The following is a 72089-nucleotide window of genomic DNA, read 5'->3' as shown; positions in this document are numbered from 1 at the left end:
CCATCCCAGGTCATTCCCTTGGGGAGTATCTTAAGGACAATCAGCAAGGTATGCAGGCAGCGTTCTGTTCCTGCAAGGGCCAGGCGTTCCTAAGTCCTTGCCTTCATTCCCAATAACATATTCCCCTCTGGCCTGAGAGTCCAAAGCACAAGCAATCTGGTATAATGACTATGAGGATCAGCAGATCACATACCCCCCCAGTCACCCATTTGGAATTTCTTTTTCCTTAGGCTTAAAGCCTAGCAAGAATGCTGCTATGATCTCCTGCAGCAGATGGGAAGCAAGAATTCTACAAGTAGGTTATTAGTTGTAATCATGAAAGGAGCCATTGCTGCTCCCAACCTTGACTCTTGGACCCATGGCTATAGGAGAGGCACACGGATATTGGCTTCTGCTTCACAGCATCTACTGCATCCTGTGTGACAGAACCACCTGCTTTCAGGGTGTCTCTCCTAACTGGCAGCTAACAGGGGGCTTCAATAGGCCATGCTCCTGTCCTGTTAACCAGCAGCTTCTGAGTGTTGGAGGATGTGGTGAAAACCAGTGGATTCAATGGGCACGTCTCCTCTGCTGAAATGCTTTTGCCATGAAATGAGCTTCTTGATCAGAAGCAATATGGTGTGGAGTGTGGAATGAAGTCACCACGCTGGTGAATAAGACAGAAACATTATGGGTAATGAAGGCAGATCAATATTGAGAACACATACCTAATCCAAAGAAGACAAATCTCTTCCCACTCCATGCTGGAAGAGGTCCAATGTAATAGTCTAGCCACCAAGTGGCCAGCTGGTCCGCAGGCGAATGATGCTCTATTGAAGGTTCAGTGACTGTCTCTGCTGTTGCCAAGGCAGGCACTCAGCCAGGTCGGCTTTGGGGAGGGGAAGTCCATGTGGTTGAACCCAGAAGAAAACATCATGATAAGTGATATATATTCTCAATTTAAAGATTAACATTTCAATGGGTTATTTTAGATTGAAGGCAGAGCATGGACTCTTGCCCTTACAGCTGCACTTCCAAAAAACAAAAGAGATATTCCCAGGTTCCAGTCTTCCTCCCCATCAGCACTGGACTGGTTAAAATGCTATTTATTCAGTGAGTGCTCTGTGAGGAAGTTAGTCAGAGCCCATGAGCTGTCAGGGAGGTGTGAAAAAATTTCCTAGACTGCTTGGCGTTAAATGGTTCTGCTAAATATTTCAGGAGAGAACAGTGGTGAACGAACAATCTGCCTTTCTGCCACTGCACTTTGCCTCATTTTTAAATGTGGCAAAGTTCCACTCAAGGGTTAAACTCACTCATGGGAAATTAAGCCATTTCTTGCTAAATTAAGAAGTAAGAACAACAGTCACATGATAACATTGGGGCTCTGACACGGTTGATCTGTGTAACGTGGCATGGAGGATGCAACGTGCTGTCAGCTTTACAGATAAGCATATTGTGACCCAATTTGTTTGCCAGGCAGTTGTTCCAGAGAGGTAGTTTACTGACAGAAGAAAATTGAAGGCAGATTACTGATTGCGCAATCAAAGCCGAGTGGCTGCAGAACTGAATAAAATGTTGTGTGAATCCAGAAGTCACCCTGGAGTAAAGAAAATTAAACAGCAAGGAGGAAGAGGGATTAACTCACAACAAATGCCAGGTGATTTCTACCTGCGTCACCCCATCCAACAGTGACCTAGTGAACGAAGCCCAGTAAATTTGACTCCATCCTGGTTCAAATGCCTCCCCAGGAGCAGAATTCTATAGGCAACCTTGGTAAAAGAAGTGAATAAGCTTTGGGTCAACAAACATATCCATTTGCTATCACTGTTTTTTAACTTTTAGGAAAACTTAGATTTTCCACTGTATTTTACATCTTGTTGTATGACCAGTGAGTAGTACTAGATATTGATGCTTCCTCTAACACTATTTTCTCTAAGGCCACAACATGAAATTCAGCTTAAGGCAGGCCTGTCTTGCAGGCTTGTGACTGTATTGATCCTACTGCCCGAATGGATTTTTAAATGAATTTTACAAGAAAATAACACTGTATGTGGACTCTTTGTGGGGCTTGAGCCCCCTCAAGGCTCCTGATATTCTTCCTTGTACTTTCAATGTCAAAAATAATCATTAATTTCTTTTTTTTTTTTTTTTGAGGAAGATTAGCCTTGAGCTAACATCCACCGCCAATCCTCCACTTTCTGCTGAGGAAGGCTGGCACTAAGCTAACATCCATGCCCATCTTCCTCTACTTTATACGTGGGACGCCTACCACAGCATGGCTTGCCAAGCTGTGCCGTGTCTGCACCCGGGATCCAAACTAGCGAATCCCGGGCCGCCAAAGCAGAACATGTGAACTTAACTGCTGTGCCACCAGGCCGGCCCCAGGAATAATCAATAATTTCAAAGCACAAGTGATATGAAAACAGATCTCTCAAAGTGAGATGAATGTGGTGGTCATTTGGAGCAACAGTAAACCTTTCTGAGCAATTGATTCATGTCTCTTTTTGAAGGGAAGAGTATTAAATTGGGTGGGAATCCAAACTCTACGTCAAGTTGTAGTCTCCAGAAAGATTTTGGAAATACGCCCTCCCGTGATCTAGCCAGAGAAGGAAAGGACATGACCGGGTCCAATCAGAACTAGAGTCTTCTTCCGTTTTTACATGGAGCCTAATGAAGGTTAAAAGTTTGCTAAATGTTATACAGGGAAGAGGTGAGGAATATGAGATAAGGACACTTGTAAAGCCCTTGAAGCTATAAAATAGCATAAAACTGTGGGAAAGGCCATGAGCTTTCTATTTGGTTCTGCTGCAAGTAAATATTCGCACATGACCACACCTGCCGCTGAGGTGGATACCTAGAACGAGGAACACTGTCTTCCTGGAAAAATAGGAGGTGTATCTGTTTCTAAATCAATATTGTTATAATCTTTTGTTTGGGTACCGTCAGGTTTTTTACATGTGGAGACTTGCTGACATTAGGGTAAATATTAATAAATCAACCCATGACGATTATAAAGGACAAAATCTGTCACTCTCATCCTCTGCTTCCAACTTCACAAACAGGACCTGAGACAGTAAGATTAAATAATTCTCTGGAGGCCAAGCAACCAGGACTAACCAAAGGGGACTTGCTGTAGACAATTCTGCTTTCTTTCAAATCTGGGAGCTCATCAGGTGGATATTTTTACTTATAACATTTGTACCATCTAGACCCTGATTTAAAGAAATGAACAAGCATGGAACTTAGTTTTTCCTCCCACGAATTTGGTTTTCGTTAAGTATTTAGGATCCCATAAACACTTTCTTATTTCATGTTTGATAATATTTTTCTTTTTTGGCACTTGGCACCAATAATGAATACAGCACCAAACAATATAACTAGACACTGTAATTCCCTGATGAGATTCTAATTTATTCAGCTAGGACACAAGCACTGCCCAAGGTTGAAACACTTGAAGCTTTAGCTGCTCATTTTCCTAGGTATTTAAATCTCCCTATCTTTCAAGCTGTCACAGGCACACGGCTCTCCTAACTTACTCTGGGCCTGCAGAAAACACAGGCCGCCAAAACAAAATCGCCATGTTCTGCCCCTCTTTCTGAATCTGATGATTCTGAGGCCGTGAGCCAAGTCTGCGGAGGAATTCTTCGGTTGGGCTGTTTTAGTTTGCAACTCTGCTTCCCCAGGGATTTACTGGCAATGAGATTAAAGGTCCTCCCGCCAAAACAATGTGATCCAAGGAATGCCTACCACAGAATCCTAGGGAGGGACATGTTTGTTAAAACAGATCCCAAAGCACCTGCCCCATGGCCAAGTGGTTAGTGGTTAAGTTGGTGCGCCCCGCTTCGGGGGCCAGGGTTTCATCGGTTTGGATCCTGGGCGCGGACGTGGCACTTCTCATCAGGCCATGTTGAGACAGCATCCCACACAGCACAACCAGAAGGACCACAACTACAATATACAGCTACGTAATGGGGGGGCTTCGGGGAGAAGATTGGCAACAGTGGTTAGCTCAGGTGCCAATCTTTAAAAACAAACAGATCCTGAGACCCCTCATCAGATCTCCTGAATTACAGTCTCTGGTGGTGGGTTTGGGAATCCAGGGCCACCCACTTACAATAGAGAAAAACGGTTCAATCCAAATTGGCTCTGGTTGTAAACCATGAGGTCCTTTAGGAACGTAAAGGAACATCCTTTGCAAGCAAAATCCAAGTCCAGGAGACGTGGGAAAGAGGAAGAAAGCAACATTGCGTTCAGCTCAGGTTAGGCCCTGAATTCCTTTAGGCCATCCCAGATTCCTTTTTAGCCCTGAGGATGTGGCCTAGGACTTGTCTTTACCGTTGCACAATACACTGGTTACGCCTATTCCAGATTCATTAATGGCAAGAGTAGGTCTAAACCACTGTCAATACAGAGCATGAATAAAAATGTTCATTGAGAGATGCCAGAGCACATTTCAACCAGAAATTTCCATTGACGTAAACTCAGGAGTGCATGTCTAAAGCAGATCATAAACAAGAGCATCTCCGGAGAAAAGGAAATGTTTGTGTTCCCAAATCAGAGGCAGAGGTCCTTGAAAATACCACATTGTTGGCTCCCAGAATGGGGCGCTCTCATGCCCTAAATGACGAATCAGGTCCATTTGTTCTGCTTTGTATTTCTCACTGTTTTTCTGCACCGGTGGTGAAATTTAAACAGACTTCATCCGCATCAAAGAAAATAAATTCCTCTGTGGACTTTAAATGTTAAGAATTCTGAGATGTGTGCTCTTCTGTCTCAGAAATGAGAATGCACTGAAACAGGAAGTCAGCCTCACAAAGGGGAGGAACCTCAAAGAAATATAACTTCAACCTTTTTGAACATATTCCATTTAGGGGGACAAAGTCCCCCATAGCTTGCCCACCTCATCCATTCCAACTTTCCCATGGGGAAAATAAAGGCTTGATAACAAACAATTACAAGAGAGGAACAAATCAATCAAAATGGTAATAATGGAGCAATTACATAAGAACAAAAACAATTACCAAAAGAAAACCACAATAATAATTTTACAAATACATTATTTAATACAAAAACATCAACACCTCCAGAGCACGGCCAACTTAAGTGATGACTGATTTTTAGGGTGATGGCATAATTTGTCATCCACACCATGACACTTGTGAAAGTAAAAAGTGGTGCTATGAATAATTTCATCAGGACAGCAGGCATACACCAGAACCGCCCCAGGAGATCCAGGGGTCATGGTCACCTAACTGATAATTCACAAACAACATATCTTTCCACAAGAGTATGGGTATTCCAAGCATCTAGATGTGCACTTGCTCAGTGAAGACTTTGCAGCATTATTGGTGGTAAAACACTGAAAGTAAGGCTTCGGAATTCTCTAGCAACAGGCTGATTCTAGTGGCAAATACTCATGACAGTTTTGGCCTTCTTGCACCTCAGAGATTTAGGTCAGCCTGACTCCAGTCCACAGGGTCCATATCCACAACCGCCTCAACTCTCATGTCATTCAGTTCCAAATATTTCTTAATTTTGGGTTCTTCTTAAATGTATGAGTTCCTTTTAAATCTAAGAGTTCTTTAGTAATGTTATTTGGCTCCAACACATGAGATATTTAAGCTATTCTTCTGTTACTAATTTCTAATTATATTGACCATTATGGTCAGATAAGATAGTCGGGATGATATTGTTCCTTTTGGAATATATTAAGGTATCCTATATGGCCTAGTGCGTTATATTAGTTGGAGTTTTCCAGGGAAACAGTATCAATAGGCTATATATTGTTATATGAGGAGATTTATTATGGGAATTGGCTCACGCAATTATGGAGGTTGAAAAGTCCCATAACATGCCATCTGCAAGCTGGAGACCCTGAAAAGCTGGTGGTATAATTCAGTCTGTGTCCCAAGGCCTGAGAACCAGGAGCTCCGATGTCCAAGGGCCGGAGAAGACAGATGTCACAGCTCAAAAAGAGAGCAAATTCACCCTTCCTTGCCTTTTCAATCTATTTGGGCCCCAAAGGATTAAATGCCCACCTACATTGGTGAGGGCAATCTTTTTATTCAGTCTACTGATTCAAATACTAGTCGCTTCCCAAGATGCCCTTACAGACACACCCCGAAAGAATGTTTTACCAGGTGTCTGGGCATCCCTCTGCCCAGTCAATTTGACACATAAAATTAACCATCAAATGTGTGGTTTACTCTTTTTAAAATATTTCGTTTATGCTCAAAATGAATGTATTTTTCTGTTTGACAGGTCTCCCATTTTTTACTTCCTCGTGGTGCCACTTGTGTGTCTGTGGATGCTGTTGACTTGGACACCACTGTCTTCATCAGTTTCCCCAAAAGATCCAGCACAAGTTCCTGCGTGTATAACTTTCCTGGTGATTTGAGAGGTCCCGGGGAGAGCGTTCATCATGCACTGTCCAGCCTCTGCTACCACACTGCTCTCCCTCCCCCCCCCCCCCCCCCCCCCTCCCCCCCTTTCCCCGGTCCTTGCTCCCCCCATGTGACCTTCCCTGAGCATGTACCACAGGCAGCGGCCCCTCCAGCCAGCCAGCCTCCCAGCCTGGAGGGCTACCTTCTGTCCCCGACAGGGCTTCTCCCTACATTGCCTCCCCAGAGATGAAGCCCTCCCTACAATGATTTGTTTACCAGCTGCAAAGGGAATATGATCATCTCCATAGGTTGCACCAAGTGATAGTAATTCTAAATATCACATTTATTAGGTAACTTGAGAACTTAGTTCTCAGCCCAACATACTAAAAGGGATCACAATATGCCATCCCAAAATATGCCATTTGGGCATAAGGATTATTTTGAGCTGAAGGCATTTAAGTCGCTGAAATCTCTTATCTACCTAAAAGCAGAACCTCCCAAAAGAACTTAACTGTCATAAATCCCCTCCCTAAGAAGAATCTAATCTAATCACACCCAAACAGACATTGTCACAAGACTAGCATATCTCCATCTAGTCTCCTGAGTGTCCACTTATCTCTCCAAAGTCATTTTTTTCCCCATAACTGCCTTTTCTCCCTCTCCCCTTCTCCCACTAAGTTAGGTAGATAAGCCTCCAAGTCTAACTACTTCTTGGGGTTTTCACTTCTTTTCTGTGAAGTCCTTCATACGTGTAAAATTATTAACATCAGTAAAATCTGTACACCTTTACTCCTGTTAATCCGCCTTTTGTCAATTTAATTCACAGGCCCCCAAAAACGAGAGTAACAGAGTAGAAGAAAAGTTTTTCCTCCCCTACAATATCAAATAAAGTTCATGGAAATTTGTGCGTGCCACTTATCTATTAGAACAACAAGAAAAATTCTGCATTTTTAGATCAGACCTGGCCCAGCCAGGGGCTGGCCCGGTGGTGCAGCAGTTAAGTTCGCATGCTCCCCTCCGGTGGCCTGAGGTTCACCTGTTCGGATCCCGAGCATGGACCTATGAACCGCTTATCAAGCCACGCTGTGGCAGGTGTCCCACATATAAAATAGAGGAAGATGGGCACAGATGTTAGCTCAGAGCTAATCTTCCTCAAAAAAAAAAAGATACACATTTAAAAAAAAAAAAGACCTGGCCCAATATCAAGTAAAGTTCATGGAAATTTGTGCCATTCATCCATTAGAACAACGAGAAAAATTCTGCATTTTTAGATCAGACCTGGCCCAGCCAAAGGACCTTGATATTTCCAAGAGTTCTGGAAGAAGAGATGCGCCAGTGAAGACAATATTCCTAAACCCAGTGACTTGTGAGCTCAAAGGCAAAGTTATCAAGCGTTGAGAGTATGGATTCTAGAACCCAAACCTCTAGATTCAAATTTTTCTTCTGTGACTTCCTAATGGTGAGGTTTGGCAAAGTACCCTATCTTTTTATGCACTATCACATCACATGGGGATAATGACTCACAATTCTGCAGGTCTGTTGGGAGCATTCAATGAGGTAATGAGCACAGTGATGCAGCAACGGGGTCACCACGTGCTCAGTGCGGCTGCTGTTGATGGTATCTTGGGAAGAGAGCTAGGCCTCACCTACCAGGAACGTTGTATGCATACCTCCCCTTTATGGTTTTCTCTTTTTTTTTAACTTGGTTAAGAATCTCTTGTGTTAGAGACGAGCGCCTTGTGATTGAATGGAATTAACAACAAACCTGTCGTTTCTCTTTCTGAGTGACAAATTAGATGAACATTGTCTTCCTCAAACAAACAGTAATAGGAACTTGTTACAAAGTCCTTTTTTACACAATCTGCCCTCAAGTCACAGAAAAATCTGGTAAAAAAAAAATGTTCATGGGGGTCGGCCCCATGGCCGAGTGGTTAAGTTCGCGTGCTCCGCTTTGGTGGCCCAGGGTTTTCTCTGGTTTGGATCCCGGGCGCAGACATGGCTCTGCTCATCAGGCCAGGCTGAGGCAGCGTCCCACATACCACAACTAGAAGGACCCACAACTAAAATATACAACTATCTACTGGGGGGATTTCGGGAGAAAAAGCAGAGAAAAAAAAAAAGATTGGCAACAGTTGTTAGCTCAGGTGCCAAGCTTTAAAAATGAAAAAAGTTCAGGAACACATTAGTGTTAACATTTTATAGATGAGGAAGCTGAATTCCAAGAAGCTAAATGAGTTGCCAAGAGACTCAACTGCAGGGAAAAGCACTTGGATCCAGGTGTTCTGGTCCAAAAGCCCAGCCTCTTCCTACCACACTCTATGCCTCAGGAGTTTGTCCGAAATCCAGAAGGTAAAGCTTTGAAAAATGTCATAACTAGTTGGAAAAAAAAAAAAAAACTAATTCCAAAAGACTCCCAAAATTAAAATTATTGTCAACTACATGTTCTATCACATCTCATTAACCATCAAACATCACCAGCAAGCTATTACATGGACCGGATTAATACAACCATTGTTTAAATAACTGACTCAGTTTGCATTTTTTGTTAAATGTAACAGTAGCTCAAGAATTTACATTTTCCCTCGAGTTATGCAAACCTTCTCCAGAAACTTTGAAACGAGTTTGATTTTGATCTTGTTGGGACAACTCACCTTTGCTTAAGGGCAAAGTGTTGGGCTCGGTAGCCTCTCAAAATGCATAGAGTGCTACAATCCTATGACTTTACTGAGACCTGAAGTTTAAGCAACTGTTTCCTTCAACAAAAGAGCTTCATTTGTCCCAGAATTGGGTGTGCCTTAATATCTCTGCCACACTCAGTAGGCTAGGAGCAGCCGTGGGGGCCTGGCCTCAGTGAACCCTGGTGACAGATGTCAGTGCACTGCGGCTGGGCCCTTGGTCAGTTACACTCCCTGCAGTTGGAGGTTTGCAAAGCGTATCCTAATGGCCACCACACTCTCCCACCCCATTTTATAGGTAGTGAAATTAAGTCACAGAGAAGTAACTTACTAAAAGTCAGAGCTGGTTAGCAGAGGAGCCAGAATTTGATGCTCTGGTCCCAGAAGGCTTGCTGGTGACCATTATGCTAGACTATCTCCTATCTAAGTCCACACTTTCTGCACCTTCAGAAACTGTCTGAAGTTCACATCAGCGTCTTTAACAAACGATCACAAGCATTTCACTTGTTCTACAGTGATCAAGAAAAGGAAGTCTAGAGCCATCCCTGATGGCCTAGTGTTTAAAATTCAGTGCGCTCCACTTCAGCAACCTAAGTTCAATTCCCGGTCCTGGAACCACACCACTTGTCTGTTGGTAGCCATGCTGTGGCGGCAACTCGCATAGAAGAATTAGGACTTACAACTAGAATATACAACTATGTACTGGGGCTTTGGGGAGGAAAAAACAGACAGGAAGATTGGCAACAGATGTTAGCTCAGGGTAAATCTTTCCCAGAAAAAAAAAGAAAAGGAAGTCTGTAATAGTTCAAATAGATGTCCATACAAACAGCTAATATGTTTACAAACCACCAAAATCAGGAGATCAATTCCCAAGCCTAGATAACTACAGAGCAATCTGGAAAAGTGACATATCCAGAGTGACTCTTGAGCCCATAATGTGGGATAATTGAGATTATTGCTATTTATTTTTAATAGCACAATGACATCAGAAAACTCTACTATTTCACTAGGTCCCTCAAATCTTAGAATACTGGAATTAAGTTTCCATTGTCTAGGAACACATGAGGGCAAAATGTGAATGGGAAACCAGGTAAATAATCCTGTATCACGGCATGAGGTTTTTCTTAATAGGCTCGAAAACATGTCTCAACACCATGGTTTATGTCCTAAAAATAAACATTTCCAGAAAAAGTTTCCTTTTCAGAGAAGGGACTAGAGAAATGAAAGCCCTGGGAACCAAAGCTGCACATGGGCTGCCGGGGCCTCCCCACGGGGCCCGGAGGCTGAGCCACATCTCACGGCTGCTGCCTCCAGCCCAGCTCTTGCGGCCAGTACGGGCTCTCTCAGCCCTGCGGCAGCACAGCCACCCTCATCTAATTCTCCATGAGGCCGCAGCTCCTACAGCCAGCACCCATTGCCCGGGAACCAAAGACATGAGGGACCAAAGTCACTTCTCATTTCAACCTTGCACAGAGGCCCAAACTTCCCATTTCTTAATAATTCCTGGGAGTAAATCTATTAAATTGTTCAAGATTCCTAAGGCCAATGAAAACTCCCTGCATTTTTCTAATGACGACTTCAGTAGTATGGGGCATTGCTTCTAAGTGATCCCAACTAAATAGGGTCTCCTGTGTTTTGGGAAGCCATGCAGCAGAGAAAATCCACACACTGACTTCTCCCCGTTCAACGCTGCACCTGAGGTCACCCATTTTGGGATCTTCCAGCTTCCCTAGATCCTGCATCATACATGGCAGTTTTCTTGTCCTCTTTCTAGGCCTCAGACTTGCTTAATAAAAAATATTCCATGAGTCTTCCTCTCTCCACATGTGACAGATGGCCAGGAAACTTAGGTTTTATTTGAAAAAAAGCCATTAAAAGCAATAACTTATTTGGGTTAATTTGATTTTGTTTCCTTATGATAACTCAGGAAAACAACTGCCAAGTGTAAAGGTCCCAAATCTTCTAAATCAGACTGGTCTGGATCTGCAGTGTGTGTGGCCACCCCCGGCAACGCACACACACACACACCAGTCATGGAATGTTCTGGGCTTATAGGACTACAGCTACAGCCAGCTGTCACATCTCAGATCCAGGTTTTACTGAAAAGTGGGCCAAGAGGGGAATTCCAGCTGGGTGGGGACCAAGGGTGGTTTTTCCCTCAGATTGGGTCTGTGAGAATGGGGAGGTGCCTTTTCTCACAAACGAGCACAGCTTTCCAGTGCACAAACCCGAAAGAATTTCTCTTCTCTGAGACCTGTGTCAGCCCCGGGAAATTACCCACCGGGTATAAAATGGTCCCTGGCCTGTTTTGTTTGTTTGCTTTGTCTTGGGTAAGCCTGTCACCGAGTACCACCCAAAATACACCAAATCACTTTTGCTGTACTTGTCGCTCAAAACGTTGTCTTTTTCACTTGAGCCTATGAAGTTCGTCTTGGTAGCACTGGATATAGTGATTGTCAATGCTGAAACTCTAAAAGCAACTCATGTCCCAGCCCTGGCAGGAGCCATTTGGCCTGTGTCCGTTCAGTGATTATCAACTGAAAAGAGTGACAGTGACCAAAAAGAGCACAGTGATGTGAAGCAAACCATCTCCCCAGATGCCCCACGGATCTGCCAGCTGAACGGCAGACGGGTGGGCAAACGTCTTGGAGAAATCAGAGAATCACTCTGGCTAAACTCTGAGTTTTGTCATGTGAGATTCAGAAGAAAATAAGAGCAGATAGATAACGTGATTTTGAGGTCTTACAACTTAATTAATGATATTAACATTGTGTACAAATTCAATTTTATCCTCTGCCTGGGCTTCAGAGAGGGCAGGAGACAAGCCAGCAAGAAGAAGAAACTTTTCCTGACAGGAAAACCCGGTAAGTGGGTTTTTCCTCGGTCCTAGGGGAACTACGTTCATAGACGCACATACAGCGAAGTGGCAGTTTTTCTCTTTCCTAATTTATATTTTATTGGTAGAAATAGGCAGTCTAGTTCTCTCTCTTGCAAAGGCAGTGAGAGAGCAACAAAGAGACAGGGTCACCCGGGTAGGGACACTCGTGCATCAAAGACTATGGACCCAACATGGACATATTGATGATGAAGAGAAACAAGTTACAAACGATCATGTACACAGAATTATTCCATTTTTGTTTTTTAAATGACATAGAAAATTATTGTCCCCATGGGACAGAATTCCAGCTCTCTTCCAAGCCCTGTGCAAGTGTGGACCACAGGTCCTGGCCCACGTCCCCTGCCTCACTCCAGGCCTCACTCCCACACTGGCCTCCTCTTCCTCCTCCTGGGAAGTCTGTCAACTGTGCCAGCCTCCTTCAAGCTGGAGGGGAAGAGAGCCTTCTCTTCTACCTCTCAGCTTCTGCGCCTGGGCCTATGAACTGAACTGACAAAAGACAGACAGGAGAAAAAGCGTGCAAATTGTATTTGATGTTAATATTCTCCCACGGCAGGAGGGGCTTCCTAGAGAAGTGGAAACCCCAAAGAGGCAGTTAGACCCAAGGGCTTATACACCGCTTTAACAAAGAGTGGTCAATTGTAGCGACATGAAGACAAAGGAAAAGTGGGTTTGTGCTAAGAGCAGTAAATTGTAGGCAAGTGACTAGGAAATACATGGGGGAAACTAATGGAAAACAGGGTCATTTTCACAAGGTTTGTTTGTGCAGACTCATCTTGCGTCGACTGCCTGTCTCTGATAATAGGAATGTTCTCCCCTTCCTGGCACAGGGCGGAGAGGGTGGGGAAGGGGGGCACTTTTCCCACAGGAAATATATGCCCTGCTTTGAGGGAGAAAGCAGAAGGAAGACAGCCCTTCCTGCATCTGCTGTTTCTCAAGTGCCTTCAGCTCAAAATAATCAGTATGCCAAAGAGGCCTCGTCTGGAGCGGGGTGTTCTGATCCGCTTCACTGCCCCAGCTGTATGTTTGCCTGGACAGTCAGCTCTTGGCGTCACTATTGACCGCTCTCAGCAGAAATGTCTCCTTCTCAAGAAGGCCTTTTCTGACCCCCTCGTCTAAGTTAGGATGTTCCCCGCTCCTCTCTCACCTCATCATTCTGTATCACACTTGGTTTCAAATATCTCAATTTGTAGTCAATGTGTTCGTTGACTGACTTGTTTATTGACTTTGCCCTCCTCTAGACCCAGGGGCCAAGACTACGCCTTCTTGTTCTGTGAGGTCTCCCAGCTCTGAGGACAGTGCCTGGCACAGAGCGGGAGCTCCATAAACATATGTTAAATAAACGCGCCCCAGAGACGAGGACACACATCCACGTGTTAACACTGTTTGTCTCTGGCTGGTGAGGTCGTGACTGCCAGACGTCTTCTCTCTTGCCTACCTGTGCTTTCTGGATGTTTGTCTCCAACACTCTACTTTCATAAGAAAATAAGTTATTTGTACATTTAAAAAAGATGATTAACATGAACAACATGATGAAATGCTTTCATTTTAAGCAGGCATGTAACTGTATACAAGCCCAAGGCTTTTCAATAGCTTCAGAACATTTCTGCAGTGATTTCTCTCTTCTAAACTTGACCAGGGAGACTACGACATTGAATACAAGGAAGGGGCAGTGAGCCTTGATGAAAAGATCATGGGTTTCAGGTTCAGCCAGATCCAGGTTTCCATAATGACTCTTCCAGTTCCCAGCTCTGTACACTTGGGCAAAGAACCTCAACTCTCTGAGCCTTATTTTCCTTATCTATAAGTTACTCATTTAAAAAATATGCGTTTTCTGGGGCCAGCCCAGAGGTGTAGTGGTTTAGTTTGCACACTCCACTTCGGCAGCCCACAGTTCATAGGTTCAGATCCTGGGTGTGGACCTACACACCACTCATCAAGCCATGCTGTGGCAGCATGCCACATACAAATTGGAGGAAGACTGGCACAGATGTTAGCTCAACACCAATCTTACCCAAGCAAAAAGAGAAAGATTGGCAATAGATGTTAGCCCAGGGCCAATCTTCCTCACCAAAACAAACCAAAAAAATCCATTTTCAGCATCGTTTTATATACAATATTTTGTTCCTGGTAATATTCATGCCTGCTATTTTAAGTCAATTCTTCTTGAAAAAAGTACGCAAACTAAAACCTCATCTGTAGGTTGAACCAAATAAACTGCCAATATTTGACCTTTTTTTGTTTTCAAAGTTGTTTTTTGGGTGAGGAAGATTGGCCCTGAGCTAACATCTGTTGCCAATCTTCCTCTTTTTCTTTTTTCTCTCTAAAGCCTCAGCTCATAGTTGTATATCCTAGCTGTAAGTCATTGTAGTTCTTCCATGCAGCAATGCCACCACATCATGGCTTGATGAGCAAGCAGTGCTAGGTCTGCACCCAGGATCGGAACCAGCAGACCCTGGGCCACCTAAGCACGAACTTAACCCCTTGGCCCCGGGGTCAGCCCCCTAACAATTTTTTAAACTTAAAAACAAAATGGCAATTTGATATGATTCAACATAACTGGTGTTTTTCAACCTGGGGGTTCAGTAGGAAGCCTAACAATTTGGACTCCGCAGCCAGCCCAGGCATCGTCCAAACCAATGAAAATTTCCAATACGGCTCAACCTGTTGGCCCAGTCTGCTTTTTGGTCCCTACTAGTTCAGGGTCCGGCGGCATGCAGACTATCACTCTTATTTTAAAGACTCATGACTCCAATTCCATTGATAAAGTTCCCAATTCCATAATTGTCTGGGCTTAATGGGAATTCCCATAGAAAAAAAGAAAGTATTATGTACTTAAAAATGAAGGGAAAGAATTTTCTCATAAAGCTGTTCGTCTTGAGGTAGAGCTCATAGACTGCCCCCTCCCCACTGTATGCATGTCACCCACAGACACTCCCCTTTAAAAAGACAGAATTTCCTTGTTCCTTTATGGTTAAGAAGGTAAGCGCAACACGGTTAGACAGCCAGTGTATATAGGAAAGAACTAGTTTAAGAAATAAGAAAACATGCCACTGTCAAGGAAGTTCTCATTCGTTTGAGCTGTCAAACTAGGTAATAAAGAAATTCAAATTCTGTAAAGGAAACCAAGAACAAGAAATTGGTTCGAGTAACACAATAATAGGAGGAAATCTTTAAAAAAGAAAAAGCAATTGGTTGCCTTCTCCCTACGTCTAAGAGCGAAAAAAATACCCAGGTAGAAGGCGTCGGGAACATCAAACTTCCTGGCTTGTTGCCAGTTGCAAGTGCACAGATATTTTCAGCCTAATAGGACACATCAAATACATCAACATTTTAATGTACTAATTTGTTACTAACATTTCTAAGCCAAGGGGTAAGAGGGAAAGAGGAGACACGCTCCACACTTGTGAGTGGATAAATATGAAATAATTTAGCAAAGAAAATAACTTCAGCTTAGGCCGTCATAAGATTCTGTGCACCTCTAACTGGCATGGTTTTCTTTAGTCATCCCAGGTAGATTTAGATTTTTCAATCCCAATCTCTCCTTGGTCCTCAGAAATGCAAATGCTAAACCAATGTACCTGTTATGATTAGGTTTGCCTGCAAGTAAGAAACAAAACACCAAAATTACAACAGCATGAACGAGATAGAAGGTTCTCCCTCCATCTCAGAAGAGCCCAGGTCCGCAGTCTAGAGCTGGTGTGTCTGCGCCCAGAAGCCCTCAGGAAGCCAGCCTACTTTTACGCATGGCTGCCCCTTGCTGCAAAGAGACTGCAAGATGCTGTCTTTATTCCAGGCAGCCATGCACCCACTGTAAGAGGGAGAGGATGGATGCTGGAGACGATAACAACCTGTCTCTAGCACAACCAAATTCTACCAAACACAGAAAGGGATCAGAATACGCTGTCCCCAAATATGCTACTTTGGCATAAGGATTATTTTGCACTGATGGCAATTGAGAAGAATCAGACACAGGAAGAGCTCTCTGCCCATCCTCCATCTGCCTAAAAGCTTACCTTCCCTTGCGAAGCTGCCCCCTCCTCTCTTAGCTGAAAGGGAAGAACAACACTTCTCATCAGGGCGGGAGAGGGGGAAGGTGAGGATACAGAAACTAAACCCTCTTACACAAACCTTCTCTTCCATGAGTCTCCCATACACTTACCTTCCCACAATTTACCGCCTCTGGAAGCCCAAATCCCTTTTCCTTTGTCTTGTGAGACAATTTATCATCCTTTGTTAAAATAGTATGTAAGCCCCCACACTCAACCAGTTCTTTGGGTCTTCACTTCATTTTTATGAAGGCCTCTGTGCACATACAAATTATAATAGTAATATCAAATAAAATTTGTATTCCTTTTCTCCTGTTAACCTTTTTTCAGTTTACTTCACTGGTTCCAGTGAAAGAATCTAAAAGGGTAGAGGAAATTTTTTTTTCCTCCCCCACACATACAAAAAGAAGACAAAACCTCCACAGGGCATCCATTTATTTGCTTATTCAACAATACTGATTCCATACTAGGTGCCAGGTATCTCACTGGATGCAGGAGAGACAGGAAGCTTGAATAAGCTAGACAAAGTTCTGCCCTCAGAGAGCTCTCCTTTAGTGAGGGAAATAGACATTAAAAAATAAAGGTCATGGGGCTGGCTCTGTGGCCGAGTGGTTAAGTTCACACGCTCCGCTGCGGCGGCCCAGGGTTCGGATCCTGGGTGCAGACATGGCACCACTCGTCAGGCCACGTTGAGGCGGCGTCCCACATCCCACAACTAGAAGGACGTGCAACCAAGATATACAACTGTGTGGGGGGGCGGGGGCGGGAGTGGGGTTTGGGGAGATAAAAGCAGAAAAAAAAAAAGATTGGCAACACTTGTTATCCCAGGTGCCAATCTTTGGGTGGGGGGGGAGTAAGATTGGCAACACTTGTTAGCCCAGGTGCCAATCTTTAAAAAAATAAAAAATAAAGGTCATGATGCAGTCTATACAGAAACTGAAATATAATAATGTACATCTGAAATTTACACAATATTATAAGCCAGTATGACTGCAATAAAATAAAAAAATAATAAGGGTGCATTGTAGCTGTCGGGGGCAAAAAGAGGGAGAAGTCAATTTCACTTTGGGGTGAGGATAGTCAGAAAAAACTTTCTGTAACCTTCCTTACTGTTGTTAAGGGTCAGACACAAAAAAAGAAATAACAAACCAGAAGCAGATCTTGTAAGCTCAATAATAACCCTGAAGCAAATTTCCCACAGTGATCATTTGACTATGAGCCACAGTGCAGCGGGCACAGTGCAGCTCACTGGTAAACACAGGTCAGCCAGGGAGGCTGCGCTGGAAGGAACAGTTTTTCCAGTGAAAAGGCCGTTTTGTTTCTGAATGCTACTAAAAACCCAAGCCCTTCAAGTGGTTTAGGAAACTCTGAGGAAACAATCAGGCATTTGCCTACTTCAGAGAAAGCAGTTTACAGAGATGAGTCCTGCTGGGGGAAGAGAGGGTGGCACACTGACTAGGTTATTTATAAAGATGCAGGACTGAGAGGATGCGATGACTCTAGCCACTCAGCCCGAGAGGCAAGGAGGCTGTGAGGTCTCAACTGTGGGGCACGCTGCGTCGGGGGTGCAGGTTCTGAGAGGCCCCAGGGGAGAGAGTTCCTGGGAAGGCCAAACCAGCCGCAGCTGGTGTGGTTCTGTGCTTCCTGTGAGCAAGAATAACACGAAATCCCTCAAGAAGGAATGGAGGTGGTGTGATCACGAGAAAGTCATAAATGTGTAGGGGTCAAAAAGTACAAATGGAGAATGAGGCCAGAGGCACTTGGCTTACCTGCACTCACAGGAAATACTAGAATGATTTGCTATTTATTTGGCAGCTGAGGCGATGGCAGAGGAAGGCAGAGGTGAGAAAATGTCTTATCTTTGTCTGACTCTTTGCACAGGGCAAACTACGAGAGTAGAAATTCATTGAGTCATTACTGCAGGGTCTATAGTCCAGAAGCTGTAGAAAATTTTCTCACTTTTTCGTTGGAGGTTCTTTTCCATTTCAAGAGGCTAAAATTATTTGATCATTCCCCTGTGACTATCTGGAGTCTAGATTTAAAACATGAGGGAAACATTGCTATGATTATGCATAATTTTTTAAGTTGGAGCACATCATTACTTCAAGGCAAGAGAGAAAAATCTTCAATGAATCATCTTGATGAATCATATAACGGTTTGCTATTTTTTTTAATTTTTTTAAAGATTGTCACCTGAGCTAACATCTGTTGCCAATCTTTTTTTCTTCTTCTTCTCCCAAAGCCCCCCAGTACATAATTCTGTATTCTAGTTGTAGGTCCCTCTGGTTGTGCTATGTGGGATGCTGCCTCAACGTGGCCTGATGAGTGGTGCCATGTCCACACCCAGGATCCGAACCAGCGAAACCCTGGGCCACCGAAGTGGAGCGCGCAAACAACCACTCAGCCACAGGGCGGGCCCCCTGCTATGTTTTTAAATGAAAGCTGTTACTACTGAGGGGTGTAGTACAAAACTAACATCTGCTTCTCCAAGTTGCAGTACAAAATAGAGTGAGATACATCCTTGAGACACTGTCCCCTCACACTATCCCCTGAAAAAATAAGGCAGTGTGTCATTTCAGCCCCAAAAAAGGGCACAGGCAAAGCTTCTCTCACGGGTACTGTTTGAGACCATGAGCACTCTCACCTTCACAGCTGAATGTCCTCGTGTTGGCAGCCTACTCAAATGACCCCCTAAACAGGAGAAAATGTCTCCTCCTTCCACTCAGGGGACTTTCACAGCTGAAAGCCAAACAATTTGAATCTGAATTCACCAGCTCAAACCAGGTCGAAAACAGAGAGCGAGTCAGTTGTACAGCTACTTGGCTGGCTGCAACCAAGATCAAACCAGTTCTAGCCACAGTTCCTGGGTCCTTGTCAAAAGCCCTGGGCTAGGGGGCTGGCTCCGTGGCCGAGTGGTTAAGTTTGCGCACTGCGCTGCAGGCGGCCCAGTGTTTCGTTGGTTCGAATCCTGGGCGCGGACATGGCACTGCTCATCAAGCCACGCTGAGGCCGCGTCCCACATGCCACAACTAGAAGGACCCACAACGAAGAATATACAACTATGTACCAGGGGGCTTTGGGGAGCAAAAGGAAAAAAATAAAATCTTAAAAAAAAAAAAAAAGTCCTGGGCTAGGACTTCCTTACAGGACTCCACGCCCACCAGAGGCAGCCTGGAGACCCCACCACACCTCCAGTAGCCCAGCCCAAGTTGTTTCTGACTCTACCCCTGAGACATGCCCATCTCCTTCTTCTCCACCTCTCCAGACAGGTGTTTACTCAGAAAGCCCAGGTCCTGGATCTGCCTAACAGGGTCCTAAGCCCCCAGACCCTGTTTGCCAAAGGAATGACCTTTGAATCGGGGGTGATTCCATCAGTCCAGACCTCTGAGCCTCTCAACTAAATCAGTGCCCCGGGATGGCCCAGGCCCAGGCCCAGGCCAGCTCCACCCAGAACACAGGGAGCTCTACTGCCTCTAACAGGAACACCGTCTCTCTATCGTACTCCACGCGGAAAGTCTGCACAGTCAACGTTACCTTTGAATTTTATGAGTGTTGGGAAGAGGAGAATGGCAGGCAGATTATGCTCAAGTTACAGAGGAAGACACTGGGTCTTAGAAGAGATGTGACTTTCCCAGTTGGGAAGTGAACCCAGGTCTTCTGACAGCCCTGATGTCATAGAGTAAGAATCCACTGAGCCAGAGCAGAGAAAATGGAGCAGAGGCCATGCTGAAGGAAGCTCACGTCTGGTTCCTGGTCTCACTTCCGTTTCCGCTTCTCTTACCTTTCCCAGGTGCCCATTCTTTCCACTCAGCCTATTGGCCCACCACTGGGCTTCCTACCTATCTTGACCAACCCGACCTCCAACTGTTTGTCCAAACTTCTCTCTTCCACTTCCCTCTCTTTCCTAACCAACTTTGAAATTTCCCTGATTGGCTGCTTTTGGAAGCTGCTTACTTCTATCTTTTACTAAGGAATGAGTGACGAATAACCCTGGAAATGATAGTAGACTCTAAATGAATTCTTAATTGGCAGGTTATCAGATGGCATAAAGAAGTAAAATGGCATGTGACAGAGGATATTCCAGACAGTGGGCGGAGGGGAGTATTTTTAACAAATACTGTTGTGGGAGAGGCTAATTTCCTCCCAACATCCATTCTGTCCTCTCTTAACATAACAGAACACCCAACTTTTGACTGGATACCTGGCTCCTAAGAATAAAGGTTTCTCAACCTCTCATTAGGCTGTATATGCTACGTGACTAAGTTCTGCCAACGCGATGTGAGTGGAAAGGTGCAACTTCTGGGTCACACCCTTAAACGGAAGGGGGCCCTCCTCTAACTAGACACAGGCTGAAATGTGTGGTGGCTATGAGCCATCTTTCACTACACGGAACAACAACATAGAAGAAGCCTAAGGCCTGGACACCAGGACTCACCAATCCACCCTGGACTATTTACACCTGGACTATTAAATGAGAGAGAGAGAGACGATCTTGTTGACCCTTTATTCTTTGTAGTCTCTGTTAGAGCAGCTAATATCCTAAATGATACCAGGGCCCTGTCTGGAAGTCTGTAAACTGTTTCACTCTTCTTGGTAGAAACACTGCCCTTAGCCAAGAAGGGGTAGTTTGAGGCAAGCCTAATTCATCAGAGCCTAGAGAATAAAGCCATGGAAAGAAAATGTGTGAAGCTGGGAAAGAATCTGAGCTTGGCCCAGCTGTGGCTAACTGGAGTGCACAGCCTCCACCTAAAGAAACTTACATTTGATTTTTCGGAAAGCTCACTCCCAAACAAAACCCTTAGGCCAATTTTGGCCCATGGGGCATCAGTTTTTTACTTCAGATTTGGTCCAATTCGTTTTACAGATGAGAGAGCTAGGGCACAGAGAGGCCAGATTCCCTCTCAGAGCCTTCAGCCCCTTAGAATCAGTACTGTTCCCAGAACACAGGTGTTCCGCCTCCCAGACCTGTGCCACCCCATATCCCCGGCTGAAGCCCCCAGGCATCTCCAGCTCCCTGGCAGGCGGGCAGGGTGGGGGGAAGTCAGGTACCATTTTGATTCTGCCTCAAAATTCTGCATTTAAGAAAAGGTCAGTTCCTCTTTCTCTGCCTCTCTTCTTTCAGAACAGTTCAGTCCTAAAGTCATTAGATGGGTGAGAATGACGTCCCCATGTCAGGGCAGCTGTGCGTGGGGTGCCTGAGTTGGGTGAGGAGGACATCATGTGGGAGACGAGACCAGCACCCTCAGAACCAGAATAAGATGAGGAAGGCATCCTCAGGAGGATGGGAGCTTGGTTATACCAACAAGAGAAAGCATGACGGGTAACAGGAGGCAGCTTTCTTACTGTCAGAGATAGTTGTAAATACTGAAAGGGAAAAACTAAAATGAACCCTGTGATGTTGGGTTGGACATCAAGTTTTGATGTGAACTCATGGTTATCAATATAAATGGATTTAGAAATATATATGTACTTGTGTGTACATGTGCTTCCCAGCTCCGTCCACTGTGAGGACCTGGGAGCAGTGACATCTTCATGTCAACAGACATACCTATGCCAGATCCGGGCTTCGAATTATGATTCTCCTTGGAGAAATGACTGATTTCTGGGCTGCAGGGGGGAAAGCACAGGAAGAACCTGGGACATCTTGTTCTGAAAAACAAGGAAGTGCTCAAAGAAGAATGGGGACAGATCAAAAGAACACAGAAGCCAGCTTAAAGGGAATACTGCTGGGCAACAGGGACATCAACATGTATTCTGAGCATCAGAATAAGTAATGTAATAAATAGATTATAACACTGGATAAAATAGGAAAACATAAGGTACAAATATAAATAAGTGAATGAATGGAAAGTTTGATGGAGGACAGGACACATAGGTAGTTTCAAAGTGCCTCCCCACAAAAACATTAATTTACAAAGGGGAAAAGAAATACTTCACCCTGGAGAAAGCTGACACACCACACTAACCAAGAGATCAAGGTCACCATCATCAGTAATGAACGAATCCCAATCACACACCACCTCTAGGAGGCAGCGAGGGGAACACAGCATCACTTGCCACTGCACTGCGAAAATGCACAACCTGAACCTAATCATGAGGAATCACCACGTGGACGGACATTCTACCAAATAAGTGACCTGTAATTTCCAAAGTATCAAGGTTATAAAAGTCAGGAGAAAACTAAAGGAAACTAAGCAGATACGACACAGCTGCTTTGCCTATAAAGGACATTACTGGCACAAGTGACAAAAGCTGAATAGGATCAAAGAATTAGAATGTTAACATACGAAAATTTTCTGATTTTGGTCGTTGTATTGAAATTACATAGGAAAATGTCCTTATTTGTGGGACACATACACTAAAGTATTTGGAGTTGATGTGGCGTCAGTTTAAGGGAAAAAAGTTTTTGCACTGTACATCCAATTTTTAAGTTTGTGATTATGTCAAAATAAAAACAAAAATAAAGAATATTACAAAAGAAAAAAGGAAAGGTCAGCAATTAGAGAGGCAGGCAGGGGAGGAGGGCGTTGTAAGAGCTGTACAATTTCTGGGGGTGCAATTCACATTACCAGAGCACTAACTCTGCAGCCAGACTGCTTGCATTCAAATTTCAGCCCCACTGTTTACCAGCTGTGTGACGTGGGGAAAGTTACTTAACCTCTCTGTTCCTCCGTTTCCTCATTAACGAGGATCATAATATTACCTACTTGGAGAGTTATGAGAATGAAATGGCTTTAGATTTGTTAAGTGCTTTGAAAAGTGCCTGGAACATATTACCATGTAAGTGTAACTAAAAGAAACAAAATGTCCCCTGCAGTTGTTCAAAATGGAGCAACCTCACACACGCTCACGGCGGGGAAGGGGAAGTGGATGGAAAATAGACAATTACGTTTCTTAATTTAAGAGAAAAGACACTACTCTGCAATTACAGCCAAACATAGTCTTCTCGCTGACGTTTTGGGGCTTGTTTTAGCCAAGAGTAATCAACGGAGGCTCAGGCGATCCGTGTCGTTACGGGACGGGAGGGAGGGAAGGCGGGTTACCGACGGTGCCGGAATGAAAAGCAGCTCATAAAAGGGGGGCACTGAGCTGAGCACATCCGTCTGCTGAACGCAGTGCCTTTTCCATGGATACCAACGTCAACACGACTCACTTCCCAGCCAAATGGAGGCGTCTGCTCTGACCAACACTGCCACCTGCAGGTCAACGCCGTAAAGACAATTTGATCGTATCTCAACCCCGGCCGGATTTCTAGACCATGGCATCGCCACACTGACCAGACCTTCAACCAGCAAACAGCAAACGTTGAGCAGTTATTGGATCCATGTTTGTGTTTTCAAACCTACTCTACCTTGGAAAGTACACGGCCTCTGCAATAATTATGCAGAAGGAGGGAGAAATCCAATTTACAGTAAAGTCATAAAATATATAGGAATAAACTTAAAATTCTGCTAATCATAAATATTTGAACAAATCAGCATGCATACCATATACCTAGATTTTAAAAACCTGAGTGCTATAAATTGGTTCTTTCCTAATTTATTTATAAATCTAATGTGATTCCAATAAAAATCTTAAGGAAATTTCCTTTTCCAAAACCTGAAAAACTTCTACATTTAAGGAAGATTAAAAAAAAAACCCCAAAACTGCAAAATATGGGAAACATCCTAATAACCACAGCCAACACTCATGAACCCTTACCACGTGCCAGGCCCTGCATTACTTCTGTAACTTTTCTCTTTAATCTTTACAATTGTGTGGGCTGCGTATTATTACCATCCCACAGAGTGGAAGTGTATTGTTAGCTGATGAGCATCCGTGTTTCTTTCCTAATGTCGCTCCAATTTCCCTTGGGGAATTGCATTCCCCTGATTTCAGCATTGACTATTGATCCAGCTGTCCTGCTCTCCCCAAGGGGCAGGCAAATTACCTCACAGGCATGTGATCCCTGCCTGCAGCTTCAAAATTTTAATTTCGAGTAAAGAAGTAAAAAGCCTAAAAATAGTTGAAGTTCACTCATTCTGGCAGTAGTGTGCTGACGAGGCAGTTGATTATTACCTTCTCTCTAGCTGGACCCCTGGAGGGAAGGAATCAAGGAGGGAAGGTGAGGAACCAGGAAGCATCAAGAGAACGCCATTTCCAACAGCAGCCTCAAGGGCACGGGAGTGGCGTGCCCAGAATCCCACGCAGCCAGAGCAGAGGGGCCACAGGGTCTTTGGTCATAGGAAAAGGAATGAAACCACTGGTAGTAACTACCAAGGGCTGGCAAGGAGGGACTGGGGAAATCAGTACCCTGACCTCTCTGCTTCAATTTTCTACCCCTGGACAAACACAATCAAAAGCCGGAAGACGAAACGCCCAGAGTCAGCCCCGAAGGATACGCTGCAGGAGACAATGTCAGAGAATGGACCTGCTGCACAAACGGAGTCTGACCAACATGCTTTCCAGTTGTTGCTAAAGGCAGAGCTGGTTCAGCTTGTGACAAAGCAGCCAAACTGACACAGCCCCCGTTACAGATAAGAAAATGAAGTTCAAAGAGGGTGAACAAGGGATCAAACCAGGAGTAAGACAAGGGGGGTGTCGGGGACCATAGGCACTGAAGTGCACCTGCCCCTGTCTGGAAATAGCGAAACTGAAAACATTTTAAAACATTCCAAACCAGCTGCCCCACTGGCAATCTAGTTAGACTGGAGACAACAGGAGAAAGGTCTGGAGGCTCCAGGGATGAGCAGAAGAGCTACGACAATGACCCCTGCTGGTCCCTTCAGCATTGCCATGGACAGAGATGCCACTGAGAATGTTCTGTGGTTGCAGAGCAAGAGAGGGAGGAGGTTGAAGTGGAGGGAGAGGAGTGAAAGAATAGCAACTCAATTTCCTTCCAGAACCCTGCCTCGTCTCCATCATGTGGTGCCATCATCAGGAGAGCCTGCCTCCCAGAATGGAAGCCAGAAGACCAAGGCTTCCATCCCCTTCCTATGGAACCACGAGAGCCAGATCCCAGGCTCAGCTGACTGGATGCTCTCTCCAGGGACTGGAGAAGTACAGCAAGAGCCTAAGAAACTTAGGGTTCACGGCAGTGGCACAAGTCGGCATGCTAACCACAGCTCCTCATGTCCACAATGGGGGCTGGGAATGACAAGGTAGCTACAACACAGGATGCAGGCAGTAGGTGCAGGACAGTCACGAGGGGCTCAGCAATACAGGACTCCTGGCACCTTAAAATACATGGCCAGTGACAACACATACAAATGTACATTTTAACTTTCATGGTTAATACTAATAACATACTTTTTTGTGGGGTTTTTTTGGTGAGGAAGATTGGCCCTGCGCTAACATCTATTGCCAATCTTCCTTTTTGCTGGAGGAAGATTGTCACCAAGCTAACATCCATGCCAATCGTCCTCTAGGTTGTATGTGGGAAGCCACCTCGGCATGGCTTGACGAGTGGTGTGTAGGTCAGTGCCCAGGATCCGAACTCACAAACCCTGGGCTGCTGAAGCAGAGCACACAAACTTAACCACTACACCATTGGGCTGGCCCCTAATAACATACTTTTATTTGTCAAATCAGTAAAAAAAGAACAGAATACCAATTTAAAGGCAAAATTTTTATTAAATGTTATGACAAAAAAAGGTTACAATTTTGTTGTTGCTAGAAATTATAGAAAAATTATGAATTAGTTTCAAAAAAAAGCTTTCAGACTCAGTTTTACGCAACTCTATACCTAATACTAGAGCTGCTGGTCACCCCTCTAACCAGCATACTAGAAACTATTATTCCAAATTGGCCACAACATCATGGCTTTAGCAGACAGACAATAGGGAGATGGAGAGCCTCCTTAAATATCTAATTGGAGAGAAAATATAAATGTAATAATTTTAAAATTAAACACTGATACAGCCTGTATTTTTGAACATTTGTTTCAAAATAATATGCTGGAACAAAACAGGATATAAGAAAATATTTCAATCAAAAAACAATCTTGCACAATTTCACAAAATGGAAATGGCCTATTATTACATGATTCCTAAAAATGTTTTAAACTGTGCTTTACTTTCCTCAGACAGTATTATAGTCACTAAATAAGACTGTGACCTAAAAAGAAAAACCATAGCAAGACTTTTAAAGTTAATGCCCAAATTGCATGATTCTCTTAAGCAACCACCTATTTTAAAAACTATATGTATCTCAAATACAATCTAATCTAGTCTATTTTGAACTTTCAAATAGGGAGCAAATTTTGGCTTTTGGTAGGATCGTTTCATGAGATACTTAGAGGGCCCCTAGGTCAATAATGGGGAGCAGACAAGTGTGCACGTGTGTGCTGGGGAGGGGGGTGGAGGAGAGGAGGCTGGAAATGCAGGACTCCAAGCATCTGATTCTTCAACATCATGGTCATTTCTGCTGCCTTTAATTTTTATCAGAATTATACATTCTCTTGATTTAGAGTCCAATCTCTCAAAGCTTGTTATGAAAAAGAGCAATCCCTCCTGTCCCCGTGCCCACCAATCTGCCTTCCCTTGAGGCGATGCTTTTTCAGAATTTACCTCCCCATCTTCACAAGCCTCTGTTCCTATTTCTTGCTTTTGTGATTTCAGCATTCTTGATTTTCCGCTACAGACCGTGAAGAGCAATCTGCCTTCTGACCTACCCGCCCCTTCTTTCTGCCAACATGCTCTCAAATAGGCACATTGTCGGTATTTGCCTTGATTTATATTCAGGGTTGACAACGGCATACTTAGGTGGGCGGTGGAGCTATCGGGAATGCCTTTCCTTCCCTGATAAATTTACAATCGCTTAGTTTTCTCATTTGCTTATTTCTGTGTCCTAAGTCAATCCCATACTCTTTGCCAGTCGTCCAATCTCTCCACACATCCTAGTGCATCAGGTCATCTACAAATGTCACCTTCTTCAAAAGGCTTCTGCCCGGGGCCCAGCTGGCAGGAGTCAAGGGAGTGGCGGCTGCTACCCAGTGTGGGAGTGCAGACTGCCAGGAAGACGAGAGAACTGCAGGAGCCAGTGTGGGCTCCACAGAAGCCCCGGGCAGAACTACTTCCTAAAGCTCCTGCGCAGCTTCTCAAGAGAAGGAGGCAGAGTCTCAGCAAAGACAGTTCACCGCTAATACACGCGGCCACACACATACTGGCTATTCCCCACAAACAAATCCAAGGGTAATTGCAGAAGCCTAACAGCTAAAGAAAATGGTAAAACCCACAACTAGAAGGACCTGCAACTAAGATATACAACTGTGTACAGGGGGGGTTGGGGGAGATAAAGCAGAAAAAAAAAAAAAGATTGGCAACAGTTGTCAGCCCAGGTGCCAATCTTTAAAAAAAAAAAAAGAAAAGAAAAGAAAATGGTCTAAGGTTGCCTAAGAAATCCAGATGTGCTTTCAAGAGAATTATGCACAGGTGGCGTCCTTGGCAGGTGCAGGCTCTGGGGCAGGAGCAAAACATATGTCCACCCAGCAAATCTCTTCCATGGTGACAAAAGCCATCATGAGTAAGAGAAGGTGTAATGGTGATGAATACCCTTAGTCATCTTAAACAGAGCGAGTCACTCCACACGGATGTCATGCTCCGGTCCTCTACACGTAAGGGGTACAACTCCCTTGCAATCACACCCTTTCCGATACACGCTAGAGGAGGGTCACGGGAATGAATACTCGCTGCAGAATTCTGGACTTCCTCAGGAGGCGTTCCTGCATCTACTGTCTTCTCCATTCTGTTCTGTGTTTTGCAAAATCCTACTATGGCATGTAGTAGTTTTTCTAAATTATAATCATCATCATAAACTTTTAAAAAATCAAGAACTACAAATGACATAAAAGTCCATCTAATCTTTTACTAAATATGGCTATGTTGTGACAATTTTAGTTTTAAAAAAAAAATGAGTCTCTTGATTTAATCAGGGCCTCGGGAGCTAAAGGATTAGCCACTGTCATATTCAAAATGATGCATTTATTGAGGGCAAATCTTAACTGTGTCTTCTTCAGAAGCACGAGCTGCAAGAACGGCTAAAAGATTGAAGTAATCAGTTTACTGTCACCTTTACTGAAACTTGATTCCTTGGGCCAGAGGAAGGTCCTTACTGTAGTTGATGGTACTGGGGGAAAAAACGAACAAGTTATATGAATGATAGTACATACATAATATAGAATATACTTATGCCATTAATGAAAAAACATCTAGCACCAGGGTGAAATGTCCAAGTTACAAGCTGGTGAAGAAAAAAATTAGGATACAAAACAATGTTAAGATAGATTCAGTTTTATAAAATAAAGAAAAAAGAGGAGAAAAACACAAAAGTCTAGAAAGATGCCTATCATACACGTTATTTAGTTTTCAGGGCACAAGAATATGGGGATTGTGACTTTCTTCTTAATCTCTCTCAGTAACTTGCATTGAATTAGCAGGAAAAACATAGATATTCTCATTCTGAAGGGAATAAATAATAAATAAATAAAATAGGAAACTATAATAATTCAGAAAATAAAAGCTTCCCTGTTAACTAATCACCTGGTTTTTCTCCTGAGAGGAATGGTACCCCCATTAAATCAGTTCCAAAAAGGCTGTAGCTCAACGTTTGCCATTCTGGATCTCAGGTGCACAAGAAAAGTTAAAAGGAACACGACTGACTTCAAAGAATGGGAATCAGGTAGAGTGTGCGTGTGTGAGACTTAACCAGCCACAGCCAAAGGCACCTCAGGAATTCCTGACAGACTAAGTCGCTGAGGCGCTAAGGAGCCAAGGTTGGGGCGCCCAGGCGAGGTCACAGAGCTAGTGAGAGGCAGTAAATGGGACCAAGATGAGTGTCCTTGGTGCCTCACCCCGTGCTTCCCACAACGTAACACCACATGGGCCTGACCCCACATACTCTGCTTTATTGCACTTGGAAGAAGCTATTTCTACCCAAGGGGGAGGAAAACAGAACACAAGTAAAAGAAATAACTCCTAGTCAAAAGCCCCCAGAAGCAGGCTCCCTCGCCAGCTGCCTACAGGCTGGGCGAACAAGCTAATCCACTTTTCAAGGGTCATGCTCTCTATTCCGAGAGCTGGCGTCCCCCAGCTTGCCAGCCAGGCCCACAGCCCCCACCCACCTCCATTTCCCACTGCTTTTACAATCTGCAAGGGTGGAAACTGCACTCAGGGAGAGCTAAACAGACAGCTTCTGCTGCTGGTTGACCCCGTGTCTGGCTCCTACGCTCTCTCTAGATAGAAACCACCAAGGAGACAGTTTCACAGTCGGGGGTTGGGCACCAGCTGAAGCTGGAGAAGAACAGTAGAAAGATAACGGTACAAAATGGATGCTCCTGGAGGAGGGGAGAGCTGTGGGAGGTTAGACAAATGAACTCAAGTGAAACTGCACAAAGAGCAGAAAGGAGAAGTAAAAGCACATTCCAGTCTCTTGAAGCCCAAACCCGTCTCCCCACAGCCTGTCCTCACCAAGTAGATCTTCGCATGTACTGCTTCCAGGCATCGCTACCGGACTCCCTGCCACCACCAGTGTGCTTTTCTCCTCCTAGAGAAACACAAAAGCAGGCAAAAGCAGGTCACAGTCTCTCTCTGTGCAGACGCCCCCTCAGTCTCACTGAGATGAGGAGACCGCAAGGAGACCTGAGCTACCCAACCAGTGACTTCACATGAAGCCCAGACTGTCTCCTCTGCAAACACGTCAATACAAGACAGACCAAAACAAACAGGCAAACAGAACCAAGAGGGAAATAAAATAAAAGGAATTAAGAGAAACAAATGCTTCGGGAAACAGCAAAAAAAACCTTTAAAAAAACTTTACCATTAGACCAAGTTGTTAAGAGTGGAAACCTCCTGAAGGTGGAAATATAATTTTATTTTCTCATTTATGCTTATCTATACATAATTTTGTACAACATAATCTGCTTTTATAATAAAATATTTTTAAAAGTTATACTGATATCCTTAGATTACAAGAAGATAATGATTCCATAAAACAAGAAAAGGATACTATTTAAAAGTATGCCATCAAAGCATAAGAAAATAAGTTCTTGGTGTTAGGTTATTTTGGTGGTTGTTTTTTTGGTGAGGAAGAGTGGCCCTGAGCTAACATCCATTGCCAATCCTCCTCTTTTTGCTTGAGGAGGATTGTTGCTGAGCTAATTTCTGTGCCAATCTTCCTCTATTTTTCATATGGGATGCTGCCCAGCGTGGCTTGGTGAGTGGTGTGCATGTCCACGCTGGGGATCTGAAACTGTGAACCCCGGCCTGCTGAAGTGGGGCACGTGAACTTAACCGCTACATCACTGGGCCTGCACCTAGTGTCATTTTAAAAACAGCAGAGGAGAAAAAACTTAATAGAAGGATTAGAAGAAAAAATTGAGGAACTCTCCCATATGAAAAGCAAAAAAGAATAAAGAGATGGAATACAGGAGGGAAAAGATAAAATTAGACAATCAATTCTTCAAGAGATAACATTCAAATAATAGAGCTCTAGAAATTAAAATAGACAGGAAAAAGTTGTCGAAGAAATACTATGAAAATAAAAGAAAACTAGCAAAAACTTCTTAGAACTGAAAATTATGAGCCCCAATATTCTAAGGCCAATCACTGGCTCACTGACTGTCCAACAGAAATTTTTACAAAGATCTACACTGGGGCGTATTGCTGTGAAATTTCAGAATATCAGACAGAAATGGCAAACCTAAAAGATTTTGAAATAGGGAAAAAAGAAATCAGAAATCAAAGTAGATCGGGCTTTTCAACTGCAATACTGGAAATGAGATGACAAATGAGCAATATATTTAAAATTCTGAGGAAAAAATTACCACAAATTGTGCAGAAATAGCATAAAAGGCATAGCAGGTCTGCTTGCAGTGTTGCTGGCATCTGGGAACTTGGCTGGAAAACAGGTCCCTACGCTGATATAAAACTTTCCCCAAATGACAAGGGCATCACACTGGGCTTAAACTGTTTTTGTACAAACAGTGTGGTCTATAAACCCCTGCTTTCCTTCTGGAGTCTGGAATTTTGGTGTGTGCTTGGCAGTAGGCGCCTATATGACCAGCCCCCAATAAAAGCCTTGGGCACCGAGTCTCTCGTGAGCTCTCCTGGTAGACAACATTTCACGTATCTTGTCACAATCCATTGCTGGTAGAATTAAGCACATCTTATGTGACTCCACCAGGAGAAGACTCTCAGGAGCTTGTACCTGGTTTCCTCTTCACCTCATCCCATGCAATAATGTCATATCATGCACAGGGAAAAAGAGGGAGGGTTTAAGAAGATTAATCTATCATAACAGAGGGTCAGTCGATAACATCTAAAGCTGTGAAAGAGAGGAGTGAAAGCACACTACTTAGAAAAGCTGAAGTTCGTTCAAAGGTAAATTTACTTTTTTCTTTTAGTAAGTATCTCAAAGTAGTTGCCTCTGGGACAGAAGGAGGAAGAGAAAAGTGTGGGCAGAACAGCTTTTTCCATTTTAAGACTTTTAAAAAACTTTAAAAATTGACAGTGAAAGCTCAAATGAAGAAGAGTCAACTGGAGAGAGAAGGCACGGCTGGAAACAGGGATTAAAGGCCCAGAGAAGGGGCACGCAGACACATATTCAGGCCACTAAATAGTGGAGGGCAGGGGTGAAGGGCTGAAACGAAAATGGGAACCTTTTTCCAAAGTCTGCACATTAAATAATAATTATGTGTTTGGTCAAAAACAGACAAAAGAATGCCACGAATTATTTAAACTTTTACAGGTATTAACGCATGTTTGTTTTGCTTCTACATATATTTAAAAAAATCCAAGGCAATCTGTTTTTACTATACTTTGTATCATTTTTAATAAGTAAACTTAATATATGATTGTTGGGAGGGTTTTTTTTTTTTTTAACTATTAGGATTAATAAGTTTAAAGCACTAAGAACTCAAGGCTTATTAAGAGAAAATAGGGGCAGGGCCCAGTGAAAAGAAATAACTTAGTATTTTATCTAAGATAAAAAATAACGTTTAACATTTACTATGCCCACTTTGCAAATAAACACCAGAGTGTTTTGTGTAAAATTTTCTGGCTCTAAAGCAGGGGTTCTTACTCTTTTTTGGGTTAGGATCCTCTCCCCACAAAACAGATGCCACCATTTCAGGGCTCCACATATCTCGAGTTAAGGGCCCCTACCCTAACGTGATGCTGCATCTCAGAATAAAACGCAGGACCTTGGACAATAAGTCCAAATATGGAACATAAGCTCTCTCAAGCATGTTAGACCAGATAAGATTATTATTTCAGTTTCTTGGTCAAAGTTTTTTAAAAGCTACTATTGCTTTTGCTTTGCCACCTGCTATGGACTGAGTTGTGTCCCCTCTCAAAATTTATTTGTTGAAGCCCTAACCTCCAATACCTTAAAATGTGGCTGTACGTGGCAACAGGGCTTTTAAGGAGGTAAAGCTAAATGAAGTCATAAGGATGGAGCCCTAAACCAACAGGCCCAGTATCCTTCTAAGAAGACGGAGGGACACCAGGGATGCGTGTGCACAGAGACAATGCCATGTGAGGACAGCAGAAGAAGGTGGGTGTCTGTAAGCCAGGAAGAGAGGCCTCAGGAGAAACCAAACCTAAAAACACCTTGACTTCCGACTCCCAGCCTCCAGAACTGTGAGAAACCAACTTCTGCTGTTTAAGTCGCCTAGTCTGTGGAATTTTGCTATGGCAGCTCCAGCGAACTAATACACTGCCCAACACGGAAAAGGAGAAACGACTCTCTACATACCAAATGCACCTCCAATCTCAGCCCCGCTCGTTGGAATATTGACGTTTACAATGCCGCAGTCTGATCCTTTCGGTCTGTGTGTAAAAAGGGAGGCACGGTGAGAGCAATGGATAGGAAAGTAAAAAACAAAGTAATAAATAAAAAATCCAAACAAAACCTCTAAGACTCTCAATGATGAAAAACGGATTGTCAACTACGATGATTTCATTTTCTTTTTTTTAAAGTCCATTCGCCACACAAATCAGACTTAGATACATTTTGAAAATAGACAAAGTTATACCCAAGCCAGCGGAAGATTCTGCCCAAATCCTTGGTGAAGATGCTACTTGAAAGCCCCTGTTTTACTTCATTATTCCATGCAAAGACCTCTTCTTCATTCTAAAAAGACAGGTGTTGGCAGCTGTTAGATGACATGCAGTGTTCAGGTCAAAGTTCACTGATGGTACACTCATTTCATGACATGTACCAGTGTAATTTTAGTGCACAAAAGGAAACTCAAGAATCAGCATCTTACTAATTTTATGTTTCTCTTATACAGTGCTTTGTGGGGTTTTCCTCTTCATTGTACTTTGAGAAACACACAGATGAGTACGTTCTTCCAACCAAGCTACTACATATACATAATAGCTAATATTCATTGAGCTCTTATTGTGCGCAACACACTGACCTAAGCACTTAGCATGCACTGAGTTACTTAACTCACCCTATGACACGGTTTTATATTACCCTCAATTTACAGATTAGGCAAGAGAGGCTAAATAATTTGCTCAAGAACTCATAGTCAAACACACACACACTACAAAACATGAAATTATACTGTCCAGTCACGTTATGTGCAACAATGATAGACAATTCAAAGCAAGATTTTAAAAAATGCAATCATATAATTACAACAAGGTGCAATTCTCATTATTCTATTAATCATGGCATATTCAAACCTTGAATCAGTCTCTAAATATTTGCTAGCGTGCCTAGGGCCTGTCTCATGCTGGGGAAGGACAGCTCTGGTTATCTTCATCTGCTAAAAACTCCACAGCCTGTCCTCTGATCCAGGCGGTAACTGGAGGTCTTTACGTTGCGCCTGCTTCTTCTCATTTTGTCTACCGAGTGTTAGCACTCAGCCTATCAAACTATCTGGTCCCATCGATGTAGAAGCTGACTTGACGGCCCACACAGTTCAGAATCTGGTGACATGAGATGAGGGCCCCATTCTCCATAGGGTCCCACATTGGTCCTCTGCTCGTCCTGGTTTCCCTGGTAGCTGGCGTGACAGGCTCTACGGCTTAAAGTGTTCATCTCATCATAGTTTATCCTTAACCTTCAAATTTCTACCAACCAGAATGACTTTCTAAAATCTCCCTAATTACGAATTGAGTGAAATTTAATACACCTTCATTTTCTCCTAGTCTTCACATTTGTTTCAAAATTAGAGAAAAGAGAGACAGAACTCATTTTACCTTGAATTTAAAGACATAAAGAATCGGAGCAAAAGTCTCTGTGTGTGCAATGGACGCGTTGTGGGCAAGACCTGTCACAATCGTCGGTTCTACGTAATTTCCAGGGCGATCCATAACCTTCAGTAGAGGAATGAAGTAAAAAGAATAAAAGCATTTTGTTGTCAGAGGATACAATCTTTGCCTATACTTATAAGAAAAAAATAAATACCCTTTATAAGTGAATTATTTCTCCAAAATAACTTCACATCATGAATGAGAATTTTCTCTACCTTCCATTGGTTCTAACTTAGTTGATCAGAGAAAAATAGAAAATAGGAGGCAAGGATAGAGAGCTGTGCATGTGTCATGACCAAGTTACACAGAAAACACGGTTACAGGTGGTTATTTTAAAATTTCTATCACTTAAAAATAGGTAATCTATACCCACTGCGTTATGGACTATATCGTGCCTCCCACCTCCAAATTTCTCTGCTGAAGCCTTAACCCCCTAGTGTGACTGAATTTGCAGACAGGACCTTTAAGGAGGTAATTAAAGGTAAATGAGGTCATATGGGTGGGGCCCTAATCTAATAGAACTGATGCCCTGCTAAGGGGAAGAAGACACGCCAGAGACCTCCTCTCTCCAGGCACGGAGGAAAGGCCACGTGAGGACACTGCGAGAAGGTGGTCGTCTGCACGCCAGGAACAGAGGCGTCACCAGAAACCAACTCTGCCAGCACCCTGCTTTTAGACTCAACCGCCAGAACTGTGAGAAACACTTCCGTTGTTTAAGCCACCCAGTCTGCAGTATTTTGTGATGGCAGCCCTAGCAAACTAATACACATTGTACAGAAGTCAGACACTCCCAAAGGGGATACTGCAGGCACTCTTTTAACCAACCCCCATGTAACCAAATTACTAGTTCACGTCCATTCAACTAACGCTCTCTTTTCCATCTATAAAATATCCTGATGCCCACAGCGAGCTGCTCGGCTGGTGGTTAACTCTCCAGCGGCCTGTGTTTTTCCGCTTTCACCCTGAGCTGTGTATTTACCAAGAGTCAGCTGCGTTTACTCCTAATCCTGTGCATGGCAGCTGTATTTGTTATTGTAATGCCATATTACATTACATAACTTAAATATTACACTAAGGAAAAAAAGAGCTATTTCTAAAGATTAAGTTGAATGATTCAGAAAAAACTCAATATTAGTGAGTAACCAAAAAAATACACAAATATCCATACACACCTCTGTCCGATAAGATATGGGTGTGTCACTGATAAGATGACTGAGGGAAAGGATTCTGCTCTCAGATTGCTTTGCAAGAGACTCAGTTTCTCAGTAAATTTTAAAGAAAGTGAAACTAAATTATAGATAATAAATTATCGGCATAGCTTATGTAAGGATGAAGACAAATTCCTACGACACATGAAGAAAACACCTTAGTTCTACATAAGAATCAGACAAATGTAATTATATATGTTAAATTAAAATAAAATGTTTTTGGTATGTATTTTTGATTCCCTGCTTTACCTGACTTTTAGAAATAACCAGTAAATATGGATTCTAATTGCTCTGCATACAAAGTCTTCTACCGTACCATGAAAACGAGGTCTCCTTTCCATACAAATTCCCAGGGACTCAATTCAAAGGCAACCATGGCTCTGAGTTTCTTTGATGTCCTTCCAGAAATATTCTATGCATTTTATGCTGTCATTCTTTAAGACATATATTTCCTCCTTACAAAAGGGATGGAAAAAAGAAAGATGGCCATCGGGGACCCTTCAACAATTTGCCCAGAGCCCTGCTTGTGCCTAAGGGAAAGGAAGTAAAAGTTTGTCACTAGCGATCTCAGTTTTCATTACCTTGCCACCATAGACCACGGTGCCACCTTCTTTCTTTGCTTCTTCCACTGCTCCAAGAAACATGCTCACTGCCTGCTTGGTATGGAGTGGCCCATAGAGCACATTAGCTGGAGAGAAAAAAGGAATGCTCTTCATTTCACCCTAAATGGCATCATTTTATTATTGTAACAGCTTTCCCAATGAACAGACCAATCGCTTCACACATCCTCTCAGTTTATAGCAGGAGTCAGCAACCTTTTCCTATCAAGGGTCAGATAGTAAATATTTAACGCTTTGCATGACCTATGTGGTCTCTGCCACAACTACTCAACTCTGCCACTATACTGTGAAAACAGGCATGGAAGATATGTAAACGAGTGAGTGTGGTTGTGTCCTGATAAACTTTCTTTACAAAAATGGGTGGTAGGGCAAATCTGTCTGTCAACCCCTGGTTTAGAGTACTGGTTATCAGCTAAATCAAAGCACTGCATTAAAAATACAGGACTTGTTTATTCATTCCAGTGTGATCACTCTCAATGGGATCAACTCAGGCTCGGCAGGTGGTGTGCAACTCAAGGGGGAGAGACTGATGCTGCCCTAGGTATGGCTGCCGGAAACCAGAGCATTAGAGATGACCCCGGGCACAGAGGGAGAAGGAAGATTTAGAGAGGCCTCAGTGAGGAGGTGGCATTTGAGCAGAGCCAGTCACGGGAAGAACATTTCCAGCAGAGAGCAGTAGTAAGACAGACCCTGGAATTCCTGAAGCACTGGGAGAAGCTGGGGCTCAGGGACAAGGGGTCGAATGGTACACAGGGGATGAGGCAGGGTCAGATCACCAAAGACTGTAAGCCTGCACAGGAGGGACTCAGGAGGAATTTAGGTTTTAGTGTAAAAGCAATGAGAAGTCCCTGGAGAGTTTTAAGCAGGAGAGTGAATTATCTAATTACATTTTTAAAAATCACTCTGGTTACTGTGGAAGGCAGAAGGGGAAGCAGGCAAGTCAGTTTAGCGACTCTTGCATTCTTCCATGAGAGGATGGTGGTGGCTCAGTCAAGGTAACAGTGGTGAAGGGAGAAAAGCTCATCAAACTCATCCCATCTAAACACCAGCGCCCAGGCTCACCCACCAGCCCACATCAAGCACTCAGGATCCTAACCTAGGGGCAGACAAGTCCCTCCAAATGCCAAAGAACCTGCTTCATATGCCATCAACTCAGAAAAGGAGAAGAAAAAAAAAAAAGTAGATGAGAATACTTATAACACCAGCTGTCCGAAAGGAGCATCTTTGAAATCAGTACTCACAGTCCCAGGGGTTCCCGACGCGAACCTGTGCATAGGCCTTTTTGAGTCTATTTACAACTTCGTCGTGGATGCTTTCATGTAAAAACTAAGTGAAAAAAGAAACACTCATGGGAATAGTAAAATAAATGTACAAATCCATTAATGTACGATTTTTCTTAATATTAATAGTTTTTGAAATATTGTGATCTCTGAAAATAGAAGTATGTTTTTTATTTTAAAAATTTTTAAATATTAAAATAATCATTATTTTAACAAATTTTTTAACTTCTAATTTTAATATTAACTACATGAAGACAATAGTTTCCCATAGGTGAATGTTAGAATAAAATCAAAAACCATGTCTTTATCAAGTTTCTAAGGACTTACTTGGCCAAGCTTCACAAATCAATGCTGTCTGTTTCTGTTCCAGAGAATTCGAAGTGTTAATTAGCAGGGAACCTCAGAGTACACCTGTCTCCCAGGGTACCCGTTCGAGTCTTAGTGAACACACACCACAACAGTCTGGTCAGCCTCCCTCTGCTAAGTAACCGCACGCCCTGAGCCTCAGGCTGAGCAGGTCTCCAGAGTGAGGCCTTAATCAGGTGAGGGCAGCCCTCGGACTCCTTCTGGGTAGGATGTGAGCTCCATGCTACATTCCTAGTGGCAGAGGTGAACTTGTCAGACCATCCATTCTCTGGGTTGGTCTCCATGTGATGAATGGACCAACATTATGAGAACTAGTCAGGGAGAGGTCTGTAGTACCAGAATGGTTTTTTCTACAAACCACTAATTGTCCCTATGGAAATCAATATGGGCATGACTAATAGCATCTTCTAATATTTAGCACTAAGTATAAAGCATGGCTATGTATATTTGCTCTAAGACACAAGGGAAAAATGAAAGTTGGCTGAATAGAGAAATGCTTGCCTTTATGTCATTTCTTGTTTGACCGTGTAATGAAGGTTATCATCTTTTGGAGCATCCCTGCTTCCTTCTTAGCATTAATGTAATAAATAAATGATTAAGGTGAACAAATTTAACAAATTGTAAGTAAGTACTTACAAGATAAGTATATCGTACCTTAGACTTTTTTGAGAACTTTCAACTGAGTAATAAAAAACAAAGGAAAGATTGATATTCATTTGTTGTAAAATACAGGAAAAGATGAAAATGAAAAGTCATGAGGGGAGCCAGCCCCATGGCTGAGTGGTTAAGTTTGTGCGCTCTGCTTTGGCGGCCCGGTGTTTCACCAGTTCAAATCCTAGGTGTGGACATGGCACCGCTCATCAAGCCATGCTGAGGCAGCATCCCACATGCCACAACTAGAAGGACCCACAACTAAGGATACGCAGCTATACCAGGAGACTTTGGGAGAAAAAGGAAAAATTAAAAAAAAAATCTTTAAAAAAAAAAAGAAAAGTCATGGGAAAAGTAAAGACTTAACTTTCACATATCTTTTATTCTAATTAATTTAGATTATGTCAGCCTTATAAAGATTTTGATCATATTCATGATGGGTGACATTAAAAACTCAAAACCAATTCCTCTGTAATTTAATTGTAAACAATTTCTTTTTAAATTACGAGGAAAACTCAACAACAATAAAAAAATGACAAATGTAACCCAACTTTGTACCCAACCAAAACTTGTTTGGTTGCAATATATACAGTTTTTCAGTATCATAAGAGTCATGAAAATCATGGTTGTATCCCACATAAGACTGAAATCCAGCTCAAGTCTAAATGTGAACATTAAACTTCCCAAACCTCATACACTGAAGCTAAACAACATCTCGTTATATATACTTAGTACTAACGTGTCCTATACCTATGTGGTCAGACTATATAAAGAGAACACACAGACACAGAGTCATTTGCTTTTCAATAAACCACGTCACATCAAGTCAAATCTAAGACTTCGACTTACAGACTTAGTTTTTGAATTTTTCAAACTTTTAGCTTGTTTGATTCTCCAAGTGACATTGGACTTTGTCCACATCATTCTACATGTAGGACTGAAAATAGGTCTCATCTCCCAGTCCAACTTCAATCAATTGGCGTGAGACTATCTTTAGCTTGGGGGGGGGCGGTAAGGCAGAGTCTCTCGTTGATTAGCAACATCTGCCATGAGCACAGAACACAGCAGGGCCACACGTTTGCCAACCACGTCTAGAGAATACATTTTTCTAGCAGTACTTCTATGACACCTCCCTAACAGTACAATTTGTTAAACTGTTTGAAGATAGGACAATCTCACGTGCCTATGCAGACACACTCACCAGGCGCCTTGCGGTGGTACACCTCTGGCCAGCTGTCCCCACGGCCGCAAAGAGAGCTGATGGAACAACTAAACTGAGGTCTGCATCCTCAAAAGCTTAGAGAAGCACAAACACACTCATCAGTGTCTCGAAGTAGGCAGACAAGGTACTGTAACTGGTATAAAATGATGTCTTGAGAAAGCACAATAAGAGAACATCAGAACTTCCCTGTAAAATAAGCATGTTCACATTGCAGAGGCAACTTTTCTTCCAAGGAAGATGATATGAGAATAGAGCAATGAGCTCTATGGTCTTCACCCAAGTACAGATATAAATTGAGGCTCCTACTTCTTCATCTTTCATCTAGCAAAGTTTCTGATACTAAGTCTCCTCTGTCCCCTCATTATGTGGTCTCTTCTCTAAGCCCACCTTCTTCTTTGTCAGTGACTTACCTCCAGTCTCCAGCCTAGGGCCCATCTTGATGCTGGCTTCCCTGGGCCCAGAGAGGGCAAGAGGATTCTTCTGATTATCATCGCCATCTAACCATGCTCTCCAGCAACATCTACACCCTCACCTGCAGCAGTCCATGCCCTTAAATTCCTCTCGTTGCCCCTCTACAGCTTTTCCAAGTCTCTGAAACCCCTCAAGCTTTTTACTCCTGCACCAAAGGACCTCACCCCCTACTTCATGGAAAACGTCCAAGTGTTTTTGGTTTGTTTTTTATATTGGCACCTGAGCTAACAACTGTTGCCAATCTTCTTTTTTTCTTCTTCTTCATCTTCTCCCCAAAGCCTGCCAGTACATAGCTGTATATTCTAGTTGTGAGTGTCTCTGGTTGTGCCATGTGGGACACCGCCTTAGCATGGCCTAATGAGCAGTGCCATGTCCATGCCCAGGATCCAAACCAGAAAAACCCTGGGCAACCGAAGCAAAGCGGGCAAACCCAACCACTCGGCCACGGGGTCAGCCCCTGTCCAAGTGTTTATACAAAAGGCCATTTTCAGCTTCCTCTGAAGAAATGAATACAAAATCACTTTCAAATTCCTGTCTACTTTTGTCTATTCCTTCCTCTTCCACCTTAAAAGAAAAAACTACATAGTCTTTACAAGGTTAACCCTTCTCTTTATGATATTTGTAATTCCTTCCTTCTCATCCCTTCCAGAAACTTACAGTCACAATTTCCTCTTATATCTTCAACTTTTCCCTGTCCAATTTAATAGCATTCTCAAATAGCAGATGGTTAAGAAGGTGGCCTGTGTAACCAAACAGACCAGGGTTCTTTTCTATCTCCTCCACTTTTTTTTTTTGGTGAGGAATATTGGCCCTGAGCTAATATCTGTTGCCAATTTTCCTCTTTTTGCTGGAGGAAGATTCGCCGTGAGCTAACATCTATGGCAATCTTCCTCTATTTTACGTGGGATGCCACCACAGCCTGGCTTGATAAGTGGTGAATAGGTCTGTACCAGGATCTGAACCTTCGAACCCTGGGCCACCGAAGCATATCACGCACACTTAACCACTACACCACGGGGCCAGCCCCTTCACCACTTTTTAATTGTGTTATTTTACCTTTTTGAGCCTCAGTTTCCTCATCCGTAAAATGGATAATGATGTCTGAGGTGCTGACACATGACAGTAAGGAGTTAAGGAAAGAGCTGTGCTCTGGGGTCTGATTATCAGGATACAATCGCTGGCTCTGTCACTGGTGAGCCTGTCACTTCAGGCACATAATCATCTGAAGCCTCAGAGTATAACCTCCAAATGAGATTAATAATGGTATCTACCTCATGGGATTATTGTGGGCATTAGATAAAATGAGGCATAGGAAACAGCTGAGCACAGTACCTGGCAAACCCCAGTGCCCACTAACTGCTAACTATATGTTGAAACAAACTCTCCCTCTAACTAGGTTAGAAGTTCATCCAGAACAAACCCTTCAGCATGCACTTTTTAAACTTCTGGTACACACCACTAAGATCCAGGCATTTAAACACGATGATAATGATGGCAACATAACAATTAGCAAGTTTTGCTTTCTATCACAAAATCCATGCTTCTACTAAGTCTCAGCATACTGATGCTCATTACAGTATCCAGAAGTTACGCTGGTAGACTCCTTTCGCGCCAAACAGTTGAAAAAAAGAATACCCAATCCTATAGGTAAGCGATGAGATGCCTTAAGGAAGTGTTGCTTTCCAATAAAAAAGCACTTAATATTCTTCTAAAGACAAATTGATGTTTGAAATCAAAAGGAATCAGCAAGTGACAGAACAGTCACTCACTTATTCTAGAGAAACATGTGGCCAGTTTCCAGAAAATAGGAGAAGGAAAAACAAGAAACAATGCCACACTAGGAAGTCTCAAACACAGGTTCTAAGCCCCAGGTAACATTTTCCAAACGTGAACCCCTTTCCTTCCTAGTTATCTCTGCCTTCAAACCATTGCGTCCCGCTCACAAGTAAAGCTCCTAACATGGGAATTAGGTCACAGACACACATAGTATAGAAGGGACGAGTTCCTACACAAACAAGTTCTATATATTCAGGATGGCTGTTGGAGCTATTCTGAACCGAAAAACAAGCAAACCAAAAAATAAAGGGCAGCCTTACCAATAATGGCATTGTTTCCTCCAAGCTCTAACAAACTTCTCCCTTTAAAAATATATAAATGCAAATTAATGCCTATTTTAGTATTTAATGCACACTGCTATATGGTGTCAAATCATAGCGTATCCTAATTAAGTTTTATTTTCCTATTTAAAACATAGCATGATTTTGCATCAATGTCCAATTTCCTAATTTTAATAATTGCACCATGGTTATATGACAGAATGTCCTTGTTCTTAGGAAATACACCAAAATATGTAATGGTAAAGGAACACAATGTCTGCAACTTTCTCAAAGGTTCAAAAGTAATATGCACCCAAAATGTGTGTGTGTGTATGTTGGAGAGGGAGAAAATGATAACCAAATGGGGCAAAATGTAAGCAAATGGTGAACCTCATTAAAGGGTATACAGGAATTCCTTGCATTAGTCTTGTAACTTTTCCCTAAGTTTGAAATTACATCCCCAAAAACTCCAAACAGCGCAAAGTGGTACAGTCACTGTGGGAAATCATACGACAATTTCCCAAGAAATTAAACACAGAATTACCAACGATCTAGCAATCCCACTTCTGGGTACCTAACCAAAAGACATGAAAGCAAGGACTTGAACAGATACTTGTACACTCATGATCATAACAGCATTATTCACAATAGCTAAAAGGTGGGAGCAACCCAAGTGTCTATCGACGAAGGGATAAACAAAACGTGATGTCTACATACAGCTTTAAAAAGGAAGGAAATTTTGACACATAATATGGACCAACCTTGAAGACATTATGCTAAGTGAAGTAAATCAGACACGAAAAGACAAATATTGTGTGATTCTACTTATATAAGGTTCTTAGAGTAGTCAAATCCACAGAGACAGAAAGTAAAATGGTGGTTGCCGACGGTTGGGAGAAGGCAGTAATGGGGAGTTAGTTTTAATGGGTACAGAGTTGAGAAAACAAAAAAGTTCTGGAGATGGACAGTGGTGATGGTTGCACGACAATGTAAATATACTTAGTGCCACAGAACCGTACACTTCAAAGTGATTAAAAAGGTAAGTTTTATGTTATATATATTTTACTACCACACACAAAAAAGTTGAATAACATGCTTATTCTAGAAAATTATTTTTAAAAAGAAGCAAGCATCAAGCAGGCAAAAAGCTATGGGCCATAGGTCACCACAAAATCTCTCTTCATAATTTGGTATAGTGTCTTCCAAGCTCTCTTCTGTGCATTTATATTTAGTTGAGATCATACTATCTAATTAATTTTGCTTTATTTTCCGATTAATATACCTTTTCCCTAACTTATTAAGAGCTGTTTAAAAAAAAAAATCACTGCATAGTATTCCATCATGATGATGTACCAAATTTTATTTAGCTACTTCTCTAGTGTTGAATATATTGGGTACTGATTATTAACTTGGTTATCAACTTAGGTCAGGGCCAAAGAGTATAAATGTGAGAGCTCCTGATATACAATGCCAACCTACATTTTAGGAAAGTTATACAGCAGGCTATGAATGCCATTCTTACTTTATACTCCCCAGCATGAAGATTTGAGATTTGTTTGCCTCAAATTTTTTTTTTTTCCCCTCAGGAAGATTGGCCCTGAGCTAACATCTATTGCCAATCTTCCCCTTTTTGCTTGAGGAAGATTTGCCCTGAGCTACGTGCCAAGCCTCGTCTGTTTTGTATGTGAGTTGCCACCACAGCATGGCCACTGAAGAGTGGCATAGGTCCACGCCTGGGGAGTGAATCTGGGCTGCCAAAGTGGAGTGCACTGAACTCCACCACTAGGCCACAGGGCTGGCCCCTGCCTCAATTTTAGAGCTGTATTTACTACTGATCTTTAAAACATAAATTTATTTTTCCTTAAATGCACTTTAAAATCAGCTTCCACGTGAGTAACTTTTATTTATTTTGGATATGAGGAGCTTACGTGACAGCAGGAGACTATGTTCTCACCTCTGCCACTCTGAAACAATTAAGCCTCAGGTGGTTATTAATTATAAGGGGTAGGGCTGTTACTACCAAAAGCCACTGAGCACTACCTCAGCTTGTCTCCACTGCAACAGTTAATTTAACGACAGCTTGCTGGTTGCAGCAGAGCACTATCCTAGGTGCTAAGAAAAGGAAGGAAACAGAAAATTCTACACCTAACATGGGCTCCTCCTGCCTGGCTTCAAGTGATATGCGGCAGAAGAGGAGGGACTTATACTTTCTATATCCTTCCAGTTCTCTATGTGCTCCCTAACCACACTCAGAACCGCCAACCCCCTCCAAGAAAGCAGCTGTAACTTACAACAGGCAGATACATTTTTTAAAAATTGTAATCCTACTAATGGTACTACTTAAGAGAGAACAAACCACTGCTTTCAGTAAGAAGGGGAAGGGAGAAGGAGAAGATGAAATCTCCTAGTGAAAGAAGCAGGACTAATCATCTTGAGCACCTTTATTTGCACATGCTTATCGGCCATTTGTATATCTCTGAAGAAATACCTATTCATTAGAATGCTGTCCCATTTTTTAATTGGGTTTTTTATATTGTTGAATTGTAAGAGGTCTTTATATATTTTAGATACAAATCCTTGATCACCTAAAGGATTTGCAAATATTTTCTCCCACTCTGTAGACTGTTCTTTTCATTTCTTTGACGGGGTTTTTTGAAACAACAAAAATGTTGGATTTTGATGAAGTCTAATTTATCTGTTTTTTCGTGTGCTGCTTGTGCTTTAGGAGTCACGTCTAAGAAACCATTGCCTCATCCAAGGTCACAAAAATCTATTCCTATGCCTTCTTCTAAGAGTTTTATAGTTCTAGCTCTTACATTTAGGTCTGATACATTGTGAGTTAGTTTTTGTGTATATGATGAGGTAGGGGTCAACTTCACACATACCTATGTGGATACCTGGTTATCCCAGCACCATTTGTTGAAAAGACCATTGTTTCCCATTGAGATGTCTTGGGACCCTTGTCAAAACTCAATTGACCATAAATGTAAAGGTGTATTTCTGGGATCTGAAGTCTATTCCTCTGATCTTTACATCTATCCTTATGCCAGTACACAGTCTTAATTACTGTACTTTTACCGTAAGTTTTGAAATTGGGAAGTATGAGTCCTCTGACTTTGTTCTTCTTTTTGAAGATTGTTTTGGCTATTTGGGGTCCTTTGCAATTCATATGAATTTTAGGATCAGCTTGTCAATTTCTACAAAGAAGCCAGATGACATTCTGAAAGGGCCTGTACTGAGTTTGTGGAGCACTTGGACTGTATTGATCTTGGACAGTAACAATATTAAGTTCTCCAAAAAGTGAAAGTGGGATATCTTTATATGTATTTAGGTCTTCTTTAATTTCTTTCAATGGTGCTTTGTAGTACTCTGTGTGAAAGACTTATACTTCCTTTGTTAAACTTATTCCTAAGTATTTTATTCTTTTTGATGCTACTGTAAATGAAATTGTTTTCTGAATTTCATTTTCAGATGGTTCATTGTTAATATATAGAAATACAATTGAAGTCAGAGGGAGAAAGTCAAATACCATATGATCTCACTCATAAGTAGAAGATAAAAACGACAACACACAAACACATAGAAAAAGAGACTGAATTGGTGGTTACCTAATGGGAAGCGGGGAGGAAGGAGGGTGAAAGGGGTGATTAGGCTCACATGTGTGTGGTGATGGATTGTAACTAGTCTTTGGGTGGTGGACATGATGTAATCTACACAGAAATCGAAATACATAACGAGGTACACCTGCAATTTATGTTATAAAAACCAGTTACTGCAATAAAAAAAAATTTTTTTAAAGAAATACAATTGACTTTCGAATATTGAACCCTGCTGACCTTGTTTATCAGCTCTAATAGTTAGTAAACTTGCGTTTTAAAAGCAATGCTCATACAGCAAAATGGCTGGCAGATTAACTAGTCAAGTCTCCTCTTATGCTAGGGTTAGAGTCTAAATTCAGCATAATAGCCAAGAATTGAAAGTCGATATTATCCTTGGAAACCACTTTAATGAGCCTCAAAGTGGAGCGTACAAAGCTCTGTCTATACAACCCTTTTCAGTCATATATACATGAAATATAAACGATAGAAGAACAGGCGCGTCTTCTGTTCCACATTCACTCTAGGTCCGGTACACCCACTCGTCCTGTATAAATTGTGAGTTCTCTTTTTTTAATTTGTTAATCAGGCCTGATAGACATTGATAAATATATTTGATACGATTCTACTATAGTCATTTAGGAGGATAATGACATCCTTTTCCAAATTATGCTATTAAATTCAGGACCTCTCTAATATCAACCCACTAATAACAATACTCTTTCTTTCATTTGGACTTTGAGATAAATGGCTGATGTCTCCATGGAAAGGGTCAAGGAAAAAAACCTCAACTTTTAGATTTCACATCCACACCAGAGGGAATTAAAATCCTCATTAGAAAGACAACACTTACCAAACCTCTCCTGCACCATAAGGGCCACCTGTTTTCCCACCTGAGTGCTCCCAGTGAAGGACAGCAGGTTCACTCGCTCATCTTTGGCCATTGCTGTGCTGCAGGGGAACAGACACGGTCACCCAAGCAGAGAAACCCAGCAACGGTGGCACCTGACAGACTAGACAACTCTGACCTGGGGTCTCGTCATCGAAAGTCAGTCAAAGACACAAGGAAGCCTATCCCAGGCGAGCAAGGGAAGGTCTTCATGAAAATGAACTAGATTCTCACAAGGACAACCGTACAACAGAACAAGCTAACCTGCTCTGTGAGATTTCTGTAAACAGAAATCACCTCGAGGACGTTGTTAAGGGATTAAGTCCCTCCTGTACTGAGTGGGTGACTAGACAACGCGACCTTAGCACTTCCTTGATGAGCATCCCAGTTATTCTGCAGACTCTTAAACTACTAATTCCCTTAAGAATTAAAAGTCTAAAGACTGTAAGGAAACATCCTAAGTATCCCTCACGGAAGCTGACTTATAAAGGCTGTGCTGGGATTTCCAGCTGCTTCTAAGGAATGTAGACGAGAAACTAAGGATTTGAACCCCTTTCCTCATAGTTTAGTGCTTCAAAGGCATTGGGCCAAGCAGGGCAGTTACAGCATCAGGGTAATGTAGGGCTGGAACAGCTTGACGAGATTAAACATGTAGGCTTCCCCAAGTTCAGCCCAGCAAACATGAGCACTGATACTCAGGGTGGCTGCTGCTTCATGCACTCCTGCATGCACTACTGTAATTATTTGAGCTATTCCAAGGTCAACACGAGGGACTGGCTGCCCAAAGTACAAGAACAGAGTGGGTCAAAGGATAGGCTAATCATGTTTTAAATGACATTTAGATAGTACTTGACTATGCATTCTATATATGGGAGTTGTATTTTCTAATATTTTCTCATTTATATGAAAAAAGGAGTAATTTATTACTTCTTTTTGAGATTACCTATTAAGTACAGTAGTACCGTCAAAGCAATGGAGGGAAACTAACATTTTAACCACACCAGTACGGGTTTATGAGACCTGACTCCTATAAAACCTCACCTAATCAAAGACTAAGCCAGTAATAAAACAACCTCAGCATGGTTCAGAGCAATTATCATCAGTTCCAGCTTAAAAAGAGGCTATGGCATTATGCTAAAAGAAGCCAGATACAAAAGGGCACATATTGTATGATTCTATTTACATGAAATGTCCAAAATAGGCAAAGCCAGAGACAGAAAGTAGATAAGTGGTTGCCAGAGGCTGGGGCAGGGGCGATGGGGAGTGACTGCCAATGGGTATGAGGCTCCTTTTGAGGGTAATACAAATGTTCTGGAATAAGATAATGGTGATGGTTGCACAACATGGTGAATCTTCTAAAAACCACTGAATTACACATTTCTAAACAGAGAATTTTATGGCATGTGAATGATATGGTGATTTCCAAAAAACGGTAAATTTTTTAAAAGAAGTTATACTCCCAGAGCTCCCTTTTTTGGTCAGCCGAAGAACCCAGCCAATTGGATAGGTTTCCAGCGGGCAGTGAAACCCTAGACTACAGTCTCACAGCTTTGCTCTGAAAGCAAGCACCTTTATGACCTTTATAAATCAAGCGTCAGGAAGCCCTGGACTGTCCACCGGGAGAGCAGTTTGTTATCTTAGGATTTAAACACCTTCCAGTAGTAGCTCTGGGCAATGAAAAAGCCAATTCTTACTCATCTTCCATCAGAGGCTATGCATTAATAAAGTAAGAGCCCAGTGAGGTCCATAATAATGATGATTCCAAAAAGTCATTCTCACCTCCTCTGGGGTACTGGATTTCACTACTCTAATAAAGATGGATCTAGTCAATCATCCAGCATCCTTCTACAGAAAGACACCCTCGGGCTGTTAACCTACCCAAGATCTGCTCCACCACAAGTCAAGGAACAAATCGCGCCAGGCAGCTTGTTGTCCTCCAGAACCTTGGCTATTATCCTAGAAAGAAAAAGCAATTACTAAGTAAGGAAATAATTTAATTTCTTAGGATTTTTTGAAAAACCAGGAATAAATTCCAACCACCTGACTTTCCTTTTTCAACTCTCTCTCCCAGCCCTCAAACATCCAGGCCTCAAGTTCTCCTGACATATTAGAGATATGGTTTTCAAACACTTAAAAGAGAACTCTTTTTTTTCCTAAAAGAATCTTAAGAAGAAAAACACAAACAAAATGAATAAAAGACATAAAGCAATGGTTAGGCAGCTCAAATGATCATTGTTCTCAAGTATTTTCTGCCAAACTATGAAGATATATCCGGTTCAAGATGGTAGACTGACTGCAGGGCATTTTTTTTTTTTTGCAGACCACAAATCCATTAAAATGATGGCAAAGAAATAAAAAAAGAAATAATATGGAATAAAATCTAGAAAGATGAAGAAAAAGAAGGAAACGAGAGCCTTCAACACATCTCTGCAAAGCAGAGCCAGCCAGAAAAGTTATGAAGAATGAAAAGGAAAAGAGATTCCCCACAACCTAGAGTAGATGCTGAGGAGATACAGCAGAGGGAGCTGGACCTGCCCACAGAACCCTCAAGAAGTTCAGGACTCGCATCCACTGGCTCCACACCAAACCTCCTGGTCAGGAAACATGAGCACCCTCCAGACTAAAGTACTGTGGACAAACACAGTTTTTTGTTAATTAGTCTCCCACAACTTATGCTATTAGAGTTAAGATGATAAATAGAGTTCAATGCTACTTAAATCTGATTTCAAGTTGTATAAAATGGCTCTAGTGGGTCTAGCCTGGTGGCATAGTGGTTAAATTTGTGCCCCCTGCTTCAGCAGCCCAGGGTTCACGGGTTCGGATCCTGAGTGTGGACCTACCTACCACTCGCCAAGCCACACTGTGGCAGCATCCCACATACGAAATAGGAGGATTGGTACAGATGTTAGTTCAGCAACAAGCAAAAAGAGGAGGAATGGCGACAGATGTTAGCTCAGGGCCAACCCTCCTCACCAAAAAAAAAAAAAAAAAAGCCTCCAGTAAGTCTGGTTTCTCTGAAACAGAGTTCTTCCATTCATTTTGAACTTCTTGAGGAGTATGGACCTAAATAAGCACAGGTTCTTTTCATCAATCACCCCAACTTGCTGGAGACTTTCAAATTTGTTTAATTTTAAAAAGATCCAAACCCTACACTCACTTCCATAAAAAAGACACCATTGTCATATGTAAGTAAATTTTCCAATTGTTCACCAAAAATGTCCACTAAGGCAGTTTTCTTTTTTCCATCCGATCAAGGATCACACATGGCAGTTGCACATCTGAGACCTGGTGTCGGGTAGTACAATTCTTCTAGGGACTTAGGGTGCATCTACTGTCTGCACAAGTGGACTGACTGCTCTGGAAGGGGTGGGATTTTGCTTTGGACCTGTGAGTAAAGATTAACAAACACCCTTCCCCTAATGCATGAGAATCTGACCTTGGGTTAACTCTCTAGTTCTGTTCCCCAAGTTACCTGATAAACATCAGAATGTCAACAATGCTACACAGACAACATGGCTTATGGTAAAAATGACCCTCCTAGCCATCTGCATCTGGACTGCGATAACCACCTGAGAACTAGAAATGGGAACCTCATGCTTCTAGGCCTGGCCTGAGTGCAGTGACTCCTGTAACTGCATGTCCCTGTGGGCGCTGAAAGATACGCCTATAGATTTCTTACATGCCAGTTTGGTTCCTGTGGGGCATTAGGCTTTTAAGCCAGGGCCACCCCCCATCTGCCCAACGCAGATCTCATCTCCTTACCCCTGCATAAACTGCTACAAAGACGCTGACTAAAGAGGAATGTCTGATGCTATCCTCTCAGCAAACTTTGTTCCTGTCCCACATCCTTCCGAATAGACAGATGTGCCAGAAGTGGCCCATGCTCGTCTTCTGAGTCTGAATGTTTAGCTGAATTTAAGAACCCCTGGGAGACACTGTTGTACCCTTGATTAATTCCAGCAAAATTCAGCATCATTTTGCTTATTGTCTTCCATTACAAAATCAGATAATATTCTCAATTATCTAAAAGATCAGCCATGTTGCTATATGAACATTTCAAACCCTTCAAACTGCTTAAAGCAAATAAATATAAAAAAGCTCAAAGCCACAATAACTTAGAACATTTGAAACTAATATTAAAATTAATATTTTAACCAGCTGCTTAACAATAATTGGCAAGTTAGTTCACTATGTTTACATTAACTGTTTTAAGAGTTTTTTATTCTTGAAAACTTCCTGAAGAAACTCCTCAATTTTATGTGTTTTGTATAGCAAAGTTCTACTTAATATTTAATTTGAACACCCCTGCCTTGGAGAATATCGTTTCCTCAATATCACATATCCCTTTCAAGCAAACACTCACACACACTACTCTCTCTTTCTTAGCCCCCGTTTCAATTCCTAAGCCAGTGTTCCTAAATGATCTTCCAACACTAAGGACCCTCTTACATATGGTTTCCACCACAGCTTTCTACCGACAATCCTTAAATAAGAGAATGCAGACCAGGCAACAATGGAGCATCACGGGTGCACCCTCACCCTACGTGAGAAGGTGCCCTCTTCCATACATTCTCTAAATTCTGAATGAAAAATTAGTAACACTGAATTTATGACTTAATCAGAGTTTTCAAGTTCTCAAATGTGAATAAATAAAACATCAATAATGTCTTAATCAAAAGATGAAATATATTTTAGATAGAAGAATCAGTGGAATAGTATAACCATTTCTTTCTGTTTTGCTAACAGCCTATCAAACAAAAGCAATAAAAGTATTAGCTGGGTAGGAACAAAAACCATTAACGTGTTGAATAGTTATAAAATATGGCCCATAGTCTGGTGGCCTAGTGGTTAAGTTTGGCATGCTCCGCGTCAGCAGCCTGGGGTCAGTTCCCAGGCACAGACCTATGTGGCGGCAACCCACATACAAAATAGAGGAAGACTGGCACAGACGTTAGCTCAGGCTGAATCTTTCTCAAGCAAAAAGAGAAGAATTGGCAACACAGGTTAGCTCAGGCCGAATCTTCCTCAGGGAAAAAAAAACATAAATTGCAAGGATATTTCCTTTCCACTGCATTTGTTTTTATTTTGCAAGTGACAAAAATGTTTATAATAGCTCAAGTTCAACATATATCAATATCTGACATGTTTCCAAAGAGTTAAATGATGTGGCTCTGAAAGAGCTCTATCAACTGCAAAATGATACAAAAATATTATTATAACCAAAGGAGAAAGAGGTTATCCAAATGCCATGCTTAAATAAATGACACTTTCACGTCAGATTAAATTCAGTGCCTATGAGTGCCTTTCACAATTATTTCATACCCAGGAAAAAGGAAGCCACACATACTTACTTTGTAACAGCCACACTAATGAGGGAAGTTGTTGGAGCTCCTTTCCTTGAGAGAGGGGAAAAAAGGCAACTTAATTTGCTGGAAATCATAAATACCTTTTATTATCAAGCAGAAGCGAAAGTTGTGATACAAAGTTCTGTCCAATTAGACAATTGAGTCTAATAACTAAAACAAGAAATCTGTCCTTGAGCTTGTTGTCTCTGGGGCCTAAGGGACGAAAAAACTCTCATGAATATAAAAATGACACCAAGCAGTTTTGAACCTGCTGCTGCACTGATCACATGAACTGTTACGTTACCGCTGCCAATTTTGAGAACTGAGTGAAACAGAGATCAATCAACATGAACTCTTGTTGGCAGGCTCAAGAGCTGAGAAAACCTACATGGTAGCCTTTGGCAACAAGGTGTCAAATCCTCATCCTCCCACGAAGCCTTGCTTTTGTACACAGTCTTTGAGCACATTCAATTGCATACACAACATCAAGATCCCTACAAAACTAGTGGGACAGGTGCAAAACAGGCAAGGACAGCTCCTGGTTTTCCTGGCCTAAGTTCTTTCACTGAACACGAAACCTAAAAACAGCAATATTCTGTCATCTATAAAAGAGTGACATTTTCACAGCTAACTTTTACTATCAAATATTTTAGAGAAATGTAAAACTTAATCCATCAATGGGAACATTGGCCCAGTGCCTCAGAATCACTTGGGAATTCACTACCAAATTTTTATTCAAGGAAAAAAAAAAGTCAAACTCTAAAAAGAAGGTTGTGACTTATCACAAGTTCTTTTTTTTTCTTTCAGTTGTTTATTTAGTTTGCTATTTGGGGAGTGTAGTATAACAAAGAATATATCTGGTCTTTGTCCCTAGTTTCTGGCACAAAGCTTCAAAATCCCTTGGAATTTCCTGAGTGATAGAAGTGTCTTTGTTATGCTAACGAGGTGACCTGTGGGGGTCCCTAGATAGCTTCAGGATGGGGCTGGTCACTGGTCACCAGAAAGACCAACCAGGGAGAGGGGAAGAGGAATGGAGATTGAGTCAACCACAGGTCCAGTGATTTAATCAATCATGCCTATGTAACAAAACTCCATTAAAAACTCTGGACACCAAAGCTCAGTGGAGTCTCCTGGCTGGAAAGGTGTCACGTCCTCACTTAACAGGGAGAGGGCATGGCAGTTCTGCTTCTGGGACACTTCTGGACCTTGCCCTTCGTGCATCCTTTATAATAAAACTGTGATCATTAAGTATTGTGCTTTCTTGAGTTCTGTGGGTCATTCTAATGAATTGTTGAAACCGAGTGATCATGGGAACCTCTGAAATTTGTAGATGGCTGGTGAGAGTGCAGCTGTCCTGGGGACCTGGAGACACTTGTGGCTTGCATCTAAAGTGGAGGAAGTCCCACGGAGAACTGAGCCCTAAAATATGTGGAGTCAGACACTAAATCCAGGTAGTATCAGAATTCAATTACAGTACACACGCTTGGGGCGGAAACAGTTGGGAGGAATAGGGGGACAGGGGACAAGGCTATGTCAAAAAAAATTTTGCCAATGATAAAATTATGTAATAATTAAAAATCAGCATTTCACAACTAGCAGTGTGACTTAATATGTTAAATGAAAGAGTAGAGTAGTAGAAAACATTCAACACATTTAAAATAGTTTTTGCAGTTCCTGAAAATGGCTACTTTTATCATCTTACTAAGATGATAAGTGAGATAAGAAAGAGATAAGAGATAAGATAAGAGATAAGAAAGTGAGCAGGTCTTACCAAAGGCAGACATTCCCACAGATCATTGCAATGGCATTGTTCCAGCCATACACCGCCACAGGGAAGTTGAACGCAGTGATGATTCCAACCAGGCCTACAGGATTCCACTGTTCAATGAGTGCATGGCCAGGTCCTGAGGACAGGGAGAGGCATGGAACATGCTTAAGCATGCTAATTTAATGCATGTCAAATTAATAAGAACAAAGTCTGAAATCTTCCATTTCCAGAACAAAGGTGCACTGGACCAAGTGGGGATTTTAGATGCCTTGTAGCGGATCACTCTACACAGCTGTGGGATATCGGTACATTAATTAGCACACAGAGCTGTTATTACTACACTACCTTATAAACCATAATGATACCTATTTATGCCTCTGACCCTCAGAGGAACTGTGTGGATCAGGGCAGTATTCATCCCAGCTGGGAGACAAGGAAACTTCAGAGAGGGGATGAGAGGTGCCCCAGTGATGTGACTGCAAAGGGCCAAACATCCAGGACACAGCAGTTGTGACTCTCAGGCCCAGGTTATTGACATTGCCTGACAAGCCCTCAGCTAACTTCTCCAAATGCAAGACAAGGCGGCTCATTTATGGGGGGAAAAAATGTTCTAATAATTACATGTATATTGAATGAATTGCACAAATCTTTACATTCACTATAGGAAAACTGAAAATAAAACTTTAAAGACACTCACAATCCCACCAGGGGTTTATTTTAATCATAGGCAGCTGGAGCAGTGAACAAATGCAGCAAGGACTGTGACGGTTCACAAACCCTGGTTAAAACCACAGACCAACCAAAAGGCAGCTCTCCCACCCCTCCATCTTTGTGGCCATGCTCACACCTCGAGCTAGAAACGGGGACCCCGCCCACTGCTGTGCCTCATTCCCAGGCCCTCCTTTAGCCTGGGTATCCTAATCTCTGTTGAGATGATGTGCCAACCTGGCAGCACCTGCCTCCTCTCCTGCCCTCCCCTCTCTCTCCTTCTCCCCAAGGAGCCCAGGGCAGATCTGATGACATCACTCCCTTGCTTACAACTCTGGTGTCTGGACCACTACTGCAGCTGCCCTCAGGATAAAGTGCACACTTCCTGACAGGAAAGACCCTCTGGAGGCTCCTGCTCCACCCATCCCTCCCCTCATACTGTGCCCTCCCCCTGAAGGGATAGTTTCCCAAATAAGCCACATTCTCCCATTTTAAGCTTTCACATGGGCTTTTTCCCTGTTTCAAACCAGCCATGGCCCAGCACTCCACCGTATTCTTCCTTGAGGACTTCACTTAGATCACGTTCTCTGGGAGGCCTTTCCTGACTGCCACCACAAGGCTGGCTCACCATCCTATCCTCCACCCCATCACAGTGCTCACTACACCCTACTATAATTACCCCTTAACTTGTCCCCCACTCTAAAATGTAGGGAATCTATATGCTTATAAATTCCTTGAGGGGGCCGGCCCCGTGGCCAAGTGGTTAAGTTCGCACGCTCCGCTTCAGCGACCCAGGGTTTCGCCAGTTCAGAACCTGGGCACGGACATAGCACCGCTCATCGAGCCATGCTGAGGCAATGTCCCACATGCCACAACTTGAAGGACCCACAACTAGAAATGCACAATTATGTAACAAGGGGCTTTGGGGAAAAAAAGGAAAAATAAAATCTTTAAAAAAAAAATTCCTTGAGAACAAGGACTATGCCCTATTGATCATGTATCATTATTAGATCACCTGGTCGACACTTAACGACCATTTATTGCATTAATGTAGTCAAAGTGACACCCAAGCCTCTGCATTGATGAATAATCTACTCTTTTTCAAAAATGTATAAACAACTGAAAAACATTTTAATTGGTAAGGCAGACATTATATAGGTATAAATCAAAGAAATCACTTGCTTGCACAGGTATACTTCCTCAAATGGGCAGTTTACTAACTTTTTCAACTGAAAAAACCTACTACAAGTGTTCAGTGATACAAAATTAATTTTGAATAACAGGAATTGCTGTTACATATCTAAGTACATTAGATATTTAAAAAGGGCCCCTCAATTCTTCCTATGAGTAGGGAATTTGCCCAACATTCCAAGAAAAATAGAAAAACATGAACATCAAAAAAAAGTTCTTTCTTTTCCTAATTATAAATGTAACATAATTCCCCATCAAGGAAATCTTGCCAAGTATAGAAAAACAGAAGGACAGTAACAACAACCAATAATTCTGCCACATACACATACCCGCTGTTACCACTTTGGCACAGCTCCACCACTTGAATTTTCAGTGCAGATACACAAGGTCACCTGGTTTGCTCCATTAATACTGAGAACACTACAAATCACATAAGCCCTTAGCCTCATCAATGAAACTTCCTCAGAGTACCAGGTTGGTCCTCACAACATAGTCTAATAGTGAAAGACTAAAAACATCCTAAATATCCATCATTTGGGAACTGGCTAAATTAATTAATAATACCTTTACTGCAAAGAGACAGCCATAAAAAAAGATGAAGTCTCTTACTGTAATAATATGAAACAATTTCTAGGACATATTAAGTACGGAAAAGTATAGAACAGAACGTATAGTTTGCTAATGTTTTTGTCCCAAAAAGACACATATTTGCCTGAAAGTGAGTAAAAACTCTAAAGAGATACACAAGAAACCAGACACATTCTCTGCTTCCATGAGGATACTATGGGTTACCCAGGGGCGTAATGAGGGAAGCTTCTCATCCTTGGCCCTTTCTAATTTTGTGATATGAATACACCACCTCCTAAAAAAAAAACTAAAACAATTTAAGAATAAGTAAAAACAACTTTCCCATGAAAGTGTGGGGTTGGGAAGACAATCTTCATAAATATTCTTTTTAGTATCTGCTAAGAGACTACCAAAATTAGCTTAACCTTTGTCTTATAATTTGACTTCTAGGTCATTTCTAATGTTTCCTACTAATGCTGCAATGCGTATCTTTACACATAAACCTTTGTGACATTTCAGATTATTTACTTAAATTCTTGAAGCTGGTATTACATGTAAGGCTCTTCGGATTATTTCCAAAATGTTTTCCAGGTGGACTGGCAATTCACTTTGCCACAAGTTCTTATAAAAACTGTTTGTCTTATCCATGGATGTGCTAACACTGAGTCTCACCTTTAAAAATAAAAAAATTTAAAAAGTGTCTCGACCTGATGTTTTCACCTGTTTTAATCTGCATTTCTTAGTAGAGAAATCAAAGATATTCTCATGTATTTATAAGCCACTTAGAATTCCTTTTGCAAACCGTTCACAGCCGAAGCATTTTTTGGAGCTTTCTGTAATAGAGACAAAACCCTTAGCTTGACTGACTTCAGAAGGCTTATTGCTTACTTTCCGAAGGCAAGATGGGTCCCCCAATCATCCGTGATAAGCCAACAGCATAATCACAAATATCCACGTACTCTTGGACTTCTCCCACACCTTCCACTAAGATCTTCCCCATCTCCAAAGACACCTAAAAATACAAAAAGCCAAGTAGCATTTTTCCAACAGAATTCATGTTTTAAACATTAAATTGATGAGGGGGAAAAAAGCAAAATATTTTGTGTCTGTTTTGTGAAGGTAATAAACCTCAGAAAGTCTGTTCTTATTTTCCTAAAGAATTTTAAAACCCAAGAATAGCCTTCACTTTTTCCTGTCCATCTTGGTCATCCTTCCTCTAAAGAAAAGACTTTTGAAATGTATAAACTGCTTTTCTTAAAATCACAATCTTCGGGCAGGCCCAGTGGCGCAGCGATTAAGTTCACAGGTTCCACTTTGGCGGCCCGGGGTTCGCCAGTTCGGATCCTGGGTGTGGACATGGCACTGCTTGGCAGAGCATGCTGTGGCAGGAGTCCCACATATAAAGTAAAGGAAGATGGGCACGGATGTTAGCTCAGGGCCAGTCTTCCTCAGCAAAAAGAGGACAGTTGGCAGCAGTTAGCTCAGGGCTAATCATCCTCAAAAAAAAAAAATCACAATCTTATATACAGAGATGCATGATGGCCTTTTTCTCCCAAGAATTGTATATTTACTACGGAAATACTTTACCAAGCTTCCTAGTACTTGGATCTTCTCCCGCAGGGCATCACCAATCTGTCTCACTACTTCTCCTCGCTTTGGAGCAGGAACCTAAGAAAAGAACAGAATTTTAGTGTCTAATTCAAAGTGTAAACACGTGTCTATGAGACAGTATTAAATAAATGTGCTGTAAGATACCAAAGCATAAGCCCATCAATGGCAACTTTTTTTTGAGGAAGACTGGCCCTGAGCTAACATCCATGCCCATTTTCCTCTACTTTTTATGTGGGACGCCTACCACAGCATAGTTTGATAAGTGGTGCATAAGTCCGCAGCCGGGATCCAGACTGTCGAACCCCAGGCCACCAAAGCAAAGCAGGCAAACTTAATCGCTACACCACCAGGTTAGCCTCAAAGACAGCTTTGTCCTTTAATCACCTCAAGACTGTGATATGGCAGGCCCCAAAAGCGATACCAGAGCACCAGAAAATATCCAGATGATAGATTCACGGTGAGCAAAGGACTGTGCCAAGTATTGAGAGAAATTCAGAGATTGAACAGAACCTTTTGGGATGACTCCAGAAAACTTAAAATACCTTAAATACCTACAGGCCTTTACAAGTCCCAGTGATGTTTTCTTATGGCTCAAACTGATTGCATGCCCAAACCCTTGATTCGGCTTATAAACTGGTATTCCATAACCCATTCAAATCACACCATTCACTCATCAAGTATTTTCTGAGCACCTACTATGTGACAAGAGTAATGCTAGGCACTGGGGCTAAAATAAGTGAGGCACGCAGGGAGCTAATTTGTATCTAGCAGCATTCATGGAGCCCATGTAATTGCAGTAATTACAAATTGCTGCAAGTTCTATAAAGACAAAGGAAATAAACAGCATGCTGAGACAGAAAATAGCAGGTTTGGAGCATAAATGGGTAAATTACTTTACCTAAGATGTTCTAAGGCAAAATCTCCAATGAAGTGAGATTTAAGTTGAAAGCTAAGGTTGGGAAAAGTCAACCACAGGAATATTCTTCCCAGGGAAAAGAAAAACATGTAAGATATCCATGGAAAATAAAAGCTTGTTGTATTCGACGGTCTGATTGGGAAAGGCCAGCACCCCTAGAGCTAGAAGATTCTAAGGAGTTGGAATCTTACTCCAGGTGCAGTGGGAGGTCCTTAATGGTTTTTAAGGAGCAGAATAAGATGACTTGCTTTACCTTTTAAGATTGAAACCTAGAACTGAGTTAAAGGGTCGCTGGATTAGGATGAAATTGTGCTTGTACCCACAAGGTTAACGTGGGAGACAAAGTAACCAAAGTTTCTGAGTTTGCCTTGCAGAACAGCAGGAGGACCGACAAAGCAGCTGGCTGACAGCCCTCTGCCTGCCGAAGCATCTCGCAAAAGCACTGAGAAGCTAAAATGACCGACTGTAAGCTTCGCATGCCATAGACTAAAGATCCACCGCATACAACACATAGAACCCCCCGAATGTACACATGCAGCCCATGAAGAAAAATGAAAGACAGCGTCCCTATGCAGAGGACTCTTAGAACTTCAGCCCCCAGGCCACATGCTCCCCCTACCCATCTTATTCTCACAATATGCTTTGGAAAAATGCTTAGAACTGCACATAGGCAAGCTAGTCTGTGACCAGTAGAAAGAATAACACATTAGCAAAAAATTTATATCCTCTGCCAAACTGTTCCTTCTGTCTCAGATTAGGAAGTAACTGAGGTTTTCCTAGATTCCTCAGGAATGTTGCGTTCAGCAGATCTGCTACAGAGACGTGCCCAACGTCCTACGGTCACGCATCAAGTGATGTTTCTGAGCCCCCTCCCCAACCCCGTTTGCCTTATATAAGTCATTTCCAAATCAGTTCCATCTAAGATGGGTTTTTTTTAGGACAATAGTCCAGCATCTTCCAATTTGCCAGCTTATTGCTTATTAAAGTTCCTTCTCCACCACTGCCTGTTTGGCCTGTTATCTTGTGGGGAGCAGATCAAGCCCTTGCTCAGTATCAAGATCACTATCAGAGGGGTGGAGAAAAGAGAAGCAGGGAGACCAACGAAGAACATACCCTTGAAGCCAAGGCAAAAGATTATGGTGACTTAGTTTTAAGACTGACAGGAGACAAAAAGTGGACTCAGGATCTACTTTGGAAGTAGAGTGGGCAAGACACACTAACGGAATAGGTGCGTGAAACAAGGGAAATGGAAGAACTAAAGATGACTCCTACGTCTCTGGCTTGAATAGTTTGGTAGATGGAAGTACAATTACAGGGATGAAGATGACTCAGAAGAAGTCTCAGGGTTTTTTAGAGGTGAAGAGAAGGGGTTGTGCCATATTAAGCCTGAGATGTAATTCATGAATGGAGACATACTTTCACCAACTGTGATCAGCACCCTGCTCTCCCCTCCAGGTCTTCCAGATTAATGCTACCTCTAAATTAGTAAATTACAACTAAAAGGACCATTCCCCTCCATGGAATCTTCCCACCCCCTCCCCACAGAGAGGGCCATCACAGCACTGCTCATGTTCCACCTCCCAGTGCCTGACCATGAGTTTGGGGCTCTTCTTTGCTCTCTTCTTCTCAAATGTATCACCATGTCTTAGTACAGCTTTTCTGGAGGATAATTTGGCATTCTGTTAACATTTAAAACGTTCCTACCCTTTGACTAGGCAATGCCACCTCTGGAAATTGAGCGTATATATAAGCGTACGAATGCATAGGTACAACATTCATTGCAGTGCTGTTTCTAGTAGAGAAAAACAGAAACCGTCTAAATGTCCACCAGCACACGACTGGTTAATTATGGGGCAGCCATAAAACGGAATACTTCACACTGTCTAAAAAGAATAAGGTACATTTATAACAAAAAACATTTGCTGAAACAGGATAATAGAAAACAGCAAAATAATGCATAAAGTTGCTTAAATTTTAAGGAATATACACGATGTCAACAGTGGTAATTTCTGGGGAATGGAATTATAATAGACTTTCATTCCCCACATTTTATGTCTACAACGTTTGCCATTCTTCGACACCTGTACTCTTTCAGAAACAGGGAACAAAATTGTCATGTTAAATGAATCAGCCCAGATCCTATACATTTCCTAGCCCATGGAATGGGTTTAATAATGTTTCAATTGAGCTTAACCCACACATAAGTTTAGCAAATTGGTTCATTTTAACTCAGAATGGCCAGTACACATGGCCTTTTACCTCCCATTCTGTGCATATTTAGTCAATCAGTCTTTCAACCAATTATTGCATACCTTCTGTGTGCCAGATACTGTGCTAATCCTTGGGGATACTAGGGAAACAAGGCAGCTACAAATCATGCCCACTAGAGCCAACAGTCCAGTGGAGGTGACAGAGACAAGAAACATGCGATTACAATCTCATGTGGTAGGCGCCATGATGGAGGAGCTACACTGTCCAACTGGAGCACGTAGGAGTGTTAATTTAGTGTCACTTGGGGTAAGGAAGTGGGGAGGAAAGAGGCTTTTTAAAGAAGTTGAGGATTAAGACCCAAGACCTAAAGCATGATTGGGGTTCTCCGAGTGAAGAGATACAAAAAGTAGAAAAAAATGATGGGAGACGCAGAACACAGCATATGTAAAGGTAAAGGCAAGAGAGAATAGAATAGGGTGGTTTTGGAAAATCATAAGTTCAAAGAGGCAGGGGAGGAAAGTAAGGGCCACACTGCTAAAGGCCATGCAAAGGATCCAAAAAACAGTGGGGAAATTACTGGAGGGTATTAAACAATGAGGGGGAAATCACAGTGCATTTTAAGATATCACTCTAGTTGTGACGTAGAAAATGGCTCAGAGGGAAAAAAGTCTCGGGTAGGAAGACCATTAGGCCAGATGAGAGATGGTGGATGTCTGGACAACAAAAGTGGCAGAAGAGACAAATGTAATTTAAAATGTTCAACACTTGGTAACTGATCGATTCTCAACCCCGGCTATACATCAGAACTGCCACCTATGGAATTTTTAGGCTCGATTCCATCCCAGACCACTCTAATCTGGCATCTTCAATTATTTTCCAGCTTCTCAGATGATTTTTAGGAGCAGCAAAAGCTGAGAAAGCTGGGATTAGGTTTGGGGAGAAGGAAATGAGGGAGGAGTAGGAAACAAGGAAGACAGCCTCATTTCCTGTGCTTGCTCACTGGTCCCAGCTTGCAGGGTGTCAACAACCTCAAACCCTCCTGAGATGGGCAACGAGAGTCCTCGTCCCCGCACACTTCACCCTTGAAGTCACATTTCAAAGGAGCATCAAAGACAGCCATGAGGAGGGAACTAGAGCATCGAGGGAACTATTAGATGAGCCTCTGGGGAAATAATACAAAGATCCTCATGTTAAAGTGCTACCCGGTATCACATATTCCTTTTATTCAGTTAGAGACAGCCCATTAATGGTTCCCGTCCTGAAGAGAGGGAAGACACTCTGGGCCTTCCTCACTAGAGAGGGAGAGGAAAAATGAGGACACATAGGGGATGCAGGGGGGCTGAAACTAGTTCAAAGAAGAAAGCAGCAGAGCCAGTGTCCCCACCAGGTTCTCTGCAGTTCGTTTTTGGTTTGGTTTTTTTTTAAAGATTGGCACCTGAGCTAACAACTGTTGCCAATCTTTTTTTTCTTCTTCTCCCCAAAGCCCCCCAGTACATAGTTGTATATTCTAGTTGTGAGTGCCTCTGGCTCTGCTATGTGGAATGCCTCCTCAGCATGGCCTGATGAGTGGTGTCGTGACCGCGCCAGGGATCCCAACCAGCAAAACCCTGGGCAGCAGAAGCAGAGCGTGCAAACTTAACCACTCGGCCACCAGGCTGGCCCCCTCTGCAGTTAGTTTTAATGAGGAGGAGGAAATTAGTTTTTATAAACTACCTTTCCATATTTTTATACTGTTTCCTTTCCCTTAAAGAAAAAGGTTCCCTTTGAAAAATTCCAGAATTACCACAAATGAACTAAGTGAAACACTGGTTTGTCCTCACACAGGCCAAGCCAGTCAAAAGGATCAGGGCCGAGCAGTAGCAGCCCCCGACGAGTGAGGACTCAGGAGGGAGTGTGTAAACCAGGAGGGGATCAAGCTTTGGTCTGTTCTTGGTTGAGGCATTAGTTGCTCGTAAGTCATCGCCCCATTGGCAGGAACCCCAAAGGCACATTAAGAAAAGGCTCTGCCTCGTCTCTAAACTTGAATTCAATAGCTTAACTCAAATTCTAATAAGTGGGATCCCCAAGTGACTCTACCATCACCCAGGAAAGCAACCTGTTCCCATTTAGCACCCCTACTCTACTGAGAGGTCTAAAAGGCATGAGAAGTATGAGAAAGAATGTTAGGTGCAGAGGCCTTACAGCCAAAATTAATTAAAGTAGAGGAAAGATGTTCTTCATGCTTTGCACAGAGGTGGTCTCTTGGCTGACAAGAAAGCTGCATCCAACCCAGGGCTCTCCAGGAGTCTGCCCCTCCCCAAGTCCACTAGCCATCACTGATTCAGAGAAAAGGGCAGCTTGGCAGTCCCAGACCCAGCTGTCCTTGGTTCCAGAACTAGCAGGTGCTGAGGTTTGCCTCGTGGCCCATAGGCACTCGTTATGATTGACTCATTTAACCCTCAGGATAACTATGGGAGGTAGGCACACCCGGTCTCCCCTTTCTACAAGACAAAGTACAGTGAGGTGAAGTAATTTACCCAGGGATAGAGCTGAATTAACCATCCAGGATATTCCTACAGCCTCAGGCCTAGAATCTTTGCTGGGAGACTAAAAGGGATATTCAGGGATGGGGGACGGGGAAATTCAGGCTCCCCCTGTTCTGTACTCTCCCATCCCCCAGAGCCTGGCCCTCATCTAGTGGCAGCTCACTGTGGCCAGCCCAGCTCCAGGCACAGGTCCTACCCTTGCTCATATCACCCCTGGTGGAGAAGGACGGAGGAGGCTGCGTCTGCGGCCCAGCCTGCTCAGTCAGGTGAACTCAAGACCCTGCCCTTTGAAAGAGCTGCTGATCTTTGAACAAGGAATATTGACCTATTGTTGAGGTACTCCCCCACCATAAAGCCGGCAGGGGAGGGAGGAGAGGAGCAAACAGGTATTTTTAGCACAGATATTCCTTTCTCTTTGCTCAACTATAAATGCAGGTAACTTCAATTGGAGAACAAAGAGTGTTCACAGCTTGAATTTATGATCTATCAGTACAGAGTTTTAATCCATTTAAAATTACCCATTTACCGAAGGCCAAATATGGAGACAACACTATCCTTGGACTACAGCAGAGATTATCACAGCCCCCAAGGAGCTCCCCTCTCGGCAAGGCAGCACTGACCCGCTCATCAGCAGCTGTTTCATTATCTCATTGCAATTACAATAGGTAATCCTACCACGGCCTCCATACTTACATCCGCCCAGATTCTCCATGCTTCTTGTGCTTTCTTTACAGTCTCTTCATAGTCGGCCACACTGGCCTAAATTAAGGATTAGGGGGAGACAAAGGGAAAAGGAGAAGGAAGTGACAATCTCCTCCTAAGAACACACAGACCAGTTTTGGAAAAGAAATGGAAAATCTCTGGGTGATCCTAAGATTTTTGGTTTAGAATGATTTTCACAGCCTACACTTCCAAAACCTCTTAAGAACCCAGTAAGACGTTAGAATCTCACTGTGCTTTTATATTTTTTTTGGTGAGGAAGTTTGGCCCCGAGCTAACATCTGTGCCAAACTTCCTCTATTTTGTACGTGGGACATTGCCACAGCATGGGTACTGTGTAGGTCCGTGCCTGGGATCCCAACCCATGAACCCCGGGCCACCGAAGCAGAGTGCAAACTTAACCACTATGCCACCTGGTCGGCCCCTCTAACCGTGCTTCTAAAACTTGGCTTCTCAAAGCACAATCCGTTAGCCTCCACGGGGAACAACACCTGAGATGTTGTTAGAAATTCTGTATTAGAAATTTAGAACCTTGGGCTCCAAACCAGATTTAAGAGGTCAGAACTTTCACTCTAATGAAGTTCTCAGGTGATTCAGAAGCATGGCCTTAAACAGACCCCCTCCCTAGTTCTCGCTATGGTTCACCATTTCTAGGGCACACACCCCCTCCCCCTCAAAGAGTGGACAGTCTATCCCAGACATTCTAAACATCAAGTGAAAAAGAAACACACTAGTCTTTGACTTTGTAATTCTGTATTGTTCTATCAGTCCCATAAACTCCCTGTGGGCAATTTGCATTAAAAAGCAAAGCACTTACCTGTCGGACTCTTGCTATTGGCTCATTGTTAGCTGGACAATAGGTCGTGATAACCTTAAAACAAAAACACAACCACCATATGTAGAAAATGTAACCCCTTCCAAATTGTGAGAACAGACCAAATGGGGGAAGAAAAACAGGAGGAAAAAAAGGACTAAGATACAATATCTAAACTCAGAACCTTTATTTTAACTTCTGTTACTAACAAGCCACTCTACAAAGCTAGTATTCAGAACCACATTTCTGCAAAACTCACTGGCGTCATCTAAATATTAAGTATATAAACAAAAGCCTAAATGTAACCTGTTGTTTCACCTCTATTTCCATTAACAGACCAAACTGAGTTTTACTTATTCCTTCTCTCCCTCACCCTGCCCACCCCGGGGTCAGAGGGTGAAATGGCCAAAGCTGGACAAGTGGGAAAGGCCTGTGTCCACACAACCTGGAGAGATCAATTAGAAAGAAAAAAATCAAGGACTAGCCAAAAAAAAAAAGGCCTTCAGGGGAGGGTGTTCTATCCACAACCTAATGATTAGACGCCGCAGGAAAAACAGAACGGGGAAAAGGGGGTGGGGGAGTGACTTGGCGGATGAGTAAAACCACCTCCCTCTCCTGCAGTCACAGGGAACCAAAAGGAAGATGTGTTTCCTCTAAAAAACCAGGTTCAATATATAACAATATTGAACATTATTGAACAGTATATTGAACAATAACATTTTCTTATAAAAGCTTTCTTTTGCAGCTTTCAAAAACTCTGGGCGATAATAACCTTACCTTTCCATTGTATTTTGTAAAATATCTTATTGAGCATTAACCGGGTGCCAGGCATGGTGTTGGGCTCCGGGCAATAGAGAAATGCTGAAAACCCGGTCCTCAAGAACGGTCAGAGCCCAAGGAAAACATGACACGAGTGCAGCAAGTCCGAGGCTGCAAACTTCAAAGGATTTCAGGAAAGGCGACAACATAAAACTACACTTTAGAGCATGCCCTGTGGTGCATGACACATCTCAGGAGCCACCAGTCAAGCTCAAAAGTAATTTCCACTGCTAAGCCTGCAGCATTCCTCTCTCCAGATAGCAGGACTCTGCCATAATGTTTTACATACGCGTGGTTAGTTTAACCCCTACTAGCTCCAAAATGACCTCGGTTCTCCACAGCACACAAGGGCCTAAAATCTAAGAGGTTTTTTTTAAGGCACCCTCCAAGAGAAGTTTTATTGTAGAGTTTCAAAACTTCCCATCCAGGATCACCCCTAGAGCGCCAGCGGGGAGTGGGAGCGGGCAGGGCCCGCCCGGGCTCCCGGGCGAACTGAGGCAGCTGAGATTTCCCGGGACGCCCGCATACCTCTCCCCGGCCGCCCCAGCTTCCATTATACACGCCCTCGTTCTCCTCGCGGAGCTCCAGCTCCTTGAGCCAGGCATACTGGGGCTGATTGATGAGCAGAGTGGACATGAAGGCGGCAGGCCTGTTCCAAAGTCCGGAGAGCCGGATGCCTCCTGCAGCTTGCACACACAGCTGGCGACCAACGCGCCACATACTGAGCCAAGGGCGCACAACGCGCCTGCGGCCCGAGGAGCCGCGGAAATAGAGCCCCCCCCCCCCCCCGGGACAGCCCATTGGGCAGCCCCGGCCCCGCCCCGCCCCGCCCCTCCCTGCCCTCGGTGCACACCCCCTACCACTGCCCCGCCCGCCCGGGTCTTCCGGAGGAGCAAGGAGCTTAGTTAACCCTGGCCTGGACCAATGAGGAAGCGCAAGGGCTGCTGCCATCTGGTGAGAAACGCCGGGAACCGCGGCAGCAGCTAGAAATTCTTTTCAGCAAAATATTGTCTGTAAAGTACAGTAGGTTAGAGCAGGGGTTCTCAGACTATAATGTGCATGTAATCACCTGGCCATCATGTTAAATGCACTTTCTGATTCAGTGGGTCCGCGCTGGACTCTGAGAGTCGGCATTTCTAACCAACTCCCAAGTGATGGTCACGCTGCTGTTCCGTGCAATAGCCATGGAGGGGTTTTTTGGTAGAGGGAGGGAGAGGGTATTTTGTTTTCATGGCTTTGTTAAATTACAAATCAGAGTTTTATAATTAATGAAAAACGTTAAATTATGGTACTTCCTTCTAAATATCCTGCCTGGGTATATTCTTGCTTTTGAAGAACAAAGATAGCTTTGATCAATTTCCTTCATTCTCCGTTTCTTCTATGTTCCTGCAATATCCTTTCCGCCCAACCTCCTTTTCCATCCCATCGCCCATGTAATTCCACAACTAGGCCTACCCTATAGAAGAGAAATACTAACATCTCAATCAGCATGATTTGGACGTCAGTTAAAAATATACACGCACCCTCAAATCAATTGAATTAATAGATGTCTCAGTGATTCCCGACCTACTTTTCCAAAGTATTAGTTGTCTCACTACTTGCCTTGAGGCCTTCCACGCTGCAGCCAAAGTCACTTTATGTTTTTTTCCTCCCACTGTGTCTTTGCCCTCGCTGTTCTTTCCACCTGTAAAACCCTTCCTTCCATCTCTGCATTGAAGCTTGAGCTTTGTCTGTTCCACGCTTATGGCACAAATTATTTCAACAAATAGTCAGCATGTATCAAGCACCTATCAGAAATTGTAGTAAGTGTTGGAGATGCATGAATGATGCTTCCATTTGTAAACATTACGTTTTTCCCTGTTAAGGCAAGGACCATCTCTGATTCATCCTTGCATGGCTCCACAACTCCCAGTATTATACGGGGCTCATGTCCCCTTACATGAATGAATGAACAAACGAACCTATGAATACACCTCAGGAGTAATAAGCATGGACACCCTGTCCAGCATCAGTGATCTCTGTCAACACCCCAGCTACTGTCTTCTGTCTACCCCTAGGACTGAGGCATTAATTTCCTTCCTCTCATTCTCAGACTTTTTAACTGAGAATTTGATTCTCCTCACTTTCTGGCTGCCAGCAAGATTCTTTATTCCATATATCCCAACACCATGCCTTTCCTTCTCTTCTCCTCCGTTTGATTCAAAAAATGAAAAGACATTTACAGTTGCACCAAATTTTAGGAGCAACACACAATGCCCTCAAGGAATGTTAGCTTCCTTCTCTTCATTAAGTCAAGGAGAGGTTCATGACTGTCTCTCTAAAGTAGTTCTGCAACGATGGACAACAGCAACTACCCACATTGAAAACAGGGATTGCGTCTCTCCTCCACCTCCTTTTTTTTAAAGATTGGCATCTGAGCTAACAACTGTTGCCAATCTTCTTTTTTTTTTTTTTCGCTTTTTCTCCCCAAGTCCCCTAGTACATAGTTGTATATTTTAGTTGTGCGTCCTTCTAGTTGTGGCATGTGGGACGCCACTCCAGCGTAGCCTTGTGAGCAGTGCCATGTCCGCACCCAGGATCGAACCAGTGAAACCCTGGGCCACTGAAGCGGAGCATGTGAACTTAACCACTCAGCCACCAGGCCAGCCCCTCCACCTCCTTTTTTAAAAACTCACTTAGCCCTGTCCAACAGGAGGTCAGAAAAATCATAAACAATGAATTTTGATGGGGCAGAGCAAGAAAAGATAGAATTAAATGAATTATATGAAATCACATTTCATATATGAAAGACACTTAAATTAATCACATATAAAACCATATATAGGAACTGCAAAGCACTATAGAAATTTTTTTTTTTTTAAAGATTTTATTTTTTTCCTTTTTCTCCCCAAAGCCTCCTGGTACATAGTTGTATATTCTAGTTGTGGCATGTGGGACGCTGCCTCAGCGTGGTTTGATGAGCAGTGGCATGTCCGCACCCAGGATTCGAACCAAGGAAACACTGGGCCGCCTGCAGTGGAGCGCGCGAGCTTAACCACTCGGCCACAGGGCCAGCCCTGCCTGTTTGTGTGTTTTTTTTTTATTATTATTATTTTTAAAGGTTTTATTTTTTTCCTTTTTCTCCCGAAAGCCCCCCAGTACATAGTTGTATATTCTTCGTTGTGGGTCCTTCCAGTTGTGGCATGTGGGATGCTGCCTCAGCGTGGTCTGACGAGCAGTGCCATGTGCGAGCCCAGGATTCGAACCAACGAAACACTGGACCGCCTGCAGTGGAGAGCGCGAACTTAACCACTCGGCCACGGGGCCAGCCCAGCACTATAGAAATTTAAATGTACTGACTGAACTCAGGACGCCTTGAACCAATTCTGTATTAAAAGTGGCAGAGTTTGCAAATAGCCAGTTCTGCTCTTCAAATGACTTATCAGGGGCCAGCCTGGTGGCGTAGTGGTTAAGTTCAGTGCACTCTGCTTTGACCCTCCCACCCCTACCCATGTTGGCAGGTTCAGATCCCAGGCTCAGACCTACACCACTGGTCAAGCCATACTGTAGTGGCAACCCACATACAAAGTGGAGGAAGGTTGGCACAGATGTCAGCTCAGGGCCAATCTTCCTCACCAAAAAAAACAAAAACAAATGACTTATCAAAGGCATCATAGGGTGATGGTTAAAGCAAGGACTCTGGAGTTACAGCATAGGTGGAAAGGACCTGTGCTTAGGATGTCCTCCATGAATGCTAGCTGTCTTCATTCTTCAAAGATACCTGGCCAAGAGGCAGAGGGATGTGACCTGAACGTGCATGCTTGCCCCAAGGCAGCAGTAAATTGGAGAAATCACCACCACCCAGGATACAATTTCATTATTGCAAAATCAAAGCCTGATTTGTCAAAGCATGGGTGAGTGACACTATTGCTCTGGGCAGACCCATTAATCAAGTTCCCAAAAAATGATGCCACAACTAGAATGCTGGCTTATTATTTTATAGGGAAATTATCTTCAGAAAGGACCAACCATTTACATCCTTTAATCACTGCATTCTTTCCCAGGATGCAAACTACCTATCTGGTTGTTTAATGAGCCCAGAATCAGAAGAAGAGTTGCTAATTAACAATATATCATTCTAGCGTTTAATGGCATCGGGCTAAGATAAGTCTCCCCAATGTCTGATTTAATCTATAGATTCAATGCAATCCCAATCAAAATACCAGAATTGGCAAGCAAATTCTAAAGTTTAAACAGGAATGCAAAGGATCCAGGATAGCCAAAACAATTTTGGAAAAAAAGAGAACAAAGTTACATTACTTAATTTTGACAGTTATTATAACAATTTTACAGTTATTATAAAGCTACAGTAATGAAGAAAGAGTGTAAAATAGGAGTAAAGATAGACATAAATATCCTAAAGATTGATGGAACAGGCTAGAGAACCCAGAAACAGACTCTTCTATATAGTCAATTTTCAATGAAGGTGTCAAGAAAATTCAGTGGGGGGGCTGGCCCCGTGGTGGAGTGGTTAAGTTCACACGCTTGGCTTTGGTGGCCCAGGGTTTCGCCAGTTGGACTCCTGGGCTTGGACATGGCACCACTCATCAAGCCATGCTGAAGCAGCATCCCACATGCCACACCTAGAAGGACCCACAACTAAAAAGTATATATATATAACTATGTACTGGGGGGCTTTAGGGAGAAAAAGGAAAAATAAAATGTTTAAAAAAAAAGGAAATTCAGTGGGGAAAGGATAGTCTTTTCAACAAATGGTGCTATATTAATTAGATATTCACTTGCAAAAAAAATGAAACTTGACTTTTACTTCACACTATATGCAATAATTAACTCAAAATGGACCATAGACCTAAAGATAAGAACTAAAACTCTAAAACTTCCAGAGGAAAACATTGGAGAAAATCTTCAGTGTGAGGGGCTGGTCTATGCATTATATGATATTTAGCTGCATCCCATTTACTATATTTTAACATAGTAAAATGTTAATTATAGCATGAAATTTGACTCCTACCTCACACCATACAGAAAAATCAATTCCAGGGGCATTGTAATTCTATGTAGGAAAGGTAAGACAATAAAGTTGTCTAAGAGTCAGGAGACCTGGAGTTAAGACAGCTGTTCAGTAGCTTAGCTGTGACATCTCTTTTCATTTGTCAAAATAAGAGAATGGACAAGGTGATTTCTAAATTCCTTTATGGGTCTTAAATTCACATATCAAAAAATGTATATTCCTTCTTTTCCATGCAGTCTAAAAACGTTTCCTAAGGAAATTATAAAACAAGCTTGTAAAAATACATGCTAATTGCAAAATTGGCTACAGCCTATATGTCATCAGAGACTAAATAAATAATGGTACCTCCATGCTATAGAATGCTAGGGAGTCATTAAAAAGAAGGAGGTAGGTCTTTATATTTTGGTATACAAAGGTGTCCAGGATAAATTGCTGTATCCTTTTTTTTTAAAGCAGATTACAGAATAGTAAAAGGTATAAACAATAAGATTCCTTTTATGTAAAAAAATTTAATAAATATTTCTTGATCACCTATTATAATAGGTCAAGAATATATAATGCTAGGTCAATAATTATAATAATACAAGAAGTCACTGGGTTGGACACTGGGGGAAACGGTGAATAAAACAGACATTTTAGTTTAGAAAGACAAAAAATAAAATGAATACACATGACTATTGATGCCATGAAGAAAACAAGAGTTTGACAGTGACAGTAGAGGATCCTGTTTTAATCAGGGTGGTCCAAGAAGGCCTCTCCGAAATGGTGGCATTTAATCAGAAACCTGAATCATGTGAGAGAACAATCTGTGCAAAGAATGGGTGCTGAGGGTGTTGGAAGGGTCGGTGAAGCAGAGGGAACAGCAACTGCCAAGGCCTTGAGCTCCGAAAGAACAAATGGTGCTTGAGGAACAACAACGTGAGCAGCACCCGTGCAGCTGGAGAGCAGGAGAGGGGCGCAGACAAGCCAGGGGCCCTGTGCGCCATGCTGAGAACTCCGGCCTTATTGTGTGGAGGGAAGGCCCTGGAAGGTCTGAGCAAGGCAGGGCCCTCAGGTACTGTCAGAAAGGCTAGGTATAGAGTGGAGTGCGCAGAAGCAAGAATGGAAGCAGGGAGGCCTGCCCGGAGCATCCCGGTGAGGCGTGTGAGGCCAAGGGAGTCCCCGGTGGCCGCTGTCCGTGCACAAACGTGGCTTTGCACGAAAATCAAGATAGGACGCCAAAGTGCCCAGGAAACCGGAGTCGTCTTCCCGGCGTCGCTC

General features: G+C 42.7%; 1 protein-coding gene across 1 annotated transcript; it reads right to left on the bottom strand.

Annotated features, from left to right (window-relative positions):
- Positions 1 to 27811: 27811 nt before the first annotated feature.
- On the bottom strand, positions 27812 to 66562 carry ALDH7A1 (aldehyde dehydrogenase 7 family member A1). The gene is made up of 18 exons (XM_046667411.1): positions 66347 to 66562; positions 65003 to 65056; positions 64159 to 64224; positions 57790 to 57870; positions 57091 to 57214; positions 53740 to 53872; positions 51975 to 52019; positions 48502 to 48579; positions 46588 to 46685; positions 42139 to 42180; positions 39551 to 39645; positions 37294 to 37378; positions 36014 to 36120; positions 34171 to 34287; positions 32994 to 33091; positions 32714 to 32787; positions 29428 to 29503; positions 27812 to 28087 (listed from the first exon to the last, which is right to left on the bottom strand). The coding sequence occupies exons 1-18, from the start codon at positions 66536 to 66538 to the stop codon at positions 28033 to 28035; spliced, it is 1620 nt and encodes a 539-aa protein (XP_046523367.1). The 5' UTR covers positions 66539 to 66562; the 3' UTR covers positions 27812 to 28032.
- Positions 66563 to 72089: the final 5527 nt, after the last annotated feature.

This window comes from Equus quagga, chromosome 7, assembly GCF_021613505.1.
Source record: "Equus quagga isolate Etosha38 chromosome 7, UCLA_HA_Equagga_1.0, whole genome shotgun sequence".
Lineage (NCBI taxonomy): Eukaryota > Metazoa > Chordata > Mammalia > Perissodactyla > Equidae > Equus > Equus quagga.
This window is presented reverse-complemented; position numbering and strand designations above follow the sequence as displayed.

Excerpts from the sequence above, each read along its gene's own strand:
- ALDH7A1 (XM_046667411.1), bottom strand. The coding sequence starts at position 66,538 with ATGTGGCGCGTTGGTCGCCAGCTGTGTGTGCAAGCTGCAGGAGGCATC. Across the intron at positions 34,288-36,013 it reads CCGTGGTCTATGGTGGCAAG|GTTATGGATCGCCCTGGAAA; the intron begins GTAATGAAAACT and ends CCTCTACTGAAG. Across the intron at positions 29,504-32,713 it reads TGAGATTGGAGGTGCATTTG|GAGGAGAAAAGCACACTGGT; the intron begins GTATGTAGAGAG and ends GTGTTTCTCTAG.